This window comes from Lutra lutra, chromosome 4 (assembly GCF_902655055.1).
Source record: "Lutra lutra chromosome 4, mLutLut1.2, whole genome shotgun sequence".
Taxonomy (NCBI): Eukaryota; Metazoa; Chordata; class Mammalia; order Carnivora; family Mustelidae; genus Lutra; species Lutra lutra.
Genome location: NC_062281.1, coordinates 90054325 through 90115272, shown reverse-complemented (window position 1 = coordinate 90115272; position 60948 = coordinate 90054325). Strand labels below are relative to the sequence as shown.

At 45.7% G+C, this 60948-nt stretch overlaps 2 protein-coding genes, 1 long non-coding RNA gene and 1 other non-coding gene across 7 annotated transcripts; 2 read left to right on the top strand and 2 right to left on the bottom strand.

The window, feature by feature from the left end:
* Window positions 1-632: 632 nt before the first annotated feature.
* On the bottom strand, window positions 633-5804 carry RFX5 (regulatory factor X5). 4 transcript variants are annotated; one of them, XM_047726225.1, is made up of 10 exons: window positions 5677-5804; window positions 4706-4834; window positions 4411-4444; window positions 3896-3978; window positions 3514-3633; window positions 3197-3316; window positions 2977-3058; window positions 2516-2717; window positions 2174-2274; window positions 633-2031 (listed from the first exon to the last, which is right to left on the bottom strand). In XM_047726225.1, exons 2-10 carry the CDS (start codon window positions 4819-4821, stop codon window positions 1018-1020), a joined length of 1872 nt encoding a protein of 623 aa, XP_047582181.1. In that variant the 5' UTR covers window positions 4822-4834; window positions 5677-5804; the 3' UTR covers window positions 633-1017. The 4 variants fall into 4 exon arrangements, with proteins under 4 accessions (XP_047582181.1, XP_047582183.1, XP_047582184.1 ...); XM_047726227.1 differs by having other exon boundaries at window positions 5617-5715; XM_047726228.1 differs by lacking the exon at window positions 5677-5804 and adding an exon at window positions 4939-4960.
* Window positions 5399-26109, top strand: LOC125097958 (uncharacterized). The gene is made up of 4 exons (XR_007126666.1): window positions 5399-5654; window positions 10509-10576; window positions 22076-22149; window positions 24560-26109. It is a non-coding gene; the product is annotated as an uncharacterized LOC125097958 (long non-coding RNA).
* SELENBP1 (selenium binding protein 1) lies at window positions 15595-23297 on the bottom strand. The gene is made up of 12 exons (XM_047726230.1): window positions 23207-23297; window positions 20684-20740; window positions 20395-20507; window positions 19951-20136; window positions 19298-19418; window positions 18003-18185; window positions 17555-17733; window positions 17031-17109; window positions 16817-16938; window positions 16463-16555; window positions 16168-16286; window positions 15595-15987 (listed from the first exon to the last, which is right to left on the bottom strand). Exons 1-12 carry the CDS (start codon window positions 23208-23210, stop codon window positions 15825-15827), a joined length of 1419 nt encoding a protein of 472 aa, XP_047582186.1. The 5' UTR covers window positions 23211-23297; the 3' UTR covers window positions 15595-15824.
* Window positions 26110-57954: 31845 nt separating the features above from the next.
* On the top strand, window positions 57955-58061 carry LOC125099441 (U6 spliceosomal RNA). Its single transcript, XR_007127170.1, has one exon. It is a non-coding gene; the product is annotated as a U6 spliceosomal RNA (small nuclear RNA).
* The last annotated feature ends 2887 nt before the right edge of the window (window positions 58062-60948 follow it).

The window sequence follows — 60948 nt, the reverse complement described above, 5'->3', positions numbered from 1 at the left end:
GGCGCCCCAAGGGATAGTCATCTAAAGGAGATGAAAGAGTCCCTAAAGGAGAGTGACTTCCCTCTCATTCCTTCTGAGCCTGCAAGAGGGAAGAGGCTACAGCTGCAGTAAGGAAAACGCAAGACAGTGAGGGGAAAAAGTAAACAGGTGTAGCTGATCCCAACCTCGCAAGCTAAAACCACACAGACTTCCTGGTATTGGCCAGGGGTCAGCTGTCTCCCCAGGAACTGCCCGTGACAGTTGTCATTTTAGAGACCTGTTTGATGCTGAGGAAGCTGATCCCAGCCTGCCCCTGATGTAGAAAGAGCAAATTAGCATACCCCAACCTTCTGGCCACAGTGATTGGTTAAGGATCAGCATATGACCCAGGCTGGCCTAATCAGAGTCCATTTTAAGGCTATGCTAGGATGCCAGGCAAAAGATCACCCCCCTCATCCCCTTTCTGGTTGGATATAAACGAGAAAATGTGTAACCTCAGAGTTCTGGCAGCCACTAGGTGGCCCAGGTTTAAGATGATCCTACAGAAGGTAGCAGCAGGGAGGGGAAATCAATCAGGTGTTTAGAGACGCACTGAGCCAGGCATCAGCTTTTCTGGGAGCCAGTACCACCTCTGGACTTTCCAGTTAGGTTGAGCCCGTAAGTCTTTATTTTTAAGTCAGTTTGAGTTAGGTGGTTCTTTTTTTTTTTTTTTTTTTTTTTACGATTTAAAACCAAAAGATTCCTAGCCTATACATTCATCATACTTAACTCCATCCCTATCTTTCCGCAGAATAGCCCAGAGATCCAGGTTAAGACAGTCACGACAGATTTATCAGTGACTCTGAAGCCAAGGGTATTGAGCTGGAAAGGTCAGAAGCAGGAGCTGGACACTGTGCAAGATAGGGTGCCTCAGCTGTCTGGACATGAGAATGAATTCTCTTAGGAAAAGGAGAGCCAAACGAGAAGCAAGTGCAGAGAGGGGCCTCTACTAGGCAGGTAGAGATAGTGTGTTTATAAACACTCTCCCCCACATACCTATCATGGGGGTGTTGCTTTGGGGTCTTTCCCCTCGTGGAATAAGGAATTTTGAAGCCTGTGCCCCTTTAAGTCGTTATTGCCCTGCATTTTGGTGTCTACCTCGCCCTTCAACAAATGAAGAGCTTCCTTTTGGCTTCTACTGCCCTTGATGACACTCACTTTTGAGGTGGCCAGAGGAATTTTATCTTCCGCTTCTTTGGCATGCCGGGAGCTGGGGCCCCTTCCTCCTCTGGCAACAGCACCCTCTTCCTGACCCTGGGCAAGCGCCATTCCTTTCTCAGCCTCTCCCACTGGCCCTGGCCTCCCTGACCCTCCAGTTGAGTTGCTTTCCCCTCCAGAGGCCCACGTCTCCTGTAGTAACCTCGGGGACAGGGCCGAGTCCATGGCAGCTGCTGATTTGTCAGGGGGGGAGTTCCTTTCCTTACTTCCACCTGATTTTTTTCGAGGGCGCCCCCGTTTTCTTTTGGCATCGCTTCCTGTATCCTCTCTATCCAGCTTTGCGGCTTTAGCAGGTGGATCTTGCCCAATGGCCTCACTCACAGGTACTTCAGCTGTCCTCTTGACACCCTTGTCATGGGGTCCCAGGTCACCACCTATGCCTGCTTCCCTGTTCTCTGGGCCCTGCGGCTGAGCGAGCGCCCCAGGCAGAGCTTGCCCAGGCCCAGGTCCCGGTCCGGGTCCGGGTCCGGGTCCAGATCCAGGCAAAGCAGGAACAGTCGGTAAGATCATGTTAATGATTGGCATAGCTGCCTGGGGCCCCCCGGCCCTACTGGGCAAAGGCAACGTAGCCACTTTCAGGCCTGAAGAAAGCTTGGGGGCCAGGATGGGTGGAGAGACTCTGATTGGCGGAAGAAGTGAGCGAGGGGCCCGGGGAAGGAGCAGAGGAAGCCGGGCCACCAGCGCATTAACCTGTGGGTTATTGGCTGCTGGGGCTGGGCTCTCCACTACACTCTTCTTCCGCTCACCGCGTGCAGGGGTGCCGGCCCCAACCCGGGCTTCCAGCTCCCTAGGGGGCTAAAAGGTAAAGAGAGGACACAGTAAGTGGGAAGCCTAGATGTTGGAGTGAACACAGACACAGGAGGGTAAGAAAATACAGGAAAGGGGATACCAAGCCCCTAGCCCAGGGCAGTAAGATCAGGGGCCTTAACCTCCTTACCTGGGCTGCTCTCTCTGGTTTCTTAGGGGCTCCACCTTCTAGGCTCTCCACACCATTCTTGGATTTAGATGACCGCTCCCGAGGGGCATGTTCATCGTCTTCTGCAGAGGTGCGGGAAAAGGTAATAGGGCGAGGGTGAGGAGGAAACAATGGCCAAGAAAGGACACCCTGACTGACGGGTGGAGAAGGGGGAAGAAGGCAGTCTAAGGCACATCCCAATTCCCATGAGGGTCACTAGGAACAGAAGACAAATGCAAGGTGTCTCTGACTGAGTAGGTGGGAGGGCCTATGAGGTTGAAAGTGGCTGAGAGTTTCTTGGGACATGTGAGGGTCTCCACCCACCAGTGAGCCCCATGGCCTTGAGCACGTGGGCATGCGCGGATCGGGCAGAGATGAGATGCTGCTGCAGCAGGAAGCGGGCAACCTCAACGATGGAACTGAAGGACCGTTTCAGGATCCGTTCTGCCCAGTCACAGGTCAGAGCGCAGGCTGCCTCCACCAGCTCATCCCGAGGTGCTGGGGTTACTTCTGGGCCCATTTCTGGCTGCAGTGGGGAAGGACATGCCCACTCACACTCCAAATTTGGCCCCCTTCAGACACCAGGGTCAACCCTAGTTAAGACTAGACTGGAGATGGGAGTAACTCATCCCAGAAACCCACAAATTCTATTCGTCCTCTGCCTGAGCCATAGGGTACGTGGAAGGGCATCTTATTAACCAGAAGTTATGTGCAGAATGACCTAGGCTGTGTCAGCCCTCCACCTTGGAGAGAAGAGTGCGATGGGAGGGTTGGTTGTTACTTACACTGTCAGAGCTCTTCAGGTCAAGTCCAGGCAAGGGTGGCATTGAAACCAAGGTCTTCCTTCGTATGCCACTGTAGCAATATCTGAGACAAGTTAAAGAGCAGCCAACAGTGGGGATCTCCAAGACCCGTGGGAAGGCTAGGCTGTTCCCACTCCTGGCCCTCCACACCCTAAGTTTTCTTCCCTGGGTCCTCCAACCCCACCTCTCCATTCAAGGATACTTGGACTGGCCCCGGCCACCAAGCCTTCGGGCCTTGATGTCAGGGAAGATCTCTCTGATGATTTTGCCAAAGTTGGCTGTGCTGAGTGGGCGGCAACAGGCGAGGCTCTCACAGTACTTCCTAAGTGAGTGGTTGGGGGGGGATGCAGAGTGGGAAGACACTCAGAGAGGGAGGTCATGGTTAGATTCGGAGGGTCCCTGGCATCACGTTTGGGAAACCCTTTAAGAAGTCAGACTCTGTCAAGGCAGGGAGCTCTCCAGAGGTGAGGGGGTAGTCCTATGCCCGCCAACCCACACACCACCACCCCATTCACCCACCGATAGGCATCATAAACACTTTGCTTTGGCAAACAGGTGTCAGTATGCTCCTCTAGGTGGTTGCGGATCCACCTGTAGGCATACATGTACTCCTCATTGCTGAGTGTACTTGGCTCTGAGCTGCAAGAGAAGTGAAAGGGACAAGCTTTACTCAGATCCTAAGGGTTGTTGTGGTTCTATCCAGACCACCGCTTCAGCAGTGCTGGACCAAATCACTTTGCCCAGAATCCAGCTTTTCCTGGTAAACCAGGGCAGGACAGGGACTACTCTTCTCACCAAGGCAGCTGTCATGAGGATTCCTATTCACCCCAGCCCCATCCCAGTGAGCCTCCCTTTAAGAACCAGAACCCTCTGCTATCTTAAACTCTAGCACCAAACCTACCTTTTGTCTCCAGTACTAGGCCCTGAGGGGAGCTGAAGGTAGAGATACAGCTTGTCGTTGTCTGAGAATTTCTGTACATCTTGCTGAGGTAGGGAGGAAGAGAGAGGCAGAAGAAAAAATGAGGCCAAGAAGGATGCAAGATAGGATCTTCTAATCCTTCCCCCAAAGTCTAGCTGTTTTAGAGACCGTCAGACTAAAAAAAGGACCTTAGAAGTGATTTGGGGCTCTGTGTTCACTGTGCGCAAAGGAGTGCTCTCGTGAGCTACCTCGTTGAGAGGAGGAGTAGCAGGGATCTGCTTTGATATCATGCCTACTGCGCATCTACACAACGGGTCACAGAGAGATGAAGTAAGATGCTCAAGGTCAAACTGGCAATGAGTTGCAAAGCCAGTTACCTTCTGACGGGGAAGACTATACTGCCTGTCCCACATAGGCCTTTCAGTTACTCCTATCTTCATCATCCTCATTCCCCTGCAAGTCTACCTCTCTATTGCCCTCTGCCCAAAAATACTTACCAGGATTCCCTCGACTTTGTTCTGCACAGCCTTGCTGTGGAAAAGAGGAGAAAGCTGGAGGTCATACACAAGATTTTCTCTGGTGTCTTATTGTTAGGGAGAGGAAGAGGGATGAGATGCTTAATAGGTGCTCAGAAACAATTCCCATGATGGAGAATCTTTCATGAATGGTGAATCTTCCGGAATGATGAAGAATCATTCATGAAGAATGCACTTGCTCAGGGAGAGGCAATTCATCTACAGAGGAAGTGCTACCGTTCTGGAGCAAGATTTGGAGGTGGAGATGAGTACTTACGAAATGGTACCTCGGAGCCTCTGAAGAAGGGTGGTGGGTTCTCCCGCCTCAGTACTACCTGAGGGGGCCCTTCCCCCAGTCTTGGGGCTCTTAGCATCGGGTTCATCTTCTGCCATCCCAGCATGAGGGCTAGAATTGAGAGGAGACCAGGCATGAAAATTTAACCTCCCTTTCCCTGGAGGCCCCAGGGGCTCTGAATTGCCTCAGTGTTTTTTTTTTTCTTCACCACTTGCCTTCTCCAAAAATTAGAAATTATCCCATTACTTCTCCATGCCCACGTATACCCAAAGAGATCTTTGCCATCCCCATTCTATCTGCCCCACCTTTCTGCAGTCTCCTAAATATGGAAAACTGTAAAGGAAGAGATAGGGGGAACGGAAGTCGACGTTAGACAGGTCCATTTCTGCTTCTGACCCCGCTGCCCTCATCCCCTTTAAAAAAAAAAAATAATAAAATAATCAAAATAAAAACAATAACAACCACAAAGCAAAGTTCTTCAATTTTCTAAGCTACTCCTCACGCCTGAATTTTCCTGGGCGGTCAGAAAGGATACGAACATATTCTGCCCTTTCCAGCCTGGAAAACACCCGGGCCCAAGTTCTCATTACTTAATCTCGCCACGGCTTCCCCCGCCGCTCCCCCTCCCCACGTCGCCGATCCCTACGTCATCTTCCTCAATCTCCCATCCTGAAGCGCACCCCCACCTCCTTCCCTTCCCCCGCAATCAGTCCCGCGTTGCTGCAAGGTGGGGGGTTCAGGGCGGCGAACTCCTGGGCTGGGCGTAGGAAACCCGGTTGGGGGAACGGGGTCCCAAATTCGGGGCACGTGCACATGGGTGAAGGAGCTGTTGAAAATACAGCCAAAAATCTTTTTCTGCTCTCCTCTCCCAACTCATACTGCCCCCTCCCTACCTTTGAACAGTCGCCTTCCAACACAAGCAACAATAAAGGTAAGGGAGAAAGAGAAACTACCTCGTAGCCACCTTCACTCCAGCCCAGCCCACGGTCCTGGCCCAGCGGGCTCGTGCGTTGCTTTATTTTCTTTTTTCTGAATGGCTGGAACAGTCCCGATCTGCCTAGATACTCGGACGACCTGCTCTCTCATTGGTCATTGCTGCCACCCGGAGACAGAAGGCGCCGGGCTCGCACCGGCGGCAGCTAAAGTCTGCCTGGTAACAGATTCTGATTGGTCAATAGGGGAGGGAAAATCCAAAGTTGGTCTTATTTGAGTGAAGAGGGGGAAGTCCGGGTTAGGTTTCGGTTAAAACTGGGGTCGGTTGGGACTGCCGGTCCCAAGAGATTCTTCTCTTAAAGGGACCGCAGGACGAAAGACCGGACGCTAGGGCTCCCTTTGGAGCTTTCTTTTCCTTGCCCTCTCCTTCCGGGTTTCTGTTTTGCCTTCGGTCGTCAGAGCTACTGGAAGAAAATCAACGGATGATTAAAAAAAAAAAAAAGGCTAGAAAATTATGGGTAGTAGTGATGGAGTTTCGCTGTAAGCTCACATAACCTCCTTTTGATGAAAAACAACTTGAGCACTCCACCCTCGCCCCACCCCCACCCCCCGCCGTACCCCCCACCCCCCGCCGTCATCACGGCACACTGGCACTCCACAACAAATCTGTAAACACAGGCTTACGTTCCTCTCTGATGGAGGCCTCAAAACCTCCGCAGCTGGACCACATTTAGTTAAAACGCCAAGCGTTTCTGGGTTTCCGTGGATACTTTACGTCCTTCCACAGAGTTGCTAATGTATCTGGATCCCCACAGTTCTGCACTCAGCGAACATTGGAATTTTGACTGACACCCCCAGGGGGTGCTGGATGCTCACAGGAACTCTTTGCTCTTAGAAAACATTGTCCTGTATAGGTCATGGGTTCTTAATCCTTTTCGTTAAGGATTTTTTTTTTAGGTCATGAATCCAATGAAAGCAATGAACCCTTTGCCATGAAAAATGCATACGCAGGCCAAGTTTTGCATCTGATTTCAGAGGTCAGGGACTGCAGGTTAACATTCTTTGAGTGGATATATTTTGCTTTGCACAACACCTAAATGTGTATTTGTGACACCTAAAAGTATATTTGCAGTCCTGACTTCTAATACATCCTCTAGTCTCATCATCAGTGTACTTTTGTAAAGAGGACCGCAACACCGCAGATCTGGTCAACTTTGATCTTGATAGCCTCTAATTACCTGCAACTGGCTTCTGTGGATACAAGGAGAACCCAAGGAATTGTAGAGTTTGGGGGAATAAGGATATACTGGCAAGAAGGTTTTCTAATAACAGCAAAAATTTATTGGTGTTTACTGTGTGCTAGACACCGTCCTGAATGCTGAACATCTACCTCATTTAATGCTCATGGCAGCTCTTTGAAATAGGTAGTTATTGTTTCTGCTTTACAGGCAAAGAAACTGAGATTCCCAGAGATGAAGGGACTTGTCCACAGTTACATGTGTAGTAAGTGCTAGAATCAGGATCCAAAGACAGGCAGTCTGCCTTCAGAGCCCATTCTCTTGAATACTGCCCTAGACTGGGTGTATACATACTTGTAGATACTAATACACAAATGTAGGTACAGACTGATGGAAAGATACCCCCAACCACCACTGTTTGGTATGAAGGGAGATATAGGGCACTTTGATTAGAAAAAGAGATTGGGATAAATTATGCCGGTTTAGGAATTTGCAGGTGGCAGGGAATAAATGGAAACTTCAGTAAAGGGAGAAAAGCTATCATAGCTATGTAAGGGACTTTATTTTGACAGCACTGTAAGAAGGTGAGGTTGCATGGGGTGAAAGGCTCAAGAAGGGAAAAACAGGCAAGCATTCATTTATGCCAAGCATTGTGTTAAGAGCGGGCGGGGGGGGGGGGTATATAGCGCTGAATAAGGTATAATGTACCTTGCCCTGAGGAGTAACAATAAAAATGATCTGATAAACATCACCACAATAACAGCAAGTATTTATCTAGAGTTTAATATGTGGTGAGGATTTCTCTAAAGACCTCACAAATTTTTGCCACTTTATCTCATAGCAACTCTGTCAGAGAAGTACTGTGATTATCCCTATTTTACAGATGAGAAGACAAAGCCATTGAGAGGTTAATAATTTGCCCAGTGTTACACAGTAAGTGAGGGAATCCATATTCTGGATTCAGAATATGCTCTAGAAACTATTGTACAATGCCTATTGGGAGTGAATTCTTAAACACAAGAAAACAAACCATGAAAGACAATATTGATAAATTTAGATAATTAATATTAAAAACCTAAATTTACTTTAAAAAGCACTATGAGGGCGCCTGGGTGGCTCAGTGGGTTAAAGCCTCTGCCTTCGGCTCAGGTCATGGTCCCGGGGTCCTGGGATCGAGCCCCACATCGGGCTCTCTGCTCAGCAGGGAGCCTGCTTCCTCCTCTCTCTCTCTGCCTGCCTCTCTGCCTACTTGTGATCTCTATCTGTCAAATAAATAAATAAATAAATAAATAAAAAGCACTATGAAAAGAGTATAAAATCGAAGCACAGACTGGAAGAAGATATTTTCAAGACACATAACTGACAAAGGATTATCACGTGGAATTTATAAAGGCCTTCTACAAATGAAAAGATAAACACCCAACTAGAGAAATGGGCAGAGGAAATCAACAGGAATTTCATAAAAGAAGCAGAAATGGCTCGTAAACATATGAAAAGTTGTTCTCTCTATAGTAATCAAGAAAATGCAAGTTAAAACCACAATGAGATACCATTTCATACCCACTAAATTGGCAACAATTACAAAGTCTGGCAGTGCTGAGAGCTAACAGGGCTGTGAGCCAACTGGAGCCCTCACCCACTGCTGATGGGGATGCAATTTGCTATAATTTTGGAAAAGAATTTGGAATTACTTGATAATGTTGAATATGTGAATATTCTATGATTCAACAATCCTACTCCTACAGACATGCCCTGAAGATAGAGGCAGTAAGGTTTATGGTCTCACTGTGTGCATTAGCAAAAACTGGAAATCCCAATGTCGATCAGGAGCAGAGTGATAAGCTGTGGTTTCTTTATATGATGGAATGTCATAGGGCAGTGGGAATGAATGAGCCACAGCTACATACATATACACAGATGAACTTTAGAAACAGTGAAAGAACTATAACAGAAGAAAACACATAGTGCAATGCAATTTACAAATATTTAATGGCAGGCAAAACTGAACAATATATTGTTTATGGATAAATACATATGTGGTAAAGAGTAAAAGTAAGGGGCGCCTGGGTGGCTCAGTGGGTTAAGCCGCTGCCTTCGGCTCAGGTCATGATCCCAGGTCCTGGGTTCGAGCCCCGCATCGGGCTTTCTGCTCAGCAGGGAGCCTGCTTCCTCCTCTCTCTCTCTGCCTGCCTCTCTGCCTACTTGTGATTTCTCTCTGTCAAATAAATAAATAAAAATCTTTAAAAAAAAAAAGAGTAAAAGTAATAGAATTATTACCATAAAATTAAAGATATAAGTTACTTCTGGTGAACAAGGGGAAAAGTTCTGGGAATGGTTGTTCAGTCAATCAATAATGTCTTTTTTTTTAAGATGTTATTTATTTGACACAGAGAGAGAGAGTGAGAGAGGGAATACCAGCAGGAGGTGTGGGAGAGGGAGAAGCAGGGAGACTGATGCAGGGCTCCATCAGAGGACCCTGGGATCATGACCTGAGCCGAAGGCAGACCCTAACGACTGAGCCACCCAGGTGCCCCTCAATAACGTCTTCTATAAGATCTAATTTAATTTGTTTGTTTTCCAAATGGATGGCCTGTCTTTTCTTTTCTTTTTTTGGCCAGTCTTTTCAAAATATTTATCATTTCCTTCTTTTAAAAAAAAAATACTTTTTTTAAGTAATAGCTACAACCAATGTAGGGCTTGAACTCATAACCTAAAAATCAAGAGTCAGCTCCACTGACTGAGTCAGCCAGGTGCCCCTCACTTCCTTCTTATTATAGTTGTTTCCTTTCATACTTTCATCATATGCTAAGTTCCCTTTTATAGTTGGGTCTGTTTCTGGACCTTCTGCTCTCCTGTTGATTCTATTTATCCATTCCTCTACCCCATACTGTTTTGTTTTGTTTTTTCTTTTTAAGATTTTATTTATTTATTTGACAGAGAGAGTCACAGCGAGAGAGAGAACACAAGCAGGTGGAGTGGGAGAGGGAGAAGCAGGTTTCCTGCAGAGCAGGGAGCCCAATGTGGGGCTCGATCCCAGAACCCTGGGATCACAACCTGAGCAGAAGGCAGATGCTTAACGACTGAGTCACCCAGCACCCCCACCCCACACTGTTTTGTTTTTTTTTTAAGATTTTATTTATTTATTTGACAGAGAGAGATCACAAGTAGGCAGAGAGGCAGGCAGAGAGAGAAAGAGGAGGAACAGGTTCCCTGCTGAGCAGAGCGCCTGATGCGGGACTCCATCCCAGGACCCTGAGATCATGACCTGAGCCGAAGGCAGAGGCTTAACCCACTGAGCCGCCCAGGCACCCCCCACACTGTTTTAATTGATGTAATTGTGTTTTGATGTCTGATGCTGGAATTTTCCATTATGAGTTTCTACATATAGAAGATTGTATTTTTCACATGTGGCCACAAAAGTATTTCTGGTTTCACAGACTATTCCAGAACTTTGCCACTTCCCCATCAAGAGATGGAATCTATTTCCTGTCCCCTTGAAGCCCAGAAGGTCTTTGTAACTATCTCAGTGAATGGAATGCAGTGGAAGTGATGCTGTATGACTTCCAAGTCTGGGTTAGAATAAGAGATACAGTTTCCTCTTTGCTCTCTCTCAGGACACTCACCCTTGGAACCCAGCCACGATGTTGTTAGGAGGCCAAGCAGCCACATGGAAAGGTCATGTGTAGGTTGCTGGTGACAGCCAGCATCAATCACTGGGCTTGTGAGTGAGTGAGCCATCGGACAATTCTAGCCTCTAGTCTTTAAGCTGCTCCAGCTGACACCAAACAGAGTTCCCATAGAGCCCTGTCCAAATTACAGATTTGTGAACAAAAGTAGTGTTGCCATTGCTTTAAGCCACTAAGTTTTGGGGGTGGTTTGTTACATAGCAAGAGATAACTAAAACACTATGAATTTACTTTTCCAGGTTAGTTTTAAAAACAGCTTATAGGTTTCCTAAAAAATCAATCCTCTACCCCTCTAACATTTCTGGTAAGTATCCTCCATGCCCATTTCCCTGTTCATACAAACACAAGTCCACCTAACCAGAAGTTTTTGTTCAATTTTTTCTTAAAAATGGGGATTATACTATTCTCTTATATATATAACTCTGCAACTTAATTTGTTTACTTAACATACTGTTGTACATATTCCTCTAAGTCAGGTAGTGTTTAGATCAGAGAGTTTGCTAGGCCTTAACAATCAGTAAGTCAGGAAAGGGACTCCTAATGGTGTGCCAGAGAATGGCCAAAAGCAGATATTTAGGACATGGAGTGGGGCAATCCAATGCTTGGAAGATGCAAGGAGAGTGATCCTCAATAATTCCTGGGATAAATGCAATTACCTGAGGTTATCCTTAAAGACTTACCCAATCGCAATGGCGGGAGGGATAACCATGCTAAAAGGACCAGTGATGGGTAGACACTTTCCAAGACTCTGTCAATCCTTTGTCATGGGGACAGGGGCTACAGCTTTTCTGGGGATGTCCCTGAGCTCAGGAAACTCTCTAGAACTTTCTGGATAGTGTCCTAAACCAACTTGTGGAGGTGACCATGGTGTTAGAAGAAGCAGCTAGTGCCACACTAGACTTTGGCACAGTAAGCTCAGTTTTGCTCTTTATACTCCTCTAGCCTGGGGCTGGGGTATGGGGAGGAATCTGTGTGTGTACAACAGAGATGGATCAGAATAGGTACGGCAGGAATTAGGGAAGTTTGGGTCACATACTGCTGGTGCCTGTGGTATCTGGGAAAGGAGGGACTCTCTTCTTTTTGGAGTGTCTGTTTCAGTGATGAAGGATCAGAAGTAGTGAAATGAAACCAGGACCAGGATACAGGTGAATAGTATTTTTTTTAAAGTTTTTATTATGAAAAATTTTCAAACATACAAAAGGAGAAGGAAGAATATAATGCCCTGCATGCATATACCTAATATTCTGCTTTAAGAATTATTTTTTAAAAGATTTTATTTATTTGACAGAGAGAGAGAGATCACAAGCAGGCAGAGAGAAGGGGGTAAGCAGGCTCCCCACTGAGCAGAGAGCCTGATGCGGGCTCGATCCCAGGACCCTGAGATCATGACCTGAGCCAAAGGCAGAGGCTTAACCCACTGAGCCACTCAGGCGCCCCCTGCTTTAAGGATTATTAATGTCTCATCAATCTTGTTTTATCTGCATCTCTTCCATTCTCCAACTCATCGCTCTAGGTCATTTTAATGGAGACACTCATTATATCAGTACACCTGTATATAATTTAGTTTTCATGTAAATACTTCAGTATGGCCAAGAAATAAGGACTCTTTTTTTTTTTTTTAAAGATTTTATTTATTTATTTGTCAGGGAGAGAGCACAGGCAGGGAGAGTGGCAGGCAGAGCATGCAGAGGGAGAAGCAGACTCCCCGCTGAGCAGGGAGCCTGAAACTGGCCTTGATCCCAGGACCCTGGGATCATGACACCAGCTGAAGGCAGATGCTTAACCAACACCCAGGCACCCCCAATTATTCTTTTTGAAACTCAAATTGTTCTATCTTTGGCCAGTGGAAGCTCCTTCAAGTTGACTCACGTGATATTTTTTTTCTTTGGAGAGAATTGTGGATTCACGTGTAGTTGCAAGAAATAATACTGAGAGAGTTCATGAACCCTTCACCCAGTTTGCCCTGATGGTATACCTTTTGTAACCACAGCACAATATCAGAACCAGGAAACTGACTGACATTGATACAATGATCAAATTTACTCAGGTTTCACCAGCTTTGTACACACTCACTTACATGTATGTGTATGTATATTTATCATACAATTTTTTATCATATTGTAGGTGTGTGTAACCATCATTTCAGTCAAACTACACACCAGTTTCATCACTACAAGGATCCTCTGTGTATACTTTTATAGACAACCCCCCTTGCCCAGTGCCAACCTTAAGCCCTGGCAAGCACTGATCTATTCTCCAGTTCCATACTTTTTTAAAAAATATTTTATTTCTTTATTTGACAGAGAGAGAGATCACAAGTAGGCAGAGAGGCAAGCAGAGAGAGAGGGGGAAGCAGGCTCCCTGCTGAGCAGAGAGCCTGATGTGGGACTTGATCCCAGGACCCTGAGATCATGACCTGAGCTGAAGGTAGAGGCTTAACCAACTGAGCCATCCAGGCGCCCCATTTCTATACTTAAAAAAATTTTTTTTTAATATTTATTTCCTTTAGGAGGGGAGGGGCTACCCAGGTGCCCCTCCAAACCTATACTTTTGTTATTTCATGAATGTTCTATAAATTGAATCATACTACATGTAACCTTTTGAGATTGGGTCCCCTCCCTCAGCATAATTCCCTTGAGATTCATCCAGATTGCTGTGTGTACCAGTAGTTAGTTCCTCTTTATTGCTGAGTGTTATAGTTCATGGTATGAATATAGCAGTTTAGCCATGAATCCGCTGAAAGACATTTGGATGGTTTCCAGTTTGGAGCTATTATGAGTTAAGCTGCTATGAACAACTCTATACAGGTTTTTGTGTGAACATACATTTTCTGGGATATATGCCTAAAAGTTAATTGCTGGGTCATTTTTAATTTTTTTATATTTTTTTGCTCAAGCCTGAGGGTTATTTTGTCTTTTAAGGTGACTTTGCTTACTTCTTCCTCGATGTGGCCTCTTCTGTCCCTCTAGCTGTGCAGTTTGTTCCCTCAGTCCTCAGGTCCGGTTCTTGGGTATTCAGAATGATTTGATAGCTATCTAGCTGTGTTCAAGGGACAAGGCAAGCAAGCCTAGGTTCTTCCCACTATGCCACCATCTTAGCTCTCCCCCTGCATATTTGGTCTTTATAAGGGACTGCCCAAGTATTTTCCAGAATGGCTATACCATTTTATATTTCCACCAGCAATGTATGAACAATCCAGTCTTTCCACATTTGCCAACATTTTGTATTATCACTATTTTCTATTTTAGCCATCCTGATAGGTGTGTAGTGGTATCACAGGTTTTAATTTCCCTAGTGGCCAGTGATGTTGGTTATCTTTTCATGTGCTTACTTGCCATCTTTATATCCTCTTTGGTGTAATGTCTGTTCATGTGTTCTGCTCATGTTCAAATTGGAATTTTTGGGTTTTTACTGTTGAATTTTGGGATTTTTTCATGTACTCTAGATATCAGGCTTTTGCCCATGTCCTTTAGACATAACCCCTATAGTCTTCATAGTTTTCTTGCTTTCTGGTATGTTAAGTGTTTGGGGTTCATTTGGTCGAATGGAATTTTAAGGTTTTAGAAATATTTGGAAATGATGTAGAACTATAGGATCCTTTTTTCTTTCTGAAGCAGTTTGGTTATTGAAAAGGACAGGGAAGAAATTGAGGAGAGAAACATCTGGTAAGACCCACTACATCCCAAGGCTCGCTGTAACTCACTCATCCCACACACTTCCTTTATATTCATTTAGTCATTAGAGCATGCTGTGTGCTATGCAAGCCAGGTATTGGGAATAAACAGGGAATTACAGTATAACGACACATATGTGCATGCTGAGGTTAAGTGCAGGAGGCCCCTACCCTGGGGAGTCAGTGAAGGCGACTTTCCAAAGGATGTGATAACCTGGCCCAAATGGCAGGTAAGGCAGGGTGATGGAATCAGGACTAAGTGGAGGTAGATCTTTCAAGGAGCATATTTAGAGACCCCAAAGGAAAGAAGTGTGTTCCACTCTGGGGATGCCTTGACCATCTTGGGAGTCCTAGACTCTTCCAATGTTTAAACAAAATAACTTTTAAAAATTCACTCATTCATTCATTCATTGATTCAAACAAGACACCTTTGTGGAAGGCAGAGAACATAGGCTGATACCTGAATGTTGCTTGGTATTGTTTTGGGTGAGGCGTAAAGGATTCAATAGAATAACTGCCTAGCTTTTATCTCTTAGGTTCCTGACACTCCCATCTCATTCCTTCCATGAAGAATAAAGACCTATTGTAGAAAAAGGAGACATTTCTGCTTTGGGCAAGGTCCTAAAACACCGTCCAGGTCTGGACACAAGAGGGCCAGGCCCAGTCTGTTGGATTGGTTCACCTTGACGTTCCCGGCCCTCCTGCCTGGTCATATTCCTGTCTTCCAGAAGGGAGGTGACAGGCCTAACCTCCTGACAGCTCTATGTTCTCCCAGTACTCTCGTCCGCAGATTGCACCATCCATGTCAGGGGTCTGGAGTGTCCCTTGTGTGTGAGGGGACACACTACACTCTCCTGGGGGTGGTGGGTGAAATTTTACATTCATTGAAAGAAAGCATGGATTTAAAAAATAGTAAAGTTTAGGAACACCAATTGACACTCTCTCCTCCCAGGTCTCTTTGTGACAACAATCTCCCAGAGCTCCACATTCTGTCTGGCCATAAAGGAGAGATCAGAGCACCCTTAGCATCATGTTGTCATCACTAGTATAAACTAGGCACTCCCCTAGAGTACTCTTTTTTTTTTTTTAAGATTTTTACCTATTTATTTGAGATAGCACAAGTGGGAAGGAGTGGGAGAGGGAGAAGCAGACTTCCCGCAGAGCAGGGAGCCTGATACAGGGCTCAGTCCTAGGACCCTGGCGTCATGACCAGAGCCGAAGGCAGACACTTAACCGACTGAGCCACCCAGGCACCCCTCCCCTGGAGTACTCTCCAGGACTTTCCTATGCAAGATACGAAGGGTCAGCAGAAGAGAAGTGCCCCCAGAGATGAGGTGATCACTAGGTTCACCAGTTTATTTCTTGGCCAAATAATGTCCAAGAGCTCATATAAAAACAGCCAGGGAGCAACACACAGCAGTGATCTGTAAGAGAAGACACTACTCAACACATTCCAGCAGCCTCAGGTTTGGCTTTTGTGGGACAGGTTTGGGGGCCAAAAAGGAGCAGAACAAAGCCAGGTCTCTGAAGAAATGAGGGCTCAGATAAGGAGTGGCTACCAGGGCTAGACTTCAGAGCCAAATGTCAGAGCTGCAGTCACCCCCAGGGTAGCGGAGCTCATGGGCCAGGGCTGGGCCTAGAGGCTCCTTCCCAAAGTCCACGAGGAAGTTGGGGTTCAACTTCAGGCCTCCCTTTACTGTGTCTACATCGATCTGCAGCATCACGGAGCCTTCCCTGGTGGGAACAGGGAGGGGAAAAGAGAGAGGTCACAGGTGGCCCATCCCCTTCCCCCAAGAGTCTGTGATGCTGGGCTAGGTCCTAAGGAAGGAGCAGGGCCTGTAGGGTGGAAGCAGCCCAAGGAGTCTTCTGGGAGAGGAACAAGAGGGAGGGAAGCCCAAGCTGTTTGCTTCTCACCTGATGAGATCGGGGTAAAACTGTTTGTCCCAGGCACTGTACAGCGACGTGGTGACATAGAGACGCTTCCCGTCTAGGCTAAGCTGAATCATCTGGGGGCCTCCAGGTACCCGTTTCCCCTTGGGAAAACCAGGGGGTCAACCCCATGGCAACACATGGGTCCTTGGAGGGGGATCATGGAGTATGCCCCCCCACCCCATAGTTCCCCAGCATGGATCTGAGGGTCCAATGAGCCCGGATGGGGGCTGCGAGGAGGGGGCTTCCAGGGGGAGGTCGAGGGGAGGTAGCTCCTCACCTTGACTACCAGCGGCTCTGGCGGGCATTTCAGCTCCTGGTCCTCCAGCACTTGCACAGGCCCTCCCTTAACGATGCTGCCCCCAAGGAAGAGCTGGGTGGGGAGATCCAGAGCATAAGGGAGGATAATGGTGGGAGGTGAGGACACCGCAGAAAGAACAGCTAGCCCCATGTTCCCCACTCCCCGCGGGTAGCCACAGCTCCCCATAGTCCTGGGCTGCGCCACCCCCCAGCCTCCCATTTTTGTTCTCCCTCCACCTCCTTTAACATCCTTCAGCCACTTCATACCCTCTCCCTCATCCCCAGACTTCTTCTTCCGCCCTCCTTCTGGCTCCTCATTCTGTTAGCACCCCACCTGTCCCGTGAGGCGGGGCCTATGTGGGTCAGAGATGTCATACTGTCGCAGGTCCCCATGCAGCCAGTTGCTGAAGTAGAGGAAGCGGTCATCCAGGGACAGCAGGATGTCCGTGATCAGGCCTGGGGTGGGGGTGTGGTACCAAGGCTTTAAGGACTCTCGTTCCCCAAGCCAGGAGTCCCTTCCTGATTTCCACCCTCCCCTGGGCACTCACTTGGCATTTCGGGCAGCAGCCAGCCTTTCACTTTCTTGGGGGGCACCTGGATCACCTTCTCCACAGACCAAGTACCTCCCTGTATTGGTAGGTGGGGGTGGGGTGAGGAGGCAGAGAGGTGAGCTTGGGAGATTGGGGGGCTGAGGTTGGAGCTGGGTCTTTCCAGAGCCCACTGTCTACAGGGAGACAGCAGATTCAGGGTTTTCCTACCACCAGGGTCTAAGCCCACATGGGCCTCTTAACATAGGGATGATGTCGGCTTCTCTACTGCATTCCCAGCACTCAGTACAGTGCCTACTGTAGAAACTCACAAATAATTTTTGAACAAATAAATGGGACTTGAGGGTTTAGGAGAGAAGCGAGATAGAGCAGGTGGCCTTGGATTTTGTTCCTGGATAATTTGGGCTAGCAGAGCCAGGCAGAGGGGCCCAGGTCTAGAGAGAGGGGTACCTCGTGGTTCTGGAAGACTAGCATTGGTACAACCTGGGACTGATGGGAGGAGAGGGCCTGAGGACACATGTCACCTGATTCTTGTAGAAGCGCTGGATGGTGGAGCTGAGGGCACAGCCCACGAAGCCCTGGGCTGCATCGGGGTTGTGCAGGAAGCGGACCTCCAGGGGGATGAGCCCATCCTGCAAAGGCAGGGTCTGCACGATCTCATGGCGCTGCCAGTCCCACACGTGTATGTGGCTACCATACAGCCCTGGGGTGGGGGACGGGGCCAGAGGGTGGGCTCAGGATCAGGGCAGGGGGCAGTGGGCAAAACCCCCCACACAGCCCCCGGCAGAAAGTGGAAAAACCGGCTGGAGGGATTAGAAAGACGCCTAAGCAAGTCAGAGTACTTGGCACAATCCTATACCATCACCCCAAGAGTCGGGTTCATAGGAGGAAGAGGCCCGGAGAGGGGTTTCCAAGCAGACAGGAGCAGTGTGCATGCCCAGGCTCCAGCCGGCCTCTGGAGGGGATTCTTACCTGCCTCTACATCAGCGGGGTTGAAGCCATCTCGAAAGACATTGGGAGCCGCCCATTCAGTGCTGATCATGACATTGTGTCGAGGCTGGTACCAGAAGTCATAGCCCATAGGTGCGGCTCCCCCAGGCCGTTCCCACGTCCCCTTCACCTCAAATGTCTCTCCATCCAGCAGCACAAAACCCCCTGAGCAGGGAAGGAAGTGGCAGGTAGAGGCAATAGAGATGCTACCGTCACCCACCTTGAGGCATGTCCAAGAGGCTCCAAGTCCATTGCCAGGTGCCCTTTCCTCCCACTGGATTTGCTAGTTCCTTCAATTCAGGTGTCCAGAGGGTCCCACCCAGAAGACCGGGTGGGAGGTGGGGACTTACTCTGGTACCCCTACCGCCATCAATTTCATCCCCTTCCTAGGGGAAATTTTCTGTCCTCTTGAGCCAAGAGCCTGGGACTCAGCACCCCGTGCTTCTCTTGCCCAGCCTCCCATTCTATGTGGGGTTCCTCCCAGAGTCTAGGCTGCATTCCACTCACTACATTTTTTTTTCTTTTTTAGAGCAGGCAAATTATATTTACTTCTCATTCAACGTGAATGCCCAACATAGTTTCCCTTGTTATGACACTTGGGCAACTCTTTGCAAATACAACTAGATGTCAACTCCTCAGTGTTACTGAATCTAGGAGTGTCACGTTCCTCCGGTCTCTGAGAAGTAGCTGATATTCCGCTCTGATCAGATGGAGGACGCTGACAAAAATGGGTAAGGTTTGGAGGGAAGCAGCCTGGCATGTGATGAAGACGCAGCTGGATCTGGATTCCTGGGTTGGAGTTCCACCCACAACTCACTAGCTGTGACTTTGGGTAAGATATTTATCAATCTGTGCCCCGCTTTCTGATCTGGAGACCAGAGATCCTGGTAGTGGCTCCCTCAGAGGCTGTATTTGGCACGTAGCAGACATTTTGTATCAGTCCTAATTCTACCATAAATGAGAGAGCAAATGTGAAGATGCAGGATCCCAAGGGCCGTGAGACTTGCTCCTGAATTCATAAAGGCTGACATCAAATGTATGCCTTTTTCTGGGGCCAGGTCTGTGCCCACATTCCTCACGGTGGGCTGTTCTGACTATAACTTCCAAGTGTCAGGTTTCATCTTCATAGAAATAATGGGAACAACTGAAGTTAATTGACAATGGTTTAAATTTTGGAGGAGACCCAGCCCTCTAGTTCTCCCTGGAAGGTCATTCTATCCCTCCCCCAGCTTGGGATCTCTTCTCCCCACAGGTGTGCCTACAGTGCCAGCAGATACCTTTGCCATTGCCTTTGGGGTCTCCCAGGGAGCTGACCATCACCTCCCCACTAGCCAGGCAGTGGCTGGTGTGGACGTAGCCCAGGCCACACTTGGCATGGATGTCCTCAGCCTCAATGACCTGGAGAAGGATAAGGAATGGCATCAGAAATCTCCCAGGGCCGGGGGGGACCTGCCCACGACTCCCCCATTCCCCTACTCCTGTCTGCTGACCCAACCTTCTTTTCCTTCAAGACATGGACCCAATTTTCCCAGTGGGACTAGGGCAGAGATTCAATCTGGAAGCTTCTGCAGAGCAGCAAGGGAGAGTCTGAGAGACCGCTAACTCTGCAGGCAGAAAGCAGTGACTTCTCTCTCTCCCCCTGTCTCATAGCCCTGTGAGACCAGAAGCTGAGACCAGAAGCTTCTCCCGGCCATTGCCAGCGTTAACTTTGTAGCACCAGCAGCCAGCATGTAGCACCAGCAGCCAGCAGTGAGTGCCTGGCACAAAGAAGGTACTCAACAACTTGTTGAAAGGAAGGATTGGAGGCTTCTGCTTAAGGGAGGGAAAATGAAAACAAACAAACAAACCAAAAAGCTACGCCCACCCTTCCACTGCCCACCTCCCCCAGCCCCCACCTCCGGGTCCCTCACCAACAAAGGCAGGGTCATACCTTGTGTAGCTTCGGGGCCCGGGGATTGGAGCCCACATCCACCACATAGATACGGGAGGACATGAGACAGGGCAGCATCAGCTTGTCTCGTGACTTGGTGCTGTCCCCGAAGCAGCTGCTGCAGGTGTTCCATCCCGAGTGATGGAGCTCATCCTTCAGGTTGGGCATGGGCAGCCGGTGGATGACCTGCGAGGGGAGATGGGGGAGGGCTGGTGCTCACCCAGACCATGCATCTGGGATCGCTGGATCCACTTGGGCTTCGCAGTACTGCACAGGCGGGAATTCATCACTGCCCTGGACCTCAGGGGCTCCCTTGGGCAGTGAACACAATCTACAGTCACACCCAAAGGAGGGTACACAATGCTGGAGCTGGGAAAGGGCCTCGCTGGGGCCAGGGCTGGAGGAAGGGTCTTAGGGCCCGCCAGTGCCGGAGCTCCACCTCACCTGGCAATACTGGGGAGACTTGGGGTCAATGTCCACAGTGGCCAGATAATCCGGGGCCTCAATGCCAGTGTTTCGGTAAATACAGGGCAGGTAGACAATCTCCTCCCTGGGTCCTGAAGGGTAGCAAGCAGTTAGTGGGGATGGCAGGTGGAGAGGAATGATAGGGGCGGCACTGGGTGTGCCCAAGGCTGAGGTCTCAGGGCTCCCACCCCCACTAGCCGTGGAATCAGTAGAAGGTACTGGCTTGTAGAATTCCTTTCCGGGGGGCTCTCAGATATTGCCCACTGACCTTTCATGGCCTCCAGAGGGGTAGGGTAGCCGGGTCCACACTTCCCGCATTTTGTAGCTATGGAAACAATGGGGCATGTTGGTTGGACCACTTTCTGGAGGGTGAGGGCTCCTTCCCCATTTGCCATCACCCATGTGCCGCCACCGGCTGGCAGAGGCAGACAGGCTGTCCCAGGTCGTGTGTCAACTCTGGTCCCATCACAACCACCCATCTCCCTGCCCCTGAAAGCTCTGCTGAGAGAGAGAGAGAGAGTGAGTGTGTGTGTGTGTGCCTGTGGCCGAAAGAGCTGCACAGGTAGGACCTGAGGATGGACAGACACTCAAGCAGGACCCAGGGGACGGCAGGACAAGGGTGAGTGCAGCAGAGGCTGAGCATATAGCGGTTACCATGACAACTTGTTCCCCAGGCCCAGCTGCTCACTAACCAGCCATGGGCGCTTGGGCAAGTTACTTAACCCACTTCCACACGGAGTGTAAAAAGAAGGTAATAAGAACACCACAGTGGGCTTTTAGGAGCAGTAAACAGGAAGGTGCAGTCAAGTGTACTGCGTTGGACTTGATCAGAGCCCGTCAGCTCCGGCTGTCCCCCAGCTAGCAAGGGTGGTACCTTTTCGACTCTGTCGCAGACAGTATCTCTACCCAGACCGGGGACACTTCCTGTTTTTCTCCCTTCTGGGTCCTGACCCCAGGCCGCTGGCCAGAACCTGGGTGACTTAGCTAAAGGTCTGGTAGGGAACAGGAGGCTGAAGTTCAAGGACGTAGGGCTGTTACCACCTGGATGTCCTCAGACCAGTTTGTACCCCTACCCGTTAGCCCACTTCCTTTATCTGTGTTTGGTGCACCTCTGGGGGGCTCAGAGGCCCACCCAGCAGAGCTGTAGGGTGTGGCCCTCCTTGTCCCTTAAGTCTGGCAACAGAAGGCACAGAGCTCTACCGGACCAAAGTCAGCTGGGGGCTCAAGGGACTGGGCCTCAGCCTAAGGGTTTGGGGTCAGACCAGGAGGAAGAGCTGAGGAATAGCCCAGAGGGAGCGGCAGGCTGGAGGAAATCCCGGAGTGGAGATCACAGGACCGGGCGCTGCCTCCCTGTCCTGGCTCAGGGACAGTCTAGCCACGGCCCTGTCGACTGGGGGGGCCTGGGGGGGCCGCAGGTGTGGAGGCAGGGGGAGGCAGGAGGAGCTAGGAGTCAACTCTCCCCAGGAGCCTGGGCTCAAGCCCTCAGCCAGGAAACCAGGTCCTCTACTCAGGGCAGCCAAGTGACAGGAGGCCAAGAAATAGCAACAGCGTTTTGGAGTGCAGAAACCTAGTTTCAAGGTCCAGATCTGATACCTGCTCTCTTCACTTTCTCCTTTTCTTTGGCTGAAAGGGGGTAATCATATCTCACCTTCTTTTCTAGGTGACTACGAAGGTCAAATAAGCCAAGGTATTCACGAAGAACTTTTGTAAAGGAGAAGCACTGTATAAATATGGGTAGGGCTGTGCCAGAAAGCGAGGGGGTGGGGGTACAGAAATCCTGGGCTCGTAGTTGGTGCCCCAAGAGAGGGCTGGGGTGGATGGGGTAGGGTAAGAGGTCCAGTCCAAAACAGTTAAGGGGACTTGTGCCAGGGCCTGGCACAGAGGGCAAGGGGGAAGAGGAAGGAGGTCACTGGACACAGAAGATTCAAAACTCCAAGACTCAAGACAGAGACTCGAAACCCACAAAGCGGAACAAAGACAGAAGGTGTGAGAGTGGTGTTGCTGGTTGAGTCATCGTCCCCTCCCCACCCCACTCCCGGTGTTTCAGGCCCTGTGCAACCCCAGGTCCCTAGGAGCATCGATGTGCTTGCTGGGAAGCACCCTCCTTGTCCTAAGCACCTCAAGCAAGATCTCTGAACACATTTGGATTTGAGATGAACCCAGGGGAAGCTCACTGGGTCTTCCCAGTGTCAGGCTGGCTGCTAGGTATTCTGCCAGTCCAGGAGTCAGATGCAAGGGACAAAGACATCGATAATCCCAAGCAGACCCAAATTCTTCCTCAGCCTGACATCTGGGAGCCAGAGGACAGCGAATAGGGGGACTTTGGGGACTGGGAAGGTGGGAGGTACTGGAACAGTGAGAGTGTGTGGGCTCTGATTCCCTTTCAAGGGGATTCAAGGTGGTTAGAGAGTGAACTGGCCCCAAAGGCCTGGGTTTCCTACTTTCTGGAGTAAAAATCTGGCCCAGGGCTGGAATGAGGATTATCTTTCACCTCCAGTGACAGCCAGGGACAAGAGGTTCTCCTTACGTATTCTTCCACCCCTACCAGATTTTCCCAGCTGCAGAAAGGCCCCTGGCTCCAGGCTGCAGTGTGAACCCACGTGGGGGTCCAGGGCCACCCACCCTCCTCTCCTTGCAGCTCTAGAAACTTTGGCTGAAGTGGGAAATGCAGGGGTAGGGGTGGGGACAGTGCGTCCCCTAACTAGCTTCTCCCCACCCAGCTTTTCTGTCAGTCCCTGTATTGTGGGCAGCAGGATGGTGGTACTGGGTTGCCAGGAGGCCCCCTCCTTACCCATGCTGCTTGCTGCTATGCTGTGATCCTGACCGGCCTGCCGGGAGGGAGCAGAGACCGGGCTGCTACGCAGGCGTCCAAGTAGGCTGTGCTGGAAAGGGGCAAAGGGAAGGAATTTATACAACCAGTCAGGGGCGGGGTGGAGTAGGGGGCGGGCTTGGGCTACAGCCCAGAGCAAAAAAGGGAAAGATCAAGGGCAGCTGACTAGGACTCTCACACAGTCGGCTCCCTCCTTCCAAGGCTGGCGTTTGAGTTACTGTGTGTGTGTGTGTGTGTGTGTGTGTGCGCGTGTGCGTGTGCGTGTGTGTGTGTGTGTGTGTGCATGCACGCGCCCATACAGAGGCCTGTGCACAGGGAGATATGTGCTGGGCCTGTGCATGCATCTCTTTTGTGGGTGCCTGGGCACATGGACTTTGTGGGGCCGCATGGTCTTGTATACCTGTGCGTAGCCCCTGGGTGTGTGCCTGTGTCTCTCTGTGTGTGAAAATGTGCCAGTGGGAGTGTTCCTGTGTGTCTGGACTTGGGCACGTCTGTGTGCACCTATGTGAGTCTGTGCCTGCCAGAATGTTTATGCCATGTGGGTCTGTGCGTGTGTGCATGGGAGTGCGTGTCTGTGGTGCTCCTGTGAGCCTAGGCGTGCAGGTGTTCCTGCATCTAGAGGCTCTCCTCTGGACTTGGATCTGTTTCTTGCTATGGAGGGGCACTCAGGGCCCTGGGCCCATCTGCTATTATCCACAGGCAGGGTCAGCTCTTTCCTAAAATTACCCTCCCGTTCCAGACATCCACAGGCCAAAAGGTACAATCTTACCCATCCTCAACTGCTCACCCATGTCTTCCCATGTCTCCACATTCATGTATTCCCCTTGAGCTCTGAAGTAGAAGGGAAGTTGGCAGTGGCTGGCATCCCCATCTGTTACCCTCATCAATCTTGGGAGGTGGAAGTGGAATCCTCCCCACCCTCATCTCTCCGCTTGGCACCTCAGCAGCTCCCAAGGTGGAGAGCAAGGCCCCAGGGCAGCCCAGAGGGGTGCCACTGTCCCTCACTGGCCTGTGATGAGTCACAAAACTCTCCAATCATCCAGGAAAGAAGGAGGATTTGGTGCTGGCCAGGGCTGCTGAGCCTGCTAGGATAGTGTCCCAGGGATGTGGGATGGCCTCCGGGCAAATGGTAACTGCTCACTGAAGAACCAAGGCAGGGTTGAGGCCTGATCTGTCAGCTCTCCCTGGGGCTGCCCTCATCCAGAGAAGCTGGGGTTAAAGGGTCCCCAGTAGTCCTTCATCTCGAAGCCAAGGGCCACCCCTCTTCCTGCAAGCTGGCTGCCTGACAAGGGTGACCTTGCCCCCCTCTTCTAGGTACCTGCTGACTCTGTGTCTTCAGAAGCCACTTTCATCTCCTTGGATGAAAGCTATGGGGTGAAGTTTTTATTGGCTAGTGAAAGGGACAAATTTTGGTCTTCAGACCGCCGGCGGAAAGATCCATGGACTTCCCAAACTGGAGTGGAAGGAAGGAGAACAAAACGGGGCTGCTGTATGATGGGGATCTGTCCTCCTCCTTCCCCTGGATGAGGGGGCTCACGCAGGAGGAGGTTACGTGGCTGCCCGGGGCAGGGAGGCTCCCTTACCCCCTGCTCCCCAGTAACACTCAACCTCTCCTGGCTTTTTCCTAACGCTACATCCTCACCAGGGCACCATTGGCCAGGCATGTGCCACAGATGACCCTGTGGAGGCAGCTGTCCCCCCGTGGGCCACCCGTCATGGCTGCTTCTTCGCCTCTGCTAGCTTCCTTCTTCGTCTGCTGGTGGCCTCCACTTACCCTGCCTTAAGCCCACCCCTCTGGCCTCCTCCCCCTCCTCCTGAGGTCTCATCTCATACCTCTTCCACTTTCCTGCTTTGGGGCTTGAAGTAGACCAACATCCAAGATTTGAAAGAGAAAGAAAGCCCATGTTCACCCTCTCATCCAAAGTCCCTCAGCTGTTACCTCCAAAGAAGCTGTGATTTTGCTGGTCCTAGACAAGAATTGCAAAGCACCGTTTCGTCCTGAACTGCCAGCTCTGCATGCCCTGACCTTGGACCTGGCGTGTTCGACGGCTCCTGCATGGGACCCTAGCCTCTACCTGCTGCTTCCTCCCAGGAGGTTTCCTCCAGAGCCTGCAAGGTGCTTGGGAAGAGTTGTCTGAATTAGGGCTATGGGTGGAGGCAGTCCTGGGAGAGGACTCAGGCTGGTAATAGTGGTGTCCATGACCCCTGGCGTCTTTGCTCCCATAGTGGGCCACCCCGGTCAGCCTCCTTGTGGCCTGAGCATCCCAAATGTTGCTTCTCAGGAACTTAAGGGCTCCTTTCTCTATCTGATTTGCCCTTTCCTAGCCAACCAGAGTCCAACCAGAGCTGGCTGACTCCCAGATTCACACAAAGGGATATGGGGAGAGACCTGAGCTTCCCACTCTGGGCTGGCCCTGGGGAGGTGGGACCTCAGCCCAGGTCTGTTTGTCCCAGGAGGCTGTACACAATCCTGATACTGGGCACGGCCACTGCAAAGAAGGCTGGGTGCAGCCCATGCTCCTTCCTGCTCTTTCAAGTTCTAGAAAAGCTCAGTAAATATTAGAGGAGGCAGGTTATCAGGCTAACCGCTGAATAGCCAGGTGGTTATGTAATTGAACTTTGGCTCTGCTCCATCTCCACAGACAGAAAATGGATTCTTGCAGCCTTGGGGGCATGGAGCCCTGCTGCAGGTTCCCTCCTTTCCCTTCCGGCCTCAGCCAGATTTCTTTGGACCTCTTGAAACAGGTCCTGAGACCACCGTTTGGTAAGATGGCCAAGGGAGGAAGGAAGGATTAAAACCAGAGAAGGGAAGGGGGAGGAGATGATGAAGCTGGAGTCTCCAAGAATCAAAATGTTAAAAATGTTAAAAAAACAAAACACAAAAAAAAAAAACAGAAAAAAGAAAGGGAGCCTGGGTGGCTCAGTTGTTGGGCGTCTGCTTTCGGCCAGGTCATGATCCCATGGTCCTGGGATGGAGCCCTGCATCGGGTTCCCTGCTAGGCGGGAAGTCTGCTTCTCCCTCTCCCACTCCCTCTGCTTGTGTTCCCTCTCTCACTGTGTCTCGCTGTGTCAAATAAATAAAATCCTTAAAAAAAAAAAAAGTTGTTCTTCCTCTCTAGCAAAATAAAAGCGACAGGGAAACAATCAAAGTCCGGCCAGGGGAGTGATACCAGGAAGAAAGCAGAACTAACCTGTATGAACCACTTGGTCACACTCACCCCTGCACGTGCGTCCCAGTTAACCCTTGCCACGTCCCAGTCTTGTAGGTAACTCATCTTCCCTTTTACTGAGGAAGAAGCTAAGGCTCAGAAGGGGCCAAAGGCACCTGGGAGACACAGAGCAGGAATCCCAGGTTCATCTGACCCTAGAGCTCCCAGTTTTTCTAACTACTCTGGGGTCGTTTTGTGTTTTGTCTGGTTCTGGCTTTGGCAGGGGTGAGGAGGGTGCATGGTAGTGGGGAGGCAGCAGGGAGGCAGAAGCACCAGAAGGAAGGCACAAGCTGTGGTGTTTTGTTTCCAGGGCTTCTCCGAGGCCCTTTCTTGGGAATGGGGAGAGCAGTGAAGAAGGCGTCCCCTGAACTGAGCAGTGGGGTCTTCACGGTGGGAAGGGAGTAAGGAATACCCGGCCCCTGTGCTATCTGAAAGATACTACATCCAAGTATGACCTTTGGAGAGGGGTGATGGAGGGAAGGGGATAATTTTCCATTTTTACTTGAGACACTTGCATATTTTAAAAAATAATAAGCATGCATTACTTTTGTAACCAAGACCCCAAATAAAGGTATTAACTTTGTTGTTGTTGTTTTTGGCCTGTCTGCCCTTTCCTTGGGGAGACACGTTCATTCATTCATTCTCGCATTCCACAAACACTTCTGGAGCACCTGTTTTGGTGGACAGGGTGGGGAAGGAGGCAAAGTTTCTGCCTTCATAGAGATGACATACTGATAATCAAGGAAATGTAGAAACCAATCACATATGGCCAGGAAGTGCTATGAAGGACACAGGATAATGCAGGTGGCTGAGAGCAGACGGGGATTTGACAGGGTTGTCTGGTCTATACACAGATTTGCCTGCAAAGGAGCATCACAACCCACTATACACAGGGCCTGTGGTTCCTACCGCAGCAGCCTGGGGAGGCCTGAGGTAGGACTTGCTGGGCAGGTTGAGGTTTCTACCAGCTAAGCAGAGTTTATGAGCCCTGTCCTGCTCCTGACTCCTTGTTTTACCAGACCGGCTCCACACCCTCTGCAGAAGGCAGGGACATTTCCTGAGAATCTGTTGCCAGATGTGGCTGGCGCCAGGCCGGGCCTTGCTTGCTAGCAGCCGGCTCAGGGACTGCCCACAGCAAACCTGGCCACGTAAGTAGCTTTTTCTTCATCTCACATCAGAGGAAACGGAGTTTCGACCAGCTGCTCTCGCTTATTTCACAGCACCTCCCTGTCTGTGCACAAGGCTGAGTTCAAAGCCTGCCTCCCAGAATAACAACAGAGCTCAGAGAAGGGGGTGGGGGGAAGAAAGCCCTCTGCCAGGGCTTCCTACAAGGGACAAGATTTGAGAGGTGCTCAGAGGGCTTCTTGCCCGCCCCCCAACCGCTCGGAAATGTCTTCCCTTTGGGATTGCCATGGATGCTGGAAACTTTGCCATGCACAGTGTCTTTCTTCAGGATGGGGCGGCCTCTTCTCACCTTGCCGCTGTAGGGATTCCCCCTGAGCTGTTAAGTGGGACTCAGTTTTATCAGGTGTCTGCCTCTGATGATAAGAGCAAGGGAGACACTGGGAAGTGTTTAAAAAAGCAACTGTTTCCCCATTCCTGGAGACAGAGGAAAAGCATAGAGATTGAGAGAGGGAGAGCTTTTTCTGTGTCTTTGTCTACCTCTCAGGGGAAAATTTCAATATATGCAAAAATAGGGAGAATAGTATAATGAGCCTGCAGGTACACCACCCACCTTCCATAAAAGTCTGCTGTCACCCATCTAGCTTCATCTCTACCTCCCAGCCCTCTATCTTGGATCATTTTGAAGTCAACCCTGGACATGGTCATATTTCTGGCATCAATATTTCTGTATGTATCCCTTCAAGATTAGAACTTTTTTTTTTAAAGATTTTATTTATTTATTTGACAGAGAGAAAGAGATCACAAGTAGGCCGAGAGGCAGGCAGAGAGAGAGTGGGAAGCAAGCTCCCCGCTGAGCAGAGAGCCCGACGTGGGGCTTGATCCCAGGACCCTGAGACCATGACCTGAGCTGGAGGCAGAATCTTTTTTTTTTTTTTTTTTTTTTTTTGTCAGAGAGAGTGAGCACAGGCAGAGTGGCAGGCAGAGGCAGAGGGAGAAGCAGGCTTCCTGTTGAGCAAGGAGCCCGATGTGGGACTCTATCCCAGGATGCTGGGATCATGACCTGAGCCGAAGGCAGCCACTTAACCAACTGAGCCACCCAGGCATCCCTGGAGGCAGAATCTTAATCCACTGAGCCACCCAGGAACCCCTAGAATTCTTTTTTTTTTAAAAAAACCACCATGTCATAAGCATACCTAAACAAATAGTAAGTCTTTACTATGATCAAATATTCAGTGTTCAAATTTCCCCTATCATCTCATCAATTTTTGTTTTACCATCTATTTGAATCAAGATCTGAAGATGGTTCATAGCTTTCTATTCTTCAATCTCTTTAATCTGTGGGTGAGAAAAGGAGATACCTTGAAGACAGACTCAAGTTCAAGTGAAGAAGGGTCTGATTAGAACAGAAATTACATATGTTGTCGCATATCTAATCTACTAGAAGAAAAGGTGAAGTGGGTTTGAACCCAGTTATGTAGTCAAGAAGAGGGAACAGCATCATCAGTCACAGGGATGTGGGGGAAAGTTCGCTGTTACCTCTTCCCCGCCCCTCCTGCCCTAGCCTTCCTCCTCTGCCAAGCCTGGCTCCAGAAAAGCTGAGACAAGAGCCATAAAATAGCTTTTATGCATCATCTCCAACTTCACAGAGGCCCGCTTGGCTTGCACCTTCTCGGTTAAAGGCCCTGGGAAGAAAGAATTACATCAGTCTTGGTTAATGGCCCAAATTAAGCCATCAAAACCCCTAATCAAGCCTCCATTTTGGACATGTTATAATACTGTAAATAAAAAATCCAAAGGAAAATAAAAGCCTTTCTATTTGAGGCTTGAAGAACCTTTGGCCCCTGGAGTCATATCCCTGAGTCACAGTTTCTCTACTAAACTCAGAACAGGCAGGAACAAGTCTTCTCCTTCGTAGGGCCTCCATTTTCTCACCTCTTCACCCAAATGCTGCCTGGGAAGAGTGTCCCAGTGTCCCAAAGACGTGGGAATCTTGAAGCTTTGGGACCCTTGTCTTCAGTCCTACATGGAATCAGAGGAAGGTCTAGGGAAGAGCCTCACCGCCTTCCTGAATCCTCTGTCTCTCATACACCGTATCTGGCCTGCTATTCCCTTAGGATCTCCCCAGGGTCATGGCCAAGTGTAGAAAGATGGAAAGTGCTGTCTGGAAAGGGAATATTTTGGGATTTTCTGTCTCAGCTTATCAAAAGACTGCTCAGAAGTTTAAAAAGGGTGAGAGTGCCTAAGTGGCTCAGTCAGTTGATCTGTTTATGGTCTGCCTTTAGCTCAGGCCATGATTTCAGGGTCCTGGGATTGAGGCCCACATCAGGCTTTCTGCTCAGCAGGGAGCTTGCTTCCCCTCTCTCTCTCTCTCTGCCTGCCTCTCTGCCTACTTGTGATCTCTCTCTCTGTGTCAAATAAATAAACAAAATCTTTTAAAAAAAATAAAAAAAATACAATAAAAAGGCTTAAACTGAAAAAATAATGATTGGTCTTAATATACAAAGATCTTTAACATATCAATTAGAAAGAGACAAACAATACATAGAAAAATATTCCTAGCATATGAAAATGAAGGATAAATGGCTAATAAACATAAGATATGCAATCTCGTTAGTAATTAAAGAAATACATGTGGGTTTGTTTTTTTTTTTTAGATTTTTATTTATTTATTTGAGATAGGGAGAGAGAATGAGTGAGACCACAAGCAGGGCGAGCGGCAGGCAGAGGGAGAGGGAGAAGCAGGCTACTCTCTGAGCATCGAGCCTAACACATGGATCGATCCCAGGACCCTGAGATTATAACCTGAGCTGAGGGCAGATGCTTAACTAACTAAGCCACCCAGGTGCCCCAAGAAATACTTGTTGCAGCAAAAACAACATGATATGATTTTCAAAAATCAAAAGATTGTTAATATTCAGTGCTGGAAGAAGTGTGGGGACGGGGCACTCTTGTATGCTTTGGCAAAGGTGTAAAATGGTGAGACATTTTAAGAAGGCAGTTTAGCAGGTGCTGGGTGGCTCAGTTGGTTAAGTGTCTGACCCTTGATTTGGGCTCAGGTCATGATCTTGGGTTTGTGAGATCAAGCCCCATGTCAAGCTCCATGCTGGGTGTGGAGCCTGCTTAAGAGTCTCTCTCTTTGGGGGCGCCTGGGTGGCTCAGTGGGTTAAGCCGCTGCCTTCGGCTCAGGTCATAATCCCAGGTCCTGGGTTCGAGCCCCACATCGGGCTTTCTGCTCAGCAGGGAGCCTGCTTCCTCCTGTCTCTCTGCCTGCCTCTCTCCCTGCTTGTGATTTCTCTCTGTCAAATAAATAAATAAAATCTTTAAAAAAAAAAAAAAAGAGTCTCTCTCTTTGGGCATCTGGGTGGCTCAGTTGGTTAAGCGACTGCCTTCAGCTCAGGTCATGATCCCAGGGTCCTGGGATCGAGTCTCGCATGGGGCTCCCTGCTCCATGGGGAGTCTGCTCCCTCTGACCTTCTTCTCTTTCATGCTCTGTCTCACTGTCTCTCTCTCAAATAAATAAATAAAATCTTAAAAAAAAAAAGAGTCTCTCTCTTCCTTCCCTCTGCCCCTCCCCCATAAATAAAATAAAAATTTAAAATAATAATAAAAAATAAAATAAAATAAGGCAATTTAGCAATACCTAGCAACATTTTCAGAGGAAATCTACTTCTAGTGATCTACTCTGTGGAAACTGACAAGTATTCAAATATATTAATAAGATGTTCATTGTAACATTGTTCATAATAGTGAAAAGTTGGAAACAACCAATAGGGGAATAGATAAATATATTATGGAACATCCATAACATGAACACCAAGCAACCATAATGTATAGTTTTATACATTTTTAAAAAAGATTTTATTTATTTATTTGACAGACAGAGATCACAAGTAGGCAGAGAGACAGGCAGAGAGAGAGAGGGGGAAGCAGGCTCCCTGTTGAGCAGAGAGCCTGATTCGGGGCTCAATCCCAGGACCCTGGGAACATGACCTGAGCCGAAGGCAGAGGCCTAACCCACTGAGCCACCCAGGCGCCCCCCCCTTTTTTTTTCTTTAAAAGAAAGTCAGAAAGAATTTCTTGAGGTACTTATAGATATAAGCCTTAAAGATTTCTTTTCTTTTCTTTTTTTTTTTTTTAAAGATTTTATTTATTTATTTGACAGATAGAGATCACAGGTAGGCAGCGAGACAGGCAGAGAAAGAGAGGAGGAAGCAGGTTCCCTGCTGAGCAGAGAGCCGGATGTGGGGCTCGATTCTAGGACCCTGGGATCATGACCTGAGCCGAAGGCAGGTCATTACCTGAGCCACCCAGGCGCCCCCTTTTTTTCTTTTTTTTTTTTTTTTTGACAGAGAGAGAGATCACAAGTAGGCAGAGAGGCAGGCCAGAGAGAGAGAGAGGAGGAAGCAGGCTTCCCGCTAAGCAGAGAGCCCGATGCGGGGCTCGATCCCGGGACCCTGGGATCATGACCTGAGCCGAAGGCAGAGGCTTAATCCACTAGGCACCCCTAGTTTTATACATTTTGACGTGGAAAGATACCTAAGAAATATGGTTGAGGGGGGAAAGGGCCAAAAAATACTGTGATCCCATTTAATTAAAATGAGATATAAAATTAATTAGTTAAACCACAGAGTTTTAATTTGATTCATTTATATAGTAAACTAATTAATTTAAATTATGAATTATAACTACATAGTACATAATTATACTATATAATTTAATTTAGTATGTAATATAAACACATACTATATTTATATATATATGATTATGTGTTTGTAGAAACAGATTTAAAGAGATAAAGCTTCTTTTATCATACCAAACTTACCAAAGGTAACCAACACAGGTTACCTCTAAGTGGATTATAGGGAGGAATTTTTATTTTTCACATTTGTATTAATTACTTATTTTTAAAATTGTATAGTAAGCTTGAAAGGCAGCATAATTCACAAATTGAAATAGTGAAAGAATATAATAACACTGTTGCCTATCAGATGAGCAAAAATTTAAATGGTTAAAATCTAGTCATAGAACATGAGGAAAAGGGTAGCATTCAGGATTGGTGAGAGTGCCAACTGGTGCCTAACTAAACAGAGGCAGTTTGTAGGGGCACCTGGGTGGCTCAGTCGTCAAGCATCTGCCTTCAGCTCAGGTCATGATCCCAGGGTCCTGGGATCAAGCCCCACATCAGGCTCCCTGCTTGGGGGAGGGTTGGGGATGGGGAGCCTGCTTCTCCCTCTCCCACTCCCTCTGCTTGTGTTCCTCTCTCACTGTGTCTCTCTCTGTCAAATAAACAGATAAAATATTAAAAACAAACACCCCCCCCCAAATCAAAGGCAGTTTGTCAATACCTACCAAAAGTTAAATTGTGCATAGCATTTTATCTGGGAATTCCACTTCTAGGACACAGTCCATAGAAATACCTCGACAAGCAGGGAATAAACAGGTCATAATCATAACAACAGATATCGTTTATGAAATGCTTATTATAGCCTTGCTACTGTTCTAAGCACTTTAAAGTGAACCCCACACTCACATAAAAGTTTACTACGTGCCAGATACTTCCTTAAGCTCTTTACATGCTCTAGCTTATTTAATCCTTATTAACAAACCTATAAAGTAAAGACTCTTTTATTATACCCATTTTACAGATAAGGAAATTACAGCATACTAAAGGGAAGTAACTCGCTCCAACTCACACGACTAGTGGGTAGCAGAGCCCAGAATTTGAATCTAGGCAGCCCATTTCAGACTCTGTGCCTATAACAGCTTGGCTTGAATGTAGTGAATCATAGAACCTTGGCTACAGTTCCTGGAGATGGGTTGTTTTTATCTTTCACGCTTTGGGGCTGGCAAGCAGGGCAAGCACCGACAGCCCCTTTTACGTCTGGTCAATCGATTACCCACTGCTAGCGGACCCACAGAGGCCAATAGATAGTCGCTTTCCCAGATCCCTTTGCAGGGGGGAGCAAGCCCGTGACAGTCTGGGCCGGACTGGTGCACCAAGGAGGGCTCAGATGCAAAGAAGTAGGACAGTGGTGGGCACGCTGTGGTTGATGGGGGCCCAGGCAAATGTGTGGGTGGCTAGCAATGCTGCAGAAGCTTCCAGGGTTCCTCGAGGCCCGAGGAGCCAGGGCTGTACTGGAATGGCAGGGGCAGAGACAGTGTTCTGACCGTGGGGTCTGGGACAGAGAAGGGCTCTCCGGCTGCTCCTGCTGTGGTTCAACACTTCTGCACTGGGGGCCTTGGGACTCAGTGGATCCAACAGTGCTCTACAGATTGGGGTGATCTGGGTGTGGCAAACAAAAGCCAGAAGGAGAGTCCCCCTCCTACCCCTGTCCCCAGGTGGCCAGAAGACATGTTGAGGCTTAGCCCACATCAGCAGGTAACAGCTCCTCTCTTGATAAACAGCCTCTTGTGGGCTTCTGGGTTCCAAGAGAAACTAAACATGGGCCACTGGGTGACTCTGTGGCCCAAGCCCCTTCACAAATTGAGGATTATTTGATCCACTTAGCTGGCCCAGGATCTCTGGAGCGCCACGCTCCTCACCTCCAAGAACAGCAGGATGCAGCCTGAGAACTTCCTGAGGGTGAGAGGAACCACAAAATGCCCCTGTGTGCCTTCTAGCTCGCCCTGTCTTGCCAAAAATGGCTCCTTTTCAGACTGGCCCAATGGCTTCAGGAAAGATATTGAGAAAGATATTGAGAAAGAAAAAAGCATTGGAGCTAGGATTACAGGCAGCTGGCTTTCCACAGTACACCATCACCAGGCAGCAGTGGTCTGTTAGGAGATGAACAGCAAACATTGGAGAACCAGACTGCCTGTGTTTGAATTCCGGTTCCACAGTTCCTAGCTGCATGAATCCGGGCAAGTAATTGGACCTCTGTGTACCTCACTTTCCTAGTCTCTGAAAGAGAGATAGTTAAAAAAATACCTACCCACATAGGTTGTTTTGAAGATTAAATATGTAAAGCTCTTCGAATAGCACTGAGCATTCACTAAGTGTTCGTGTTCCGACTGTAGCAAGAAAGCTCTTCTGAAGTTCTGGAGATCTGTTGCACAGACCCACAGAGGAACTGTACATTTAAAAAGGGTTCAGGGGGAGCCTGGGTGGCTCAGTCTGTTCACGCCTGCCTCTGGCTCAGGTCAAGATCTCAGGATCCTTCGATCGAGTCCCTCACTGGGCGCCTGGCTAAGCAGGGAGCCTGCTTCTCTCCTCTCCCTCTGCCTGTTTGCTGCTCCCCCTGCTTGTGCTCTCTCTCTCTCACTATCTCTTTCTCTGTGTGTCAAATAAATAAATAAAACCTTAAAAAAAAAAAGAGTGTTCAGATGGTCAATTTAATGTTATAGGTTCTTTTTTTTTTCTTTTAATGTTATAGGTTCTTTACCACAATAAAAAATGTTATAAAACCTATGAAAACTGAAGTTTTTAAACATGGAATTTTGTTATCAGGATATTTGCTTTCAAACATAATTAGTGATTCTTTTCTCAGCTCACAGAAAATTAATAAATGCCTCTTTCTTTAAAAAAACAAAAAAACAAAAAGACTAGCAGTGTTTTCTGAGATAGTCCTGGCAGCTAGCGGAGGAAGAAAATCCTCCAGTGGATAAAATTTAAAGTAGAATGCGTCGCTGGTTCCACTGGAAGAAGACATAGTCTGAGGATCTTTACGGATTCATGGGCAAGGCCAGTCTTTGGCTAGGTGGACAGATTTGGATACAAAAATTAGAGGACTAGGGACAGGGAGTGTAGGAAGAAGGCTGTGCATAGGCCTCATAGCCGGGTCCCAGAATATAAGAATATTTGTGTTGCTGGGACCCCTTATCATCATATATAAGGTATCCTCCCTGGAAGGGAGCCACCAAAGTGGCTGTGGCGGCAAGAACACAGGCTTCACATGGCCTTCACAGGATGGACTGCCCCGTACCATGTCTGACCTGGTGGGGGCTATTGCTAAAGTTTCCCTTGGGCTACAGAAGCCACCAGACCAGACCAGCACCTGGTACAGGATGCTTACATTAGGTCTCTTCAACAAGGAGGGGGGGGGTGGGATTTGTTCTCTCTAGAAGGCAATTTCATAGTTGGATTTATTTTCCCTGCCCCCATACATTTGCCACCACCACCACCACCACCTGTGGACATCCTGGATGCCTTGTACGTTCCCATGGTGGCCCATACAACATGGCTTCTGAGCCAAGCTCTTCACTGTACAGTGACAGACTGCTGGCAAAGCCCAGTGTGCCAAGTGCCCTGCACGTATTAACTAATGTAATCTTCATGGCAGCCATATTGAGCAACATACTATGTCTAGCTCCATTTTATGGATAAGGAAACTGAATCACAGAGAATTTGTGAATTGCTCCAAGTCAATAGTAGGTAAGTGAGTGGTGAGATCTGCGTTTGAATTGAGATGATTGGTCTAGAGCCTGTGGTTTAAGATTTTGTTTATTTATTTCAGAGAGAGAGAGGTTGAGAGAGAGAGCATGAGAGAGGGAAGGTCAGAGGGAGAAGCAGACTCCCTGTGGAGCTGGGAGCCAGATGAGGGACTCGATCCCAGGACCCCGGGATCATGACCTGAGCTAAAGGCAGCAGCTTAACCCACTGAGCCACCCAGGCATCCCTAGAGCCTGTGGTTTAACCACAACACAGACTCACTAGAGTCATGGATCTTATCACGTACACCATCCCTTAGAAGGAGTTGACCTCTCAGCGGGGAGTCTGCTTCCCCACCTCTCTCTGCCTACTTGTGCTCTCTGTCAAATAAATAAATAAAATATATTTTAAAAAAAAGAAGGAGTTGACCTGACAGGAGACTCATTTATGGCAAAACCTTCTAAGAATGCAGTGCTGCCCACAGAGAGCAATTTATATCCTCAACCAGCAAGCATTCTAAGACACCATTTCTCTTTCAGCCAGAAACCACAGTGGGCCCAGAAACCAAGAGACGGATGGGAGTTATGACCCAGTCACAACAGTTTTGCTTGCAGACCCATGACTCTGGGCTCTGCTGGGTTAGAAGTTTGGCATCCTAACAAGATTTTCTCCCACAAAGAGGAGACACCAATAGTTCCTAGACCTTGACACAGTGACCTGGCTCTTTTGGGCTTTTAATGCCATCAAAAGAACAGGCAGAAAAGGGGGACAAGATATTAGCTGGGGTGACTGATCTTGATGATTTAGAGAAAATAAGGTTGCTGTCACACAACAGGGCCATGGAGGGAGATGGGTGCAAGCCAGGGGCAATCCAGGAATACCTTAGACCATGTCTAACTGTGAAAGTCGGCAGAACACTAAAGCAACAGAATCGAGATAACCAAGAGTTCAGACCACCCACCCAGGAGTGAAGGTCTAGGCTACTCCATAGGGAAAGAATCCCGACCATTTTGACTCTTTGCTGTATAACATAATGGTTTAGAGGTTGAGCTCTGGTTCCCACCGACCCAGATTCAACTCCAAGTGTTCACACATGCTGGCTGTGTCCCTGTCTCTGCTTCAGTTTCCACACCTGTAAAATAGGAATAATAATAGTTCCTACCTCAAATGTTATTTTGAGAATTGAGTAATACTTAGGACAGGGTCAGGCATGCAGTAATACTTAGGACAGGGTCTGGCATGCAGTAAACACTCTATAAATTTTAGCTATTATTAAGGCAAAGGAATAAGAAGTAACAGGGCAAAGTCATAAAGACCAGCAACAGCCTCATCATCAGCCGGGAAAATGAGAACAGTACATACAAAAACTTGTACAGGAATGTTTATACTAGTTTTATTTGTAATGGCCACAAACAGAAAGAAACAATCCAGAGGCCTTTCTGTGTGGGCATGATTAAACAAATTCTGGTATATCCACACCATGGTTAAGTTTACTCTGCAACAAAAAGAAATGAACTAGGGGCGCCTGGGTGGCTCAGTGGGTTAAAGCCTTTGCCTTCGGCTCAGGTCGTGATCCCTGAGTCCTGGGATTGAGCCCCGCATCGGGCTCCCTGCTCGGTGGGGAGCCTGCTTCCCCCTCTCTCTCTCTGCCTGCCTCTCTGCCTGCTTGTGATCTCTGTCTGCCAAATAAATAAATAAAATCTTAAAAAAAAAAAGAAGTGAACTATTGCACAGTGAACAAAACCATCAACACGATGAAAAGGCAAGCTATGGAATAAGAGAAAAGATTTGCAAATCATCTGTGCGATAAGGGGTGGATATTCAAAATATATAAAAAACACAACTTAATAGCAAAAACAAAAACAAAAACAAAAACAAAACCCAAAACAAACCCAAACAATCTGATTAAAAAATGGGCAGAGGACATAAGTAAACATTTTTCCAAAGAAGACACAGAGAAAGCCAACAGGCCTGAAAAGGTGCTCAACATCACTCATCATCAGGGAAATGCAGATCGAAACCACAATGAGATGTCACCTCACACCTGTCAGAATGGCTAATCACACAAAGACAAGAAATAACCATTGTCAGTGAGGATGTGGAGAAAAGGGAGCCCTTGTGCCCTGTGGGTGGGAATGTATGCTGGTGGATCCAGTATGGAAAACAGGATGGAGTTTCCTAAAAAATTTAAAAATAGAACTGCCCTATGAGCCAGCAATTCCACGTCTGGGTATTTACCCGAAGAAAATGAAAACACTAACTTGAAAAGATGTACGCACCCCTATGTTTATTGCAGCATTATTTACAATAGCCAAGGCGTGGAAGCAACATAAGTGTCCCTCGATGGAGGAATGGGTAAACAAAATGTAGTGTACACACACACACACACACACACACACACACACACACACACACACACACGAGTATTATCCAGCCATAAAAAGAAGGAAATCTGGCCATTTGTGGCAACATGGATGAAAACTGAGGGTGTTATTTTTTTAATTTATTTAAATTAATTAACATATAGTGTTTCATTAGTTTCAGATGTAGAGTTCAATGATTCATCAGTCTTATATAACACCCAGTGCTCGTTACATCCTGTGTCCTCCTTAACGTCCCTCACCCAGTTATCCCATTCCCCTACCCCACTTCCCCCAGCAACCTCAGTTTATTTCCCTATAGTGTAGTCTCTCATGGTTTGTCTCCCTCTCTGATGACTTCCCATTCAGTTTCCCTCCCTTCCCCTATGATCCTCTGTGCTGTTTCTTACATTGTACATATGAGTGAACCATATGATAATTGTCTTTCTCTGATTGACTTATTTTGCTTAGCATAATTCCGTCTAGTTCCATCATTCATGTCATTGTAAATGGCAAGATTTCTTTTTTTTTCTTTTGATATCTCAGTAATACTCCCTTGTATGTATATATCACATCTTCTTCATCCATCCATCAATGGACATCTAGGCTCTTTCCATACTTCGGCTATTGTGGACATTGATGCTATAAACATCAGGGTGAAGGTTTCCCTTCTGATCACCATATTTGTAACTATGGGGTGAAAACCCAGGAGTGCAATTGCTTTGTTATAGGGTAGCTCTGTTTTTAGCTTTTTGAGAAACCTCCATACTGTTTTCCGGAATGGCTGTACCAGCTTGCATTCCTACCAATGGTGTAAGCGGGTCCCCTTTTCTCTGCATCCTTGTTGAGGGCATTATGTTAAGTGAAATAAGTCAGATAGAGAAAGACAAATTTCACCTGTATGTGAAATTAAAAAAACAACTCATAGAACAGAGAACAGATTGGTAGTTATCAGAGGAGAGGAGTGTGGGGGGAGTGGGGAAAAATCAGTGCAGGGGATCAAAAGGTATAAATTTCCAGTTGTAAAGTAAATAAGTCATAGAGATGTAATGTATAGCATGGTGATCATAGATAGTAAACACTGTATTGCATACTTAAAAATAACTAAGGGGCGCCTGGGTAGCTCAGTTGGTTAAGCAGCTACTTTTGGCTCATGTCACAATTCCAGGGTCCTGGGATTGAGTCCCGCATTGGGCTCTCTGCTCATCAGGGAGCCTGTTTCTCTCTCTCCCTCTGCCTGTCTCTCCTCCTGCTTGTGGTCTCTCTTTCTGTGAAATAAATAAATTCTTTAAAAATAAAATAAAAATAACTAAGATTTAAAGGTCTCAGCAAAATAAAGAAAAATTTGGTGGTGATGATGTTAACTGTGGTGGTCATTTACAATATATACAAATACCAAATCATCATGCTGTACACCTGAAACTAATATTGTATGTCAATTACATCTCAATTTTTAAAAAATGAACTATTGTTTATACATGACAAACTGCACGAATCTTCAGAGATGCTGAGTGAGAAAAAGCCAATCACAAAAGTTTACATACTGTATGATTCAATTCATATAACATTCTTGAGGTGATAAAACTATAGACATGGAATTACCAGGAGTTCAGGTGGGACTGAGGGTGGGAGGAAAGTGGATGTGGCTATAAACCGGCAGCACGGGGGAAACTGGTGGTGATATAAATGCTGTGTATCTTGACTGTACCAATGATTTCCTCGTTGTGACACTGTACTATAGTTTGCAAGATACTACCATCAGGAGAAACTGGGTAGAAACTGGGATCTTTCAGTATTTTGTTTTTTCTTAAAACTGCATGTGAATCTATAATTATCTCCAAATAAGAAGTTTAATTAAAAATGAGACAAGGGATGCCTGGATGGCTCAGTCAGTTAAGCACCTGCCTTAAGCTCAGATCATGATCCTGGAGGCCTGGGATCGAGTCCACAGATCAAACCCTACTTCAGAGTCCCAGCTCAGCGTGTAGTCTCCTTCTCCCTCTCTCCCTGCCCCACCCCCCTGCTCATACACATGTGCGCGCTCTCTTTCTTGCTCACACACTCTCAAATAAATAAATAAAATCTTTTTTAAAAATGACATCAATAAAAAAAAGCAAGAACAGTACTACTCCTATTTCCTTTCTTACTTCGTGTGTGTGTTTAATTTGAAATCTTTGACAATTTTGTGGTGTAAATACCACTGATTTCAAGCTACCAATGAACCATCACTAAACGTGGAATTGGGAGGAGATGGGCACAACTATGCTTCACAAGCTAGTGCAGGTCCCCAAAACCTTTTTGCCCTATTAGTCTGACAAAAGTTAGAAAGGTTGGTAATATCCTGTATTGGAGAGGTGTGAGAGAATGACACTCATGCATTGTTAACGGGAGGGTTCAATGAAATGCCTTAAAAAATCAAATTAAATTAAATTATATTTTTATTTTTTTAATTTTTAAAAAATATTTTACTTATTTATTTGAGAAAGAGAGAGAGCAAGAGAGCCGGGTGGAGGGCAGAGGGAGAAGCAGACTCCCTGCTGAGCAGGGAGCCCCATGTGGGTCTCAATCCCAGGAGTCTGGGATCATGACAGGAGTCAAAGGCAGAGGCTTAACCATCCCAGGTGCCCCTAAATTAAATTATTTTTATTGAAGTATAGTTAACACACAATGGTACCTTAGTCTCAAGTGTACAACATAGTGATTCAACAATCTTATACATTATGCTAAGCTCAAATAATGTTTTTTGGAGGGCAATGCTGTATCTTTCTTAAATGTTAGATGTCAAGTTTTAGACCCCAAATGCAATTTTATGGTAATACTTGAACAAGTGAATAAAAAGACAAAAATAGCTGTCTAAAAATAGTGCAGCATTATTTATAATAACAAAAACAGTAGACATTACTTTTTTTTTAAAAAAGATTTTATTTATTTATTTGAGAGAGTGAATGAGCGAGAGAGCACAACCAGGGGGAGCAGGAGAGGGAGAAGCAGACTCCCACTGAGCGGGGAGCCCAATTCAGGACTCGAATCTGGGACCCTGGGATCATGACCTGAGCTAAAGCAGACACTTACCTGACTGGGCCACCCAGGCACCCCCAAAACAGTAGACATTTTATTAAGAGAATAGTTAAATACTTCGGGGTGTATCTGTGCTTCATAATATCAAGAAAGCAGACCACACATACTGGCACAGGACAGTCAAGATATTTGAGCAAAAGGCAGGCTGCCAACCGCCAAACTGTATGTACAGCATGATTCTATTTTCAAAACAATAAAAAACCCTCTTTGTTTGCCTGTGGATAAAAACAGTCTGGAAAAACACGACAAAATGTAAAGGAAGTTTACTTGGGAAAAGAGTGAAGTTAGATAGTATTTACCTTTTTTTTTTTTTTTAAAGATTTTTTATCTATGGGGCGCCTGGGTGGCTCAGTGGGTTAAAGCCTTTGCCTTCGGCTCAGGTCATGATCCCAGGGTTCTGGGATTGAGCCCTACATCAGGTTCTCTGCTCAGCGGGGAGCCTGCTTCCTCCTCTCTCTGCCTGCCTCTCTGCCTACTTTGTGATCTCTGTCTGTCCAATAAATAAATAAAATCTTTAAAAAAAAAAAGATTTTTTATTTGTCAGAGAGAGAGAGAGAGCATGAGCAGGGTGAGCTGCAGACAGAGACTGAAGCAGGCTCCCCGCGAAGCAAGGAGCCAGACGTGGGGCTCAATCCCAGGACCCTGGGATCATGACCTAAGCCGAAGGCAGACGCTTAACTGACTGACCCACCCAGGCTTCCTGATGGTTTTTACTTTGTATATTTATTTGTATATACTTTGTATGTAGCATTTTATTATTGTGGTTGTTGTTACTTATGGTAAACAGGTACTGCTTATATACTTTCTAAAACTCAGTTTTGGGCCCACGTAGACCTGAAGAGGGACTATTTCATAAAGTTTGAAGAGTTTTATCTCCAGGCCAAGGACCCTAAAACAGAGGGTGATATAGAGGAGAACAGTCATTAAAAACAAAGCCTGGCAGTTAGATCATAAATGGTCTTACAATGAAAATAGTAAGGCATCAAAAAAGACTAAGTGCATGGGCGCCTGGGTGGCTCAGTGGGTTAAGCCGCTGCCTTCAGCTCAGGTCATGATCTCAGGGTCCTGGGATCGAGTCCCGCGTCGGGCTCTCTGCTCAGCAGGGAGCCTGCTTCCCTCTCTCTCTCTCTGCCTGCCTCTCTGTCTACTTGTGATCTCTCTCTGTCAAATAAACAAATAAAATAAAATAAAAAATAAAAAAAAAAAGACTAAGTGCAGAAAGACTTGATGCAGAAACAAGTTCTCTGATGTAGGATTTTTGAAGGGTGTGTTCCAAACATGAAGGAAGGAGGGCTGAAGTTCTCTCCTTTGCCCTCCAATATCTTTGCTTCCTCTCAGAACACTTTTATTTATTTATTTTTAGAGGGGAGGGGAAGGGCAGAAAGAGAGAGAGACCCCCCCCCCAGCAAGCTCCATGCCCAGGGCAGGGCCCAAAGTGAGGCTTGATTTCACAACCGTGGAGATCAGGACCTGAGCCAATAGCCGAGAGTCTAAAGCTTAACTGACTGAGTGCCCCAGGTACCCCAAATCACTTTTAAAACAGCTTTATTAAAAAAAAAAAAGCATTATTGAGATATGGTTCACATACCATAAAACTCTCCCACTTAAAGGGTGCAGTTCAGTGGTTTTTAGAATATTCAGTTATGCAACCATCAACACAATCTAATTTTAGAATATCTTCATAATCTCAACCCCCCACCAAAAAAACAACCCTAGTATTCATTAGTGGCCCCTTTCCATTCCCCACCCCCAGCCCTGGGCAACCACTAGTCTATGGATTTGCTTTTTCTGGACATTTTCTATAAATGGAATGATACAATATGTGGCTTTTTGTGTCTGGCTTATTTCACTTAGTGTGATATTTTCAAAGTCTACCCACATTGTAGCATGTATCAGTACTTCATTCCATTTCATGGCCAAATAATGATTCATTTATGGCCATACCACATTTGGTTTATCTATTCCTCAGTTGATTGACATATAGGTTGTTTCCATTTTTTGGGGTACTATGAATATGTGTGTACCAGTTTTCCTGTGATATATGTTCTCATTTCTCTTGGGTATATGCCTGGGAGTGGTGAGAGAACTTTTTCTGTTTGATTAAAGAGGAGGATTTCTTTCTCCTTTATGTTGGAGGAATTCCTCAAACATCTAGTGATCCCCGGTGATCATGTTTCTATCTAAATCTGAATTTTCAGCACCTCAGCCCAGCCTTTCAAGGTGCCCAAAGCCTCCAAATTCTAAGATTTTTCAAGATGACAGTGTGTGAAGACATCTATACTTTACCGTCCTAAAACCAAAAGTCTCATGAATACATTAAAAATCAACTGCACAACGGCACCTGGGTGGCTCAGTGGGTTAACCTCTGCCGTTAGCTCAGGTCATGATCTCTGGGACTGAGCCCTGCATTGAGTGCTCTGCTCAGCAGGGGGCCTCCTTCGCCCTCCCCCTGCACCAAGCCGCCTGCCTCTCTTGTCTACTTGTGATCTCTCTCTGTGTCAAATAAATAAATAAAATCTTTAAATAAATAAATAAATAAATAAATAAAATCTTAAAAAAATTAAACTACGCAAGCAATTATTATATCCATTCTTTTTATTTTTAAAAAGGTTTTATTTGTAGATTTATTTGAGAGAGAGAGAGAGAGAACAAGTTGGGGGACGGAGGAGCCAAGGGAGAGGGAGAAGCAGACTCCCTGCTCAACAGGGAGCCTAACTCAGGGCTCTGATGCAGGGCTTGATCTCAGGACCCCAGCATCTGACCTGAGCTGAAGGCAGACACCTAACTGACTAAGCCACCCAGGCATCCCTGTATCTACTCTTGAAAAAAAAAAATTGTAAAGCTAGAATTCCATTATAACTTCTCCTAACCTCATCTGCCTCTCCAGGGACCAAGTTATTTCCCTCACACCAGCTAAAAGCATACTTCCTGTGTTAATTGCATTTCCAGAAGCAGATTTTCTGGATTTTTTATTGTTAGGAAATGTTTTAGAGGTTCCTTAAATCTTCCCTAAGTAAGATTACATAAAACTCACTTTCGATCACCCTCATGAGTCTATTAACCTTATATTTATATATGTATTACTTTGTGCGTTTGAATTACTAGGAATGGTATCATATCATTTATATCATTCTGAAGTTGCCTTTTTCATGCAACAATGTGTTACATGTTTTTTTTTCTTTTTAGCTTCCTTGTATTGTAATACATTTTATAATAATATATTGCATTTTTAAAAATTCATTCCCCTTTTGATGGGCACTTAGACTGCTGTTTCTGATTTTTTGCCCTTGCAAATACTACTCAAATGAATATTCTTTATTTTTAATTTTTTTTTTAAGATTTTAGTTATTTATTTGACAGAGAGAGATCACAAGTAGAGAGGCAGGCAGAGAGAGAGGGGGAAGCAGGCTCCCTGCTAAGCAGAGAGAACCCGATGCGGGGCTCGATCCCAGGACCCTGAGACCATGACCTGAGCCGAAGGCAGAGGCTTTAACCCACTGAGCCACCCAGGTGCCCCTCAAATGAATATTCTTTTTTTTTTTTTTTTTTTTGTCAGAGAGAGAGTGAGAGAGAGCGAGCACAGGCAGACAGAATGGCAGGCAGAGGCAGAGGGAGAAGCAGGCTCCCCACCAAGCAAGGAGCCCGATGTGGGACTTGATCCCAGGACGCTGGGATCATGACCTGAGCCGAAGGCAGCTGCTCAACCAACTGAGCCACCCAGGCGTCCCTCAAATGAATATTCTTATATCGGTTTTCTTAAGCATACATGTGGGTGTCTCTCACTCATAGATTCACTGGGTCATTCAGCAGGTGTATTTTTCATTTTTATTAGATGCTGTAAAATCATTTTCAAAGTGCCTGTTTCAATGTATACTCCCATCAGCAGTCTTTAAAAGTTTCTTTCCCCAAATCTTCCCCAATAGTTGATATTGCCAAATAACTAATTTTTTATCATATCATTGGTGAAAAAAATGTATTTAATGTTTTAACTTGCATTTTGTGTTTATTAGTGAAGTAAGCATCTTATCAATTTTATTGATCGTGTGGATTTCTTTCCTATACATTGTTGTTTATATTAAAATGTGCTCATTTTCTTAGGATTGGTTGTTTTTCTCACAGATATGTAAAAGTGTTCTGAATTTTAGTCCATTAGAGATGATGTATTTCTCTGTTAATTATAATTTTACTTTTTTTTTTTTTTTTTTTTTTTTTTAGAGGGAGGGAGAGAAGAGGGAGAAGGGGCACAGGGAGAGAGAGAATCTTAAGCAGGCTCCGCCACTCCATCTCACAATCCTGAGATCATGACCTGAGCCGAAATCAACAGTTGGATGCTTAACTGACTGAGCGCCCCCCTGGGTGCCGCATAGTTTTACTTTGTAATGGTATCTTGGACCATACCATTTTAAAAAATTTTGATGTTATCAAATTGATTAGTCATTTCCTTTGTGGTTTGAATCATGTTTTAGGAATGTATTTACTATTGTAAAAATATTAATTCTCCCCAAACTTACATATATTTTATATATTATATTAAATATATGTATATTTAATGTATTTCAATCAGAATCCCCATACAGTTTGATGGGGTTTTTTTCAAAAAGATTTTATTTATTTATTTTAGAGAGAGAGCACAAATGGGGAGAGAGAGAGCATCTCAAGCTCAAAATGGGGCTCGATCCCACGACCCTGAGATCACCTGAGCAGAAACCAAGAGTCACACGCTTAACCGACTGAGCCACTCAGGCGACCCTACTTTGGGTTTTTTTTTTTTTTTAATTGGATAAAATGATCCTAAAGGAAGATTAAATACCCAGGAAGACAGACAACAGATTAATCTTCACATTACGTGAAAAGCTCTTTTAAGTTGTTAAGGAAAAGACGTGAATTTAATAGAAGAATTGACAGACAATATGAAGAGACAATGAAGAGAGGAGAAAATTCTCTAAGAAATATGAAAAGATGCTTCATTCACAGATAGTCCAGGAAATAAACTTAAGGGTGAGATGTCACACTCCACCTTGTCGGGCAGACAAAATATGGGAAAGACTATTAAAGCTGTTGGTAGCAGGGATTTAGAGTAAGGATACTTTTACCTTTAACTTTTTTTTTTTTTTAACCTTTAACTCTTAATGAAAGGTAATGAACTGACTTATGTACTGGGGAAAAAAAACTTTTTAAAAAATCTTTAAATTTTATTTATTTATTTATTTATTTATTTATTTTAAAAAAAGATTTTATTTATTTATTTGACAGAGAGGGATCACAAGTAGGCAGAGAGTCAGGCAGAGAGAGAGAGAGGGGGGAAAGCAGACTCTCTGCTGAGCAGAGAGGCCGATGTAGGGCTCGATTCCAGGACCCTGAGATCATGACCTAAGCCGAAGGCAGAGGCTTAACCCTTTGAGCCACCCAGGTGCCCCCCCAAAAAAACTTTTGTCTCTATTCTACACCTCTCATTACACAATTTTGTCTAGATTCATGGTTTACTTTAATTTTAATCTAGACTCAATGTATGATTTCACATAATTCTATTTCTCATTATTTTTATGCTCATCTGAACAGCATTCTATATTTCAATTATGTTTTAATAGCATGTCCATTTAGTTTTTTGGATTTTTTATATGGGCAATCATATTGCCTAGCCACAATTTTTTCTTCCTTTTTCTCAATTCCTATGTCTCATTTCTTTTTCCTCCCTCCCTCCCTTCCTTCTGTCTGTCTTATATCAAGGCAAGGATTGCCAGTCCATCAGATGCAGTGATAATGGGTCTTCTTCATCTTGTTCTTTTCTAATTTTTATTTTTTAAAAGATTTTATTTATTTATCTGACACAGAGAGAGAGAGATCACAAGTAGGCAGAGCAGCAGGCAGAGAGAGAGGGGGAAGCAGGCTCTGTTGAACAGAGAGCCCGATGCAGGGCTCGATCCCAGGACCCTGAGATCATAACCTGAGCTGAAAGCAGAGGCTTAACCCACTGAGCCACCCAGGTGCCCCTTGTTCTTTATTTTAATGAGATTATGCAAAAACATCTAAGTTTTACCACCAACTAATACCTATTGCAGGATTTTCGGTGGATATCCTTTTCCAGGTTAAAGAAATTCCCCTCCCTTCCTTCTTCAGTAAGAGCTTTTTATATTCTTTTCATGGATGGCTATTAAATATCAAATTCTCTTCCTGCTTCCATTGAAATAATTACAGATTCTCTCTTCTTTAATCCGGTGAGTTATATTGATAAATTTCCTAATGATGAATTAACCTTGAAATCTTGAGATAAACCCTACATGGTCATGTTTTATTATTTAATGCACTGTTGGATTCAATCTGCTAATATTTTATTGTTTTTGCAAATATGTTTAAAAGGTCTAACTTTGGGGTGCCTGGGTGGCTCAGTGGGTTAAAGCCTCTGTCTTCAGCTCAGGTCATGATCCCAGGGTTCTGGGATCAAGCCCCACATCAGGCTCTCTGCTCAGCAAGGAGCCTGCTTCCCTTCCTCTCTCTCTGCCGGCCTCCCTGCCAACCTGTGATCTCTGTCTGTCAAATAAGTAAAATAAATAAAATCTTTAAAAAAAACAGTCTAGGGCGCCTGGGTGGCTCAGTGGGTTAAGCCGCTGCCTTTGGCTCAGGTCATGATCTCGGAGTCCTGGGATCGAGTCCCGCATCGGGCTCTCTGCTCGGCGGGGAGCCTGCTTCCTCCTGTCTCTCTGCCTGCCTCTCTGCCTGCTTGTGATCTCTCTCTGTCAAATAAATAAATAAAAATCTTAAAAAAAAAAAAAAAACCAAAATAAAAAAAAAAAAGTCTAAACTTTTCTTATACTCTCCTTGCCTCAAGTCCCAGTGAACTTTGCTTAGAGATATAAAATTTTAATCTGCTCTATTAACTCAATGTATTGACAATGACTCTCAAGTTTAATTTCAGCAGGAAGCATGTGAGAATTACTCTTCTCATCTTCCATCTGTTTTTGTTTGATTTAGGAGGGATTAGGTAAGAATCTGAATACCCATAATTAGACAGTGTTTATTGGACTGGGAGGGGTGTGGAGGTTGAGCATGAGACTTTCTTTACCCCTTCTAGAAACTGGGAGTATGCAGTTCAATAAATGCTTAAAGGCTAGATGGAAATGTAATGAGAAAACAGCCATTTTGACTTGCTGCCTTGGCATTTCACAATATAACAATTCTGCTCACACCTGGAGTCTGGGCGTTTAGATAAGGACCTGAGTTTAGGATTCCACCCCAAGTTCCCCTGTGCTTTTCCTGGGGCACCTTTTATGTATGTATGTATGTATTTATTTACACACATTTTATATACACACACGCACACACATATGTATATATATGTATGTATACACACATAATATATACACATAATATATGTGTGTACACACATATATGTACACATATTGTGTGTGTACGTGCACACACATAATATATACACATATACATCAGGTATATACATGTACATACACATGTACACACATATATATGTGCATACATATACGCACACATTTTTTTTTAGGAGGGGACTGGGGAGGAGCAGAGGAAGAGTGAGAGAGATATTTTTTTTTTTAAGATTTTATTTACTTATTTGATGAGGTGCTTGGGTGGCTCAGTGAATTAAGCTTCTGCCTTTGGCTCGGGTCATGATTTCAGGGTCTTGGGATCAAGCCCTGCATCAGGCTCTCTGCTCAGCAGGGAGCCTGCTTCCCCCTCTTTCTCTGTCTGCTGCTCTGTCTACTTGTGATTTCTCTCTCTGTCAAATAAATAAATAAAATCTTAGAAAAAAAAAAGATTTACTTATTTGACACAGAGAGACACAGTGAGAGAGGGAATACAAGCAGAGAGAGTAGGGGAGGGAGAAGGAGGCTTCCTGCCAAGCAGGGAGCCAGATACAGGGCCTGATCCCAGAACCCTAGGATCATGACCTGAGCCAAAGGCAGATGCTCAATGACTGTGAAGCATTGAGGCATCCCGAAAGAATCTTAAGCATGCTCTGTGCCCAGCGCAGAGCCCAGTGCAGGGCTGTGGGGCTTGATCTCACGACCCTGAGGTCATGAGCTGAGCCAGGATCAAGAGTTGGGTGCTTAACTGACTGAGCCACCCAGACTCCCCCAGGGCACCTTTTAAAAATAACTACTTAGTGGTGAACCCCTAAAAAGTCAGTGGCCTCTCCCCCAACCACTTCATAAGAGGTCCTTGCTACCCTCCTTTCTACCTCCTGCTCACTGATGACCGGGGGCAGAGGACTGCCCTTCCTCTAGCTTACAACAATCCTTGTGACTTTATTTTCTTATTTTTTTAAAGATTTTATTTATTTGACAGACAGAGATCACAAATAGGCAGAGAGGCGGGCAGAGAGAGGGGAAAGCAGGCTCTCTGCTGAGCAGGTAGCCCAATGCAGGGCTCGATCCCAGGACCCCAAGATCATGACCTGAGCTGAAGGCAGAGGCTTAACCCACTGAGCCACCCAGGTGCCCCTTCTGCAGGCTAGAAGTCTAAAGCCAAGGTGCCACCAGCAAAGGTGGTTTCTGGCAACACCCCTACTATTCCTGGCTTTCAGATAGCTCTCTTCTTGCTATGTCTTTACATGGCCTTTCCTCAGTGCATGTGGGGAGAGAGAGAGAGAATGTGTAACATCTCATGGTGTCTCTTCCCCTACACAGAAAGAGACACACCAATCCTATGGGATTAGGGCCCCACTCACACCACCTCCTTTAACCTTAACTACCTTCTTTTTTTTTTTTTTTTTAAAGATTTTATTTATTTATTTGACAGACAGAGATCACAAGTAGGCAGAGAAGCAGGCAGAGAGAGAGAGGAGGAAGCAGGCTCCCTGCTGAGCAGAGAGCCCGATGCGGGGCTCGATCCCAGAACCCTGGGACCATGACCTGAGCCGAAGGCAGAGGCTTTAACCCACTGAGCCACCCAGGCGCCCCCCTTAACTACCTTCTTAAACGCCCTATCTCTAGATACTCTTAAATTGGCAATTAGGGCTTTAACATGTGAATTTTGGTGGAGGGGTGGTCACAATTCAGTCTAACACAATCCTTTTGAAAAGAATCCACCAACATCTATTACAATTAAAAATGTGCTTGGTCACAATAGCCAACAGGTGGAAATAACCCAAATAATAGTCAATAGATGAATGAGTAAACAAAATGTGGCCGGTTAGTACCATGGAATATTATTCAGCCTTAACAAGTAATGAAATTCTGGGTGCCGGGGTAGCTCATTCGGTTAAGTGTCTGCTTTTGGCTCAGGCCATGATCCCAGGATCGAGTCCCAAATCAGGCTCCTTGCTCAGTGGGGAGCCTGCTTCACCCTCTGCCCCTCCCTGCTCTCAAGCTGTCTCTCTCATTCTCTCTTAAATAAATAAATAAAATCTTAAAAATAAATAAATAAATTTAAAAACCTATAAGTAATGAAATTCTAACAAATGCTACAACATGGATGAACCCTGAAAACACTGTCCTAAGTAAAATAAGCCAGACAGAAAAACACAAATGTTGTATGGTGCCTCTTAATATGTATGAGGTATCTAGAATTGGTAAATTCATAGGAGAGACAGAAAGTAGAATAGAAGTTACCAGGGCCCGAGAGGAATGGGGAGTGGTAATTATTTGTTCATTACTTAATGAAAAACTTCTGGCTAATATGGTAAGTTTTACGTTACGTGTATTTTATTATAATAAAAGATACAAGAACAAATTTAAATATTCACTCCAATTAAACAACGAATACCACAGAGGAAAAAAAATTCTTACTTTCACACAACAACATAAATGAATCTCAAAGACATATGGCTGAGCAAAAGCCAGGCACAAAAGAGTACAGCATCATTTGTTCATTTGAAGTTCAAGAGCAGATGGACAAATCTATATTGATAGACATCTGGACAGTGGTTTCCTCTCAATGGAGGATTATTGACTTGGAAGGGGTATAAGGGAGGTTTCTGGGGAAAGTCTAATAATTTGATCTCAATAGCGGTTACATGGATATATATCTATATACATCTTAACTGAGTTGTGCATCTGGGATTAATGTACTATCTGTATGACATCCATAAAGAAGTAATAAAGGTATGTATCTTTTGACTCAGTTTACAGAAACAAAAGCATCACTATGTAACAACAAAAGTTTAAGAATTTACTGCAGCAATTTATGGGGTGCCTGGGTGGCTCAGTGGGTTAACCATCCCACTCTTTTTTTTTGGCATCTGTTCGCAGAATCTGCTTGGGGTTCTCTTTCTCCCTCTCCCTCTGCCCCTCCTTCCTTGACCTTTTCAAGAAGGGCATACATTAAGGCATGTGGGGGTGGGGTCAGAGGGTGGTGCAGGTCCTAGCAAGAATAGAAGCTGGAAAAGGAGCAAAGAAAAAAAAGTGGCTTTTTTTCAAGGGGTCCCTTGAGACAGGAAAACTGAAGGGACCCCATGGGAAATAAAAGCCATTTTTTTCCCCTTTGCTCCTTTTCCAGCTTCTATTCTTGCTAGGATGTGCACCCCCACCCCACTCTACCTGTGCCTTGTAATGTAGATAGCACATGGCCTTCCGGGAAGAGACAAAGAGATAATATCTTTGGAATCTTCCAGCACAATAGATAACAACTAAGGAGTGACCTTACGGGGTAGTCAGGAACCGCTGACTCTAAACACCTTGACCCCAAGACCCCTGGCTTCAGGGAATGAGTGACTTTTGAAGGACACCCGGCCTCTGGCCCTGCTCTGACCAGTTCCCAGGTGCCTGAGGACACATGCATCAGACCACAATCACCAAAAAGAACCTCAGACCCAGAGCAAGACGATAACCTTTCTCTTCGTTTCCAAGTCTCCCAGGTGGTCTGTCTGTATCTCCTTCTCTCTCTGTATGTATGTATGTGTGTGTATATATATATGTAGACAGATATACATATACACATATGTGTGTGTGTGTGTATATATATATTCTTCCCACCACCACTAAACTCTGCTTTCACTTCTTCCTGGCTCCTGTTTTATTTCCAGCCAAGAACCCTCTTGGCTAGTCCTGTGGTACCGCCTCTCTGGGCCCTTTGGACCCAGCCTGTCCGCATCACCTTCAGCTTCCCTATCCCCAAAACCACCGCTAGCTAAAAAACCTGTGAGGTGTTAGTTATTTGTGTGTGAGAGAGCAGAACAAAATAAGAAGACATCAGACACACCTCAGAACAGAAGCTCCCAAAAGAGCCAAAAGGCATTCACTGGAAAGCACAGGCTCATTTGAAAACTGCCTTTGAAACAGGTAAGGGCTCTACCCAATCCAATGGCTGAGAAGGCAAGGAGTCCCAGGTCTGAAGGGGCTGGAGTAGTCCTGTTGTCAGGAATTCTCCAGTGGACAAGCAAGGCTCCTCTCTAGGACAGTGCTACACATCAAGGAGAACCTGCTGGAAGCAGAGAAAAAATTAATCAGAACAGGGATAATACAGCCAATGGTCGAGGTCTAGATAAAAGTGGAGAAGAGGAACCAAGCTAGGATATCCTAGCATGCTGCCATGTTTTTTGAAGCATTCCACAAAAACAACAGCAGAGGGAGCTCTGCGAAGTCAGAAAAGCTGTCCTGAACCAAGACTCTTCAAAGTTAGGAAAACAAGTGTTTCCAAAAGAAATATGCAACAGTAAAGTCTTGAAGGCAAATCCCACACAAAGTTATTCTTTTTTAAAAAATATTTTATTTATGGGACGCCTGGGTGGCTCAGTTGGTTGAGCAGCTGCCTTCGGCTCAGGTCATGATCCCGGCGTCCTGGGATCGAGTCCCGCGTCGGGCTCCTTGCTCATCGGGGAGCCTGCTTCTCCCTCTGCCTCTGCCTGCCATTCTGTGTGCCTGTGCTTGCTCTCTCTCCCTCTCTCTCTCTGACAAATAAATAAATAAAATCTTTAAAAAAAATATTTTATTTATGTGACAGAATAAAACACAGCGAAAGAGGAACACAAGCAGGGGGAGTGGGAGAGAGAAGCAGTCTTCCTGCTGAGCAGGGAGCCCGATGCCCGGATGTGGGGTTCAAACCCAGCATCCTGGGATCATGACCTGAGCCAAAGGCAGACGCTTAACAACTGAGCCACCCAGGCGCCCCTAAAGTTATTCTAAGAAGAAAGAGAATAGGGAGAATAACATCCTTATGGACAATGAAAGCATGCCAGACAGACGTGCCCACAAGCAGAAAAAACTAATTCACTATTTCAAAAAGAGCTAAAAGAGACTGAGGAAATGATACAAGAAATAAAAGAAAAACTTAAGTCAGAATTTTAAAAAAAATGCAACCATGAGGTGATTAAACTCAGGAAAAATTGGAAATAAAAGGACAAATCTCAGAAATGAAGACTATAAACTGGAAGGAATATAAGACTGAATAAATACAACAGATAATGGCTCAAAAGAAACAGAACATCAAAAGAATTTTTAGGTTGAAAATAAATGAAAAGATATTCAGGATTCAAGAGACACAGATACTAAAGACAGGTAAAGAAGATCAGGAGCTCTAACACAGAGATAATAGACCTAAAGAAGAAAATCAAAGCAAGGGAAGAAAACAAATACTAAAAGCTGTAAATAAAGGGAAGAAATATTTTTAAAAAAAGATTTTATGTATTTATTCAACAGAGATCACAGACAGAGAGGTAGGCAGAGAGAGAGGGGGAAGCAGGATCCCTGCTGAGCAGAGACTGATGCAAGGCTTGATCCCAGAATACTGGGATCATGACCTGAGTCAAAGGCAGAGGCTTAACCCACTGAGCCACCCAGACGCCACAAGGGAAGAAATATTTTTAAAACCCTACACTGTGAAACAACAAACCACATATAGGGGCGCCTGGGTGGCTCAGTGGGTTAAGCCGCTGCCTTCGGCTCAGGTCATGATCTCAGGGTCCTGGGATCGAGCCCCGCATCGGGCTCTCTGCTCAGCGGGGAGCCTGCTTCCTCCTCTCTCTCTGCCTGCCTCTCTGCCTGCTTGTGATCTCTCTGTCAAATAAATAAATAAAATCTTTAAAAAAACAAAAAACAAAAAAACAAACCACATATAAAAGAACATTGACTCAGAATGGCACAGTCATGTTCTAGTAAAATTACTGGACTTTTAAGGAAAAAAACTCATCTTGTCCTCTTAAGCAAAAGGAGCACATGTCCTCTAAAAGGGGAAAATCATATTGTGATTAGACCGTTTGACAAGAATGATCTAAGTCAGAAGAAAACAGAGCAGTATTAACTCAAATATACTTAAGGAAAAACCTGTGGGCCAAGGATTTTATATCCAGGAAAACTGACTTGGAAGTTTGAACGGTACAGACAACTGTTGCCATTGTCTTTCACTTCCAAAGTGAGAGAATATAGATTCCATGAGCCCTCCTGGAAGGATCTAGAAAAAAGCTTTAGACAAACAAAATGACCAGAGCAACATCAACACAAGGAGAGCTGGTTTAAGCCATATATATATATTATATATTAAATATAAATTACTTGTAGAATAAATGGGAATTATCATGTGAATATAGCACATCTATTAAAATGAGGCGGGAGAATGGGAAGAACAAATACAAAAAATGTTTTGTTTTTAGAAATTATATTGTTGGTGGTATTAGTAATACTTTTATCCAGAGACTAATGTATAATGTGGGATTAAAATACATGAATAATCTTGGGATATTTTAATTCTATAACCATCTAAGTCCTTGAGAAAAACAGGGTCTCTTCTCATTGTGGAAGAAAGTAAGTACAGATAATCATGTAGGCCAGGTTAAATAAAAGGCTTGTAGCATTTTACTTGAAGTGGAAGTAGAAGTATCCACGTAAATTTCACAAGGCACTTTTTTTTTTTTTTAAAGATTTTATTTATTTATTTGACAGATCACAAGTAGGCGGACAGGCAGGCAGAGAGAGAGTGGGAAGCAGGCTCCCCACTGAGCAGAGAGCCTGATGCGGGGCTCGATCCTAGGACCCTGAGATCATGACCTAAGCCGAAGGCAGAGGCTTTAACCCACTGAGCCACCCAGGCGCCCCTGACAAGGCACTTCTTTTTTTTTTTTTTTTTTTTTTTAAAGATTTTATTTATTTATTTGACAGAGAGAAATCACAAGTAGGCAGAGAGGCAGGCAGAGAGAGAGGAGGAAGCAGGCTCCCCGCTGAGCAGAAAGCCTGATGTGGGGCTCGAACCCAGGACCTGGGATCATGACCTGAGCCGAAGGCAGCGGCTTAACCCACTGAGCCACCCAGGCGCCCCTGACAAGGCACTTCTGATGAGGGAGCAGAAGCCAAGCTGAGGACAAGACACAAGCTGACACCTCGCAAGCCCCCCAGCCCCCGAAATCCTGGGGTGGGGGGATTTGTGTGACATTCCTCAGGTACTTCTGGTTGCCCTAAAACTAAGGGAAAGGAAAAACAAGAATCGTTAACTGATAAGGACCCCAATCCTGCAGGATGTGAGTCTCCATCAGTTTATAAATGTCTTAATGATTTAAAGGGAAAAACATTCTTACCAATAGCCTAACTTTCAGAGATCCATAACTCAATTTCTTGGAGCCCTAACATTAAATTTATGACCTGCTGCCCATTGACAAATACTTGAGACAGAAAGCCCTTTTAGAAACGTTCCTTTCTCCTTACCTCCTCCAACTCCCAGGTATACAGTCAGTCACCCCTCACATTTGTAATGCAGCCTTTTCTGCCATGGGTCCTGTCCCTGTGCTTTAAATAAAATCACCTTTTTGCGCCAAAGACATCTCAAGAATTTTTCCTTGGCTGTGGGCTCTGGAGCCCAATGGTACTCAAAACTACATCACTTTGAGGGCACCTGGGTGGCTCCATTGGTTAAGCACTGGCTCTTGATTTCTGCCCAGGTCATAATCTCAGGGTCCTGGGATTAATCCCTGAGTCAGGCTCCTTGCTCAGCGTGGAGTCTGCTTGAGGACTCTTGCTCCTCCTTCTCCCTTTGCTCCTCTTCAGGCTTGTGTGCTCTCACTCTCTAAAATAAAATTTAAAATCTTTTTTTGTTTTTTAAAGATTTTACTTATTTATTTATTCATCTATTTGACAAAGAGAGAACATAAGCAGGGGGAGCAGCAGAGGGAGAGGGAAAAGCAGGCTCCCTGATGAGCAAGGAACCCAATATGGGACTTGATCCCAGGACCCCAAGATCATGACCTGAGCAGAAGGTAGATGCTTAACTAACAGAGCCACCCAGGTGCCCAATGATGGAGAAATGTTAAAAGGACCCAGGAGCTGGCTTGAAAGGATTCTAACTGGCCAAATCTGAAAAAATTTGAGCATCAGAATGAATAATGTTTAGATCCATGAGTTCAGGAGTGCCTGGGTGGCTTGGTCAGTTTAAGTGTTTAACTCTTGATTTTGGCTCAGGTCATGACCTCTGTCAAATATTTATCTCTGTCAAATAAATAGATAAAAAAATCTTTAAAAAAAAAGTAATTACAGAGGGATGCCTGGGTGGCTCAGTCTTTTTTTTTTTTTTAATTTTAAAGATTTTATTTATTTATTTGAGAGGGAGAGAGATCACAAGTAGGCAGAGAGTCAGGCAGAGAGAGGGGGAAGCAGACTCCCTGCTGAGCAGAGAGCCTGATGCGGGGCCCATCCCAGGACCCTGAGATCATGACCTGAGCTCAAGCCAGAGATTAACCTACTGAGCCACCCAATCACCCCAAGGGTTTCTTTTTTTTTTTTTTTATCTTTTTTTTTTTTTAAGATTTTATTTATTTATTTGACAGAGAGAGATCACAAGCAGGCAGAGAGGCAGGCAGAGAGAGAGGAGGAAGCAGGCTTGCCGCTGAGCAGAGAGCCCGATGCGGGGCTCGATCCCAGGACCCTGAGATCATGACCTGAGCCGAAGGCAGCGGCTTAACCCACTGAGCCACCCAGGCGCCCCTCACCCCAAGGGTTTCATTTCTTGATCTAGATGGTAGTTTCAAGGGCATTTGCCTTTTTTTTTTTTTTTTTAAGATTTTATTTATTACAGTGTCAGAGAGAGAGAGAGAGAGAGTGAGAGATCATAAGCAGGGGGAACAGCAGGCAGAGGGAGAAGCAGACTCCCCGCTGAGCATGAGCAGGGAGCCCAATGTGGGACTTGATCCCAGGACCCTCAGATCATGACCTGAGCTGAAGGCAGACACTTAACTACTGACTGAGCCACCCAGGCATCCCAAGGGTGTTTGCCTTATAGTAATTCATCAAGTCATATATTTGCTTTGATGATCTTCCATATTTTATTTTTCAATGATAAAAGTAAAAAAACTAGATGAACTTCTGATTCCATATGTGGCTGGTTGATAATGAGTGGTGATAGATTTACACCCTAATCCCTGCAACTTGTAAATGTTACTGTATTTTGAAAAAGGGTGTTTGCAGATGTCATTAAATGAATTAGGGACGTCTGGGTGGCTCAGTTGGTAAGTATCTGGCTTTGACTTGGGTCGTGATCCCAGGGTCCTGGGATCAACCCCTGCATCAGGCTCCCTCTGCAGTGGGGAGCCTGCTTCTCCCTCTGCTTGCTGCCTCCCATGCTTGTGCTTTCTCTCTCTCTCTGACAAATAAATAAACAAAATCTTTAAAAAATTAAAATGAAGTGCTCGCTTCGGCAGCACATATACTAAAATTGGAACGATACAGAGAAGATTAGCATGGCCTTTGCGCAAGGATTACACACAAATTCATGAAGCATTCCATATTTTTCAGCAATCAGACGACAAAAAGAAATTAAAGGCATCCAAATCCGCAAAGAAGTCAAACTATCACTCTTTGCAGATGATATGATACTATATGTGGAAAACTCAAAAGATCCACTCCAAAACTGCTAGAACTTGTATAGGAATTCAGTGAAGTGTCAGGATATAAAATCAATGCACAGAAATCAGCTGCATCTCTTTTCACCAACAAGACAGAAGAAAGAGAAATTAAGGAGTCAATCCCATTTACCATTGCATCCAAAACCGTAAGATACCTAGGAATAAACCTAACCAAAGAGGCAAAGAATCTATACTCAGAAAACTATAAAGTACTCATGAAAGAAATTGAGGAAGACACAAAGAAATGGAAAAATGTTCCATGTGGATTGGAAGAACAAATATTGTGAAAATGTCTATGCTACCTAAAGCAATCATTTAATGCAAGCCCTATCAAAATCCCATCCATTTTTTTCAAAGAAATGGAATAAATAATCCTAAAATTTATATGGAACCAGAAAAGACCTCGAATAGCCAAAGGAATATTGAAAAAGAAAGCCAAAGTTGGTGGCATCACAATTCCGGACTTCAAGCTCTATTACAAAGCTATCGTCATCAAGACGACAAAAACAGACACATAGATCAATGAAACAGACTAGAGAACCCAGAAATAGACCCTCAACTCTATGGTCAACTAATCTTCGACAAAGCAAGAAAGAATGTCCAATGGAAAAAAGACAGCCTCTTCAATAAATGGTGTTGGGAAAATTGGACAGCCACATGCAGAAAAATGAAATTGGACCATTTCCTTACACCACACACGAAAATAGACTCAAAATGGATGAAGGACCTCAATGTGAGAAAGGAATCCATCAAAATCCTTAAGGAGAACACAGGCAGCAACCTCTTTGATCTCAGCAACAGCAACTTCTTCCTAGGAACATTGCCAAAGGCAAGGGAAGCAAGGGCAAACATGAACTATTGGGATTTCATCAAGATCAAAAGTTTTTGTACAGCAAAGGAAACAGTTAACAAAACCAAAAGACAACTGACAGAATGGGAGAAGATATTTGCAAATGACATATCACATAAAGGGCTAGTATCCAAAATCTATTAAAGAGCTTAGCAAATTCAACACCCAAAGAACAAATAATCCAATCAAGAAATGGGCAGAGGGGGCGCCTGGGTGGCTCAGTGGGTTAAGCCGCTGTCTTCGGCTCAGGTCATGATCTCAGAGTCCTGGGATCGAGTCCCGCATCGGGCTCTCTGCTCAGCAAGAAGCCTGCTTCCCTCTCTCTCTCTGCCTGCCTCTCTGTCTACTTGTGATCTCTCTCTGTCAAATAAATAAATAAAATCTTTAAAAAAAAAAAAAAAAAAAGAAATGGGCAGAGGACATGAACAGACATTTCTGCAAAGAAGACATCCAGATGGCCAACAGACACATGAAAAAATGCTCCACATCACTCCGCAACAGGGAAATACAAATAAAAACCACAATGAGATACCACCTCACACCAGTCAGAATGGCTAAAATTAACAAGTCAGGAAATGACAGATGCTGGTGAGGATGCGGAGAAAGGGGAACCCTCCTACACTACTGGTGGGAATGCAAGCTGGTGCAACCATTGGAAAACTGCATGAAGGTTCCTCAAAAAGTTGAAAATAGAGCTACCCTACGACCCAGCAATTGCACTACTGGGTATTTACCCTAAAGATACAAAAATACTGATCTGAAGGGGCATGTGCACTCTAATGTTTATAGCAGCAATGTCCACGATAGCCAAACTATGGAAAGAACCTATATGCCCTTCAACAGATGAATGGGTAAAGAAGAGGTGGTATATATATATACAATGGAATACTATGCAGCCATCAAAAGAAATGAAATCTTGCCATTTGCAACGACGTGGATGGAACTAGAGGGTATTATGCTGAGTGCAATAAGTTAATCAGAGAAAGACAATTATCATGATCTCCCTGATATGAGGAAGTGGAGAGGCAATGTGGGGGACTTAGGGGGTAGGAAAGGAATAAATGAAACAAAATGGGAACAGGAGGGAGACTAAACCATAAGAGACTCTTAATCTCACAAAACAAACTGAGGGTTGCTGTGGGGAAGGGGGTCGGGAGAAGGTGGTGGGGTTATGGACATTGGGGAGGGGATGTGCTATGGTGAGTGCTGTGAAGTGTGTAAACCTGGCAATTCACAGACCTGTACCCCTGGGGATAAAAACATTATATGTTTATAAAAAAATAAAAAATTTAAAAAAAATGAAGGGTCTTTAAATGAAGAGATTATATTGGATCATCTGGGTGGGTACTCAATGCAATCATAACTGTCCTTGTAAGAGAAAGACAGAGGCATATTTGACCCAGAGGAGAAGGTGATGTGAAGACAGAGACAGAAAGTGATGTACCAGGGGCGCCTGGGTGGCTCAGTCGGTTAAAGCCTCTGCCTTCGGCTCAGGTCATGATCCCAAGGTCCTGGGATCGAGCCCTGCATCGGGCTCTTTGCTCAGCGGGGAGCCTGCCTCCGCCTCTCTCTCTCTCTGCCTGCCTCTCTGCCTACTTGTGATCTCTGTCAAATAAATAAATAAACTCTTAAAAAAAAAAAAAGAAAGTGTTGTACCCACAAACCAAGGAAACCTCCGTGTTTGTGTGTGTATGTGTGTGTGTGTGGGGTCTTGCTGATGCCTCAACTTCAGACTTCTGGCTTGTAGAACTGTGCAAGGATAAATTCCTGTTTTGTTTTGTTTTGTCTTTTTTTTTTTAAGATTTTTTTTTTTTAAATTTATTTGACAGATGGAGATCACAAGTAGGCAGAGAAGCAGGCAGAGAGAGGAGGAAGCAGGCTCCCCACTGAGCAGAGAGCCCGATGCGGGGCTTGATCCCAGGAC

Excerpts from the sequence above, each read along its gene's own strand:
- SELENBP1 (XM_047726230.1), bottom strand. Across the intron at positions 20,137-20,394 it reads AGTCTCCCCAGTATTGCCAG|GTCATCCACCGGCTGCCCAT; the intron begins GTGAGGTGGAGC and ends CTCCCCTCGCAG. Across the intron at positions 16,287-16,462 it reads CAGAGCCGCTGGTAGTCAAG|GGGAAACGGGTACCTGGAGG; the intron begins GTGAGGAGCTAC and ends GGTTTTCCCAAG.
- RFX5 (XM_047726225.1), bottom strand. The coding sequence starts at position 4,821 with ATGGCAGAAGATGAACCCGATGCTAAGAGCCCCAAGACTGGGGGAAGG. Across the intron at positions 3,979-4,410 it reads ACAAAGTCGAGGGAATCCTG|CAAGATGTACAGAAATTCTC; the intron begins GTAAGTATTTTT and ends TCCCTACCTCAG. Across the intron at positions 3,634-3,895 it reads CCTAGTACTGGAGACAAAAG|CTCAGAGCCAAGTACACTCA; the intron begins GTAGGTTTGGTG and ends CTTCTCTTGCAG.